At 43.2% G+C, this 72089-nt stretch overlaps 4 protein-coding genes across 5 annotated transcripts in view; 2 read left to right on the top strand and 2 right to left on the bottom strand.

Annotated features, from left to right (window-relative positions):
- LOC113067483 (glutamate receptor ionotropic, NMDA 2B-like) overlaps window positions 1–9550 on the top strand; it is a 40634-nt gene extending 31084 nt beyond the window's left edge. Inside the window, exons 13-19 of the mRNA XM_026239901.1 lie at window positions 2425–2578; window positions 2656–2781; window positions 3405–3634; window positions 3741–3901; window positions 4645–4832; window positions 5525–5763; window positions 7241–9550. Of these exons, the coding sequence (XP_026095686.1) occupies window positions 2425–2578; window positions 2656–2781; window positions 3405–3634; window positions 3741–3901; window positions 4645–4832; window positions 5525–5763; window positions 7241–9226 (3084 nt within the window). The 3' untranslated portion in view covers window positions 9227–9550. The remainder of the gene's footprint in view (window positions 1–2424; window positions 2579–2655; window positions 2782–3404; window positions 3635–3740; window positions 3902–4644; window positions 4833–5524; window positions 5764–7240) is intronic.
- Window positions 9551–20757: 11207 nt separating this feature from the next.
- LOC113067357 (transcription factor 20-like) lies at window positions 20758–39215 on the top strand. Of its 2 annotated transcripts, none has more exons than XM_026239712.1 (5): window positions 20758–21208; window positions 29242–37065; window positions 37312–37405; window positions 37502–37602; window positions 38528–39215. In XM_026239712.1, exons 2-5 carry the CDS (start codon window positions 30157–30159, stop codon window positions 38711–38713), a joined length of 7290 nt encoding a protein of 2429 aa, XP_026095497.1. In that variant the 5' UTR covers window positions 20758–21208; window positions 29242–30156; the 3' UTR covers window positions 38714–39215. The 2 variants fall into 2 exon arrangements, with proteins under 2 accessions (XP_026095497.1, XP_026095498.1); XM_026239713.1 differs by having other exon boundaries at window positions 20759–21208; window positions 37502–37551.
- A 6020-nt stretch (window positions 39216–45235) lies between these two features.
- On the bottom strand, window positions 45236–48706 carry LOC113067467 (epithelial membrane protein 1). Its single transcript, XM_026239889.1, has 5 exons — window positions 48558–48706; window positions 47792–47871; window positions 46876–46981; window positions 46081–46221; window positions 45236–46005 (listed from the first exon to the last, which is right to left on the bottom strand). The coding sequence occupies exons 2-5, from the start codon at window positions 47867–47869 to the stop codon at window positions 45845–45847; spliced, it is 486 nt and encodes a 161-aa protein (XP_026095674.1). The 5' UTR covers window positions 47870–47871; window positions 48558–48706; the 3' UTR covers window positions 45236–45844.
- Window positions 48707–67680: 18974 nt separating this feature from the next.
- The window catches only part of LOC113067454 (CD9 antigen-like), a 13938-nt gene continuing 9529 nt past the window's right edge, over window positions 67681–72089 (bottom strand). The window contains exons 4-9 of the mRNA XM_026239876.1: window positions 70242–70339; window positions 69889–69963; window positions 69694–69795; window positions 69524–69613; window positions 69351–69434; window positions 67681–68356 (exon numbers count right to left, since the gene is read on the bottom strand). Coding sequence (XP_026095661.1) covers window positions 68243–68356; window positions 69351–69434; window positions 69524–69613; window positions 69694–69795; window positions 69889–69963; window positions 70242–70339 — 563 coding nt within the window. The 3' untranslated portion in view covers window positions 67681–68242. The remainder of the gene's footprint in view (window positions 68357–69350; window positions 69435–69523; window positions 69614–69693; window positions 69796–69888; window positions 69964–70241; window positions 70340–72089) is intronic.

The following is a 72089-nucleotide window of genomic DNA, read 5'->3' as shown; positions in this document are numbered from 1 at the left end:
CCTGTCTGTCTGTCTCTATCTAACCTGTCTGTCTCTTTGTCTCTATCTCACCTGTCTGTCTTTCTGTCTATATCACCTGTCTGTCTGTCTCTCACCTGTCTGCCTGTCTATCTCTATCTCACCTGTCTGTCTTTCTGTCTCTATCTCAACTATTTAACTGTCTTTCTGTCTCTATCTCACCTGTCTCTCTGTCTGTCTATATCTCACCTGTCTGTCTGTCTCTATCTCACCTGTCTGTCTTTCTGTCAATCTCACCTGTCTGTCTCTATCTCACCTGTCTGTCTTTCTGTCTCTATCTCACCTGTCTGTCTGTTTGTCTCTATCTCACCTGTCTGTCTTTCTGTCTATCTCACCTGTCTGTCTCTATCTCACCCGTCTGTCTTTCTGTCTCTATCTCACCTGTCTGTCTTTCTATCTCTATCTCACCTGTTTGACTGTCTCTCACCTGTCTCTCTGTCTGTCTCTATATCACCTGTCTGTCTGTCTCTATCTAACCTGTCTGTCTCTCTGTCTGTCTCTATCTCACCTGTTTGTCTGTCTCTCACCTGTCTCTCTGTCTGTCTCTCACCTGTCTCTCTGTCTGTCTCTATCTCACCTGTTTGTCTGTCTCTCACCTGTCTCTCTTTCTGTCTCTCACCTGTCTCTCTGTCTGTCTCTATCTCACCTGTCTCTCTGTCTGCCTATATCTCACCTGTCTGTCTGTCTCTACCTCACCTGTCTGTCTCTTTGTCTCTATCTCACCTGTTTGTCTGTCTCTATCTCACCTGTTTGTCTGTCTATATCTCACCTGTCTGTCTGTTTGTCTCTATCTCACCTGTCTGTCTGTTTGTCTCTATCTCACCTGTCTGTCTTTCTGTCTATCTCACCTGTCTGATTGTCTCTATCTCGCCTGTCTGTCTTTCTGTCTCTATCTCACCTGTTTGTCTGTCTCTCACCTGTCTCTCTGTCTGTCTCTCACCTGTCTCTCTGTCTGTCTCTATCTCACCTGTTTGTCTGTCTCTCACCTGTCTCTCACCTGTCTCTCTGTCTGTCTCTCACCTGTCTCTCTGTCTGTCTCTATCTCACCTGTCTGTCTGTCTCTATCTAACCTGTCTGTCTCTTTGTCTCTATCTCACCTGTTTGTCTGTCTATATCTCACCTGCCTGTCTGTTTGTCTCTATCTCACCTGTCTGTCTTTCTGTCTATCTCACCTGTCTGATTGTCTCTCACCTGTCTGTCTGTCTCTATCTCGCCTGTCTGTCTTTCTGTCTCTATCTCACCTGTTTGTCTGTCTATATCTCACCTGTCTGTTTGTCTCTATCTCACCTGTCTGTCTTTCTGTCTATCTCACCTGTTTGTCTGTCTCTCACCTGTCTCTCTGTCTGTCTCTATCTCACCTGTCTGTCTGTCTCTATCTAACCTCTGTCTCTTTGTCTCTATCTCACCTGTTTGTCTGTCTATATCACACCTGTCTGTCTGTTTGTCTCTATCTCACCTGTCTGTCTTTCTGTCTATCTCACCTGTCTGTCTGTCTCTAACCTGTCTGTCTTTCTGTCTCTATCTCACCTGTTTGTCTGTCTATATCTCACCTGTCTGTTTGTCTCTATCTCACCTGTCTGTCTTTCTGTCTATCTCACCTGTTTGTCTGTCTCTCACCTGTCTCTCTGTCTGTCTCTATCTCACCTGTCTGTCTGTCTCTATCTAACCTCTGTCTCTTTGTCTCTATCTCACCTGTTTGTCTGTCTATATCACACCTGTCTGTCTGTTTGTCTCTATCTCACCTGTCTGTCTTTCTGTCTATCTCACCTGTCTGTCTGTCTCTAACCTGTCTGTCTTTCTGTCTCTATCTCACCTGTTTGTCTGTCTATATCTCACCTGTCTGTTTGTCTCTATCTCACCTGTCTGTCTTTCTGTCTATCTCACCTGTCTGTCTTTCTGTCTATCTCACCTGTCTGTCTTTCTGTCTCTATCTCACCTGTCTGTCTTTCTGTCTATCTCACCTGTCTGTCTCTATCTCACCTGTCTGTCTTTCTGTCTTTCTCACACCTGTTTGTCTGTCTATATCTCACCTCTCTGTCTTTCTGTCTCTATCTCACCTGTTTGTCTGTCTATATCTCACCTGTCTGTTTGTCTCTATCTCACCTGTCTGTCTTTCTGTCTATCTCACCTGTTTGTCTGTCTCTCACCTGTCTCTCTGTCTGTCTCTATCTCACCTGTCTGTCTGTCTCTATCTAACCTCTGTCTCTTTGTCTCTATCTCACCTGTTTGTCTGTCTATATCACACCTGTCTCTCTGTCTGTCTCTATCTCACCTGTCTGTCTGTCTCTATCTAACCTGTCTGTCTCTCTGTCTGTCTCTATCTCACCTGTTTGTCTGTCTCTCACCTGTCTGTCTGTCTGTCTGTCTGTCTGTCTGTCTCTATCTCACCTGTCTGTCTGTCTGCAGGTGGTGCTGAAGAACGCTCACATGGCTGTTGGCTCGCTGACCATCAATGAGGAGAGGTCAGAGGTCATTGATTTCTCCGTGCCCTTCATAGAGACGGGCATCAGTGTCATGGTGTCTCGGAGCAATGGAACCGTGTCTCCGTCTGCGTTCCTCGGTAAGACTCTCTCCTCTTTCCCTCTCTTCCTTTGTGCTGTCTGTATCTGTTAACATGTGTCTGTTCTCCGTCCACAGAGCCGTTCAGTGCAGACGTCTGGATCATGATGTTCGTAATGCTGCTGCTGGTTTGTGCCATTGCCGTATTCATCTTCGAATACTTCAGTCCCGTGGGCTACAATCGCCGTCTCATTGACGGCAGAGGTACAGAACAACACTTCCGCACACATGAGCTCATCTGCATGACTAATACTGCTGCTATTTCCTGGGAGTTATCCATTATTGATCGTAATTTCCAAACTTTAATGTCATGCAGTTCTTCTGTAGTTTTGCTCATGGCTCATGTCACACAGCATTTCCATCAGGGCTGAACATATAAACAGCTGGAACTGGAATTTAAATGAAGTTTTAAAGGCTTCAGTTTCTATTTAAAAGAGTATTTAAAACAATAGTTTTTTGTTTTGGCACAGAACCTGTTGGCTACAGGTTTATACGTGATTGTCATTACAAATCTGGTGAAACTGGTTGCTTTGACTTTGAAGGTTGTGTTCCCAAACATTGTGAGAGGATTCTTGTGGAGCAGCATATTTTGGGAAGCACTATAAAAACATCCTTGCTATGTTGGTATCAGTTTAACTTAACTGAACCAGAATATTCTAGAGTATACAGGAAGTGTATATAGTGAGTTATATTGAGTGTTGTGTTGTACCTGAATCTCCAGATTTCCAGCTACTAAACTGCTCCTTTGTCAGGATGGACACCTTCACTTCTCTCAGGTGTTAAGCGAGAGTGGTGGAGTCACTTGTGTTGTGTTTCTGTGCTCTCAGAGGCCGGAGGTCCATCATTCACCGTCGGAAAGGCCATCTGGCTGCTCTGGGGTTTGGTCTTCAATAACTCTGTGCCAGTGCAGAACCCCAGAGGAACCACCAGCAAGATCATGGTGTCCGTCTGGGCCTTCTTTGCTGTGATTTTCTTGGCCAGCTATACTGCTAACCTGGCCGCATTTATGATCCAGGAAGAGTATGTGGACCAGGTGTCAGGCCTCAGCGATAAAAAGGTGCTCTAATAGAAGATACACTTGTACTTCTTCAGGTAGAGTGGATATTCAGTTTTCTGGTCAGTCTGTCTGTCTGCTCACCATTGTGCCTTTTGTCTGTCTTCAGTTTCAGAGACCCAATGACTTCTCCCCGCCGTTTCGCTTCGGGACCGTGCCCAACGGCAGCACCGAGAGAAACATCCGCAATAACTACAGAGAGATGCACTCCTACATGGTCAAATTCCACCAGCGCAACGTGGATGAAGCGCTGTACAGCCTGAAGACCGGGTGAGTGTGGGAAACCACCTGAGACGCTTCTCTGACATGGTTCTCGACCAGTCATCAATGACAGTGGTAACAGTTTAGAACATATATTCACTATTAATTAAGAGATTTCCCTCGTCTAACTCCTAACTTAATGATTAGTTTAAAAAAACATGCTATGTGTACTGTGTTAAGCTAACTCAGACATGTTATAGCACTTGTGTTTCATTGCTCTTTTGTTAGTTTTGATTGCTTCCATTGTCTTCATTTGTAAGTCCCTTTGGATAAAAGCATCTGCTAAATGACTACATGTAAATGAGTTCATATGGCTAAGAAATATTGCCAAGGGTGTATTCACACGCGTCTTGTTTAGTTCGATTGAATCGACTTGAACTCTGAGTGGTTGCTAAGGTGTTGCTATATGGTTGCCAGGGTTCCTGCGAGTGCTTGCTAGGGTGTTGCTATGCTGTCGAGAAGTAAGTGGAGAAAAGGAACTCCTCACAGAAAGAGTACAAATAAAGATAATTTTAGATGTTTCATTACTATCTGGAGCATTGGGATCACTTTTCGAGGGCTTTATGAACACATTTTTTGTAAAAGCCTCAAATTTGACTAAAGTATAATTTTGTGTGAAGATCAAAATTAGCCCTTGCACACTCACACTGATTTATCATGTTGTAAAAGAAGTAAAAATGGCCACTATGCAGTGTTTCCATGAAAACATTATCTGTGCATGTTCTGAATGTGTGTGGTGTCTTGAATGGCAGGAAGCTGGATGCCTTCATTTACGACGCGGCGGTGCTGAACTACATGGCGGGCCGGGATGAGGGCTGTAAGCTGGTCACCATTGGCTCCGGAAAAGTGTTTGCTTCCACCGGCTATGGCATCGCTATCCAGAAAGACTCAGGCTGGAAAAGACAGGTGGACCTCGCCATCCTGCAGCTCTTTGGAGACGGTACTGCTCATGTAGAGTCATCCACATCAGATAAACTGCCAGCTTGTTCTCTAGTCATAATAATCCAGCAACACTTCAGTTAATGCTGCACCCTATAAAAGAGATGAAATTATGATGTTTGCAGTCTTGGGAAGTATTCTTCTGTGACCCAAGGAGCTCATCTCCTGAAAGCATCTTTACTTACCTGATTGGCTGACTGTTGTTGCATTTTTGGAAATTGAACATTTTGGTTTTATTTTCATATGCTTTTGCTTCTTGCACTCGATTCTGTATATTTTTTAAGTCCTCTTTTATGTCCTCTGTTCCCGGGGAGTAATTCCTATGTTCCCGGATGCTATTGTCCTCTCTTTACACTACAGTCAAAAGTTTTCCAACAGTAAATGTGTAATGTTTTTTAAACAAGTCTCTTCTGCTCACCAAGCCTTCATGTACTTGATCCAAAAGCAGTAATGTTGCGAATAAAAAAACTCCTTTCTATTTGAATATATTTCAAAATGTAATGTATTCCTGTGATTTCCAAGCTGAATTTTCAGCATAGCCCTCATGTTTTCCATCGTTCTTGATGGTGAGTTTCTGCCTTGTTTTGATAAGTCTTCAGTGAACCAAACTCATTGTTATAATGGACCAGTGTGTAGGAGCATTGCATCACCCTTTATAACATGTGTGTGTGTGTGTGTGTGTGTGTGTGTCAGGTGATATGGAGGAGTTCGAGGCTCTCTGGCTCACCGGGATCTGCCACCACGAGAAGAATGAGGTGATGAGCAGTCAGCTGGACGTGGACAATATGGCGGGTGTGTTCTACATGCTGGGTGCTGCCATGGCTCTGTCGCTCATCACCTTCATCGCTGAACATGTCTTCTACTGGCACCTGCGCTTCTGCTTCATGGGCGTGTGTAATGGGAAACCAGGGCTCACCTTCACCATCAGCAGGGTAATCCTGTCCTCAAACCACACACTGCCACACCTCTGAAAAACACAGCGTCGCAGTAGGGCTGGACAATAATTCAGTTTCAATATACTGTATATCACAATACAGTCATTTTCACTAACGGTGATATGATTTTTAAACACATTTCCGGTATTTCAATCAATTTGCAGTTTCAAATTTATAAATTATACATTTTGGTAATTATATTCCGGTAATTATAAATAAGATGAGTCTGAGAGTCTTGTTTATTTAATGCTGATTTCACATTTCTTGTTCACATGAAGGCTAAATGAATCATTTATTTGCACCATTTTTATTTCTAAATTATTATAGAAATATTGTGATATAGAATGCAATTTATTCTTGTGATTTCAAAGCTGATTTTAGCATCATTACTCCAGTCACTTGATCCTTCAGAAATCATTTCAATATTCTGATTTGCTGCTCAAAGAATATGTATTATTAATACTATTATTATTATTATTGTTATGTTAAAATAATTTTTAAATTTGTTTGACTAGAAATGTCAGAAGAACATAATTTATCTGAAATATAAATCTTCTGTAACTTTATAAATATTATCACTTTTGATCAATTTAAAGCATCCTTACTAAAAAAAAGTATTAATTTATATAATTTCTTTCCCTTCCAAAAAAAAAAAAAAAATATATATATATATATATATATATATATATATATATATATATATATATATATATATACATACATAATGTACATGTATATATACAAAATTATACTGACTAAAAAAGCTTTTTTTATTTCAGATAAATGCTTATCTTAGGATATTTCTATTCAACAAATAATCCTGAATAAATGTAGTCAACTGCTTAAATGATGATGATGATGATTGTTGAAGCCATTTAAGAAAGTGTATTTTCTTTATATTATTTGTTTAAATATTACTGGTTTGTGGTTTTAGTTCAATTTACTAATTAAGAAATTGTAAACGTCATAAGGGGCGGAAAACTGAATGGCAGAACGCCGGAAGAAGGGAAGTGGGTCAGACATAATTTTTTGACCACTTCATATGTTTTGTTTGTAGAATTCTTTTCCTTGGAACAAATTTGGTTTGATATAACTTGTATCTTAATTTTAGTGCGTTTTTTGTTGGTCGTTTACTTGTCTAAATAAATGAAAACTGAAGAAAGGGCAAACGATTCTCTAAATGAAGTGCCTCAGAGGCCCGGCACATGCTTCCACGGCCAAAACTAAGGTGGAAACAATGATAATGATAATAATAATAATAACAATAATCAGAAATATTTATTTGTTTATATGTTTATTTCACAATATTACTGTTTTTACTGTACTTTGGGTCAAATAAATGCCGGCTTGCTGAGCAGAAGAGACTTCTTTAAAAAACATTAAAAATCTTACTGTTCAAAAACTTCAGAGTAGTGCAAAATACAGTTTCAAGAAGCTGTCTGAACACTGAAATGTCTCTCTTTCCCTCTCTCAGGAGATGTACAGCTGCATTCATGGAGTAGAAATCGAAGATAAGAGTTCAGCACTCAATTCACCCTCGGCTACCATGAACAACACACATTCGAATATCCTGCGTCTGCTGCGCACCGCCAAGAACATGGCATCCCTCTCCGGGGTCAACGGCTCCCCACACAGTGCACTGGACTTCATCCGCCGAGAGTCCTCTGTGTATGACATCAGCGAGCACCGCAGAAGTCTGGCCGGACACTCAGACTGCAAGGCCCCATACCTGCCTGATGACAACATGTTCAGTGACTACATCAGTGAGGTGGAGCGCACCTTCGGCAACCTGCACCTGAAGGACAGTAACCTGTACCAGGACCCCTACCTGCACCACCACGGGGGCTCCACGCTGGGGCTAACGGGCCCCAACCGGCCCCACAGCCTGGGCTCCAGCAGTTCTCTGGAGGGCGGCATGTTTGACTGTGACAGCCTTGGAGGTGGCGTAGGCCCCATCTTTACCACACAGCCACGTTCTGCACTAACGCACAGGAACATGAGCAAATTTGACCTGCTTCAGAGCCAGACTCCTACGTCTGGGCCAGGACTGAAGCAGGGACTGGCTGACCTGTACGGAAAGTTCTCCTTTAAAGGTGGAGCTTCCAGTTCGGGCTACATCGCAGGGCAAGACCGGTTCTGCGGTGGTGCAGAGGACGGAAACATCCGCTCTGATGTGTCTGACATTTCCACTCATACCGTCACCTATGGCAATTTAGAGGGAAACGCAAAGAAACGCAAGCAGTATAGAGACAGCTTGAAGAAGCGTCCAGCATCAGCAAAGTCCCGTAGGGAACTCGACGAGATCGAGTTGGGTTACCGCCGCCGCCAGCATCACCACCACCACCACGGGCACCGCTCGGCGTCGCCTCCGTCCGAGCGCAAACGAGGTGTGAGCTCGACCTCATATCTGCTACAAGACAAGGAAAGCCTGAGGGATTTCTACCTGGATCAGTTCCGACCCAAGGATGGCATCCCTCAGTGGGAGCATGTGGATCTTACCGATGGCCCCAGCGGTGGAGGAGGAGGAGGCAACTGCACCAGTTTGGTGTCTGTAGACGACTTCCTGAAGAGCAAACCCAAGAAACCGGAGAGCAGCGACCGGGAATGTCGCAGCTGTCGGGCCAGCAGCGCAGGCAGCAAGCACGGAGCTGGAGTTCTGCATGTAGGAAGTGGCTGCGTGGCATCGGGAGCCGCAGGAAGAGTTGGAAGCAGCCGTCCCAGTTCTGCCACTTGCATGCGATGTGAAGCCTGCAAGAAGTCTGGAAACCTGTACGATATCAGCGAGGACAGTAACCACCTGATGGAGCAACTGGGAGGCAGTAAAGGCCAGACGCCAGCGCAGCGCCGCAGGGCCTTCAGCGGGAAGCCGCTACGCCGGCAACACTCCTACGATGCATTCGTAGACCTGCAGAGAGAAGAGTTTAGTGGGATGGGTGTGCCGCCTGCATTATGTGCAGTACCACCGCCACGCAGCGTCAGCCTCAAGGAGCGGGAGCGCTGCATGGATGCCTCCTTCGCACACATATTCGAGCATCCCGAGCAAGGCACGGAGCAAGACCCGCTGTTCTACGGAGCCGCCGTGAGGGGCGCAGGATCGCCGTTTGGGTTGCAGAATGCACCGCATCGGCGCTCGGTGGGAGAGAGGGATCTGAGAGACAGAGGACTCCTGGAGGGGCCTGTTCATGCTTTATCTAAATCCCTCTATCCCGATCGAACCGACCACAACCCCTTCATCCCTACATTCGGAGATGACCAGTGTCTGCTGCACGGTGCCAAGTCCTACTATGTTACCAAGCAGCAGTCGCAGCACGGGGATTTGCTCAGCCCCATGGGCTTCCCTGCAGAGCTGTGCATGGGGAACCACCACACCAGCAAGCTCAGCCTCGGTCCGCCTCGACCGTTCACCGGCAGCAACGGACACGTGTACGAGAAGCTCTCTAGCATAGAGTCTGATGTGTGAGAACCAGTCCAGATTTTAGCAGGACACACAGAACTCGAAAGAACTGAAAATGTCATTTCCTGTGAAGTTGACGTTTGCACCGTTGGGTTCATCTCCACGAGCTGGTGAGAAGAACGAGAGCATATCCATCTGCCGAGTCAGATGGCCAACAGAACAGCCCAGTCCTGTACCCTTGTCTTTTGTGAAGATACAATCATGAAAGCATAATAAATGCGCATTGATTTTTTTTTTTTTAAACAGGGTAATAACTTTGACTCAGAGAAGTTGTGAAGACACTGCTGACTGGTAATCTATTGTTGAAATTGGGTTTCATTTGTCTGTTTTTTCCTGAGGCCTTTGCTGAGCATTAGGGATTTTTTAATGTGACGATCAATCCAGTCTCCGCATAAGCCTAACACATCCATGGCAACAGCCTTCTTCTGTGCTGTTTACTGCCATGAAACATGCGTGCATTTGTGAAAGTGCACAAGCCTCTGTTTTATGCCATCATTTGTATTCAAGTCTCTACTGCCGTGATATTTCATATCCAACAAGAAATTGTGCTAATACGCCTTCGGTAAAACTCATGTGACTCTCGCTCAGAAGGTGAGAAACAAGAGAGATGATATGACAGTATCAATGCCTCTCTTTGGTTGTAAATACATTTCTCTTTATATAAGCCGACAAGGTCTACCTTTAATATAGCTTTTTAAACTATAACCAAAATAACGATAAAAACAGAACAAAATAACAAAAACATAAAATATGCAAAATTTAGCAAAAGCATTATAACTCATGATAAGTGATATTTTAAGCGATAGTTTGCTTTTTAAATCCATGTTTATTACTTAATTATGATAGTTTACTGCCTCCTAAGCGGCTTCATTTTAAGGATTTACCTTTATTCGGATTTACCTTTGCAATGTAACAGAGCTGAGCAGTGCTGTCGTGGACATTAGTTTACTCGAATAGTGTACTGATTACTACTTGCTAAGTTTTCCTTCAGTTGTGTTTAGATATCTGGTCGTCTGCTGGAGAAAGTTTCTAGGTTCTCACACACACACACACACACACACACATTTGGGTTGCTATGTAAATGAGGGCATAATTGCTATAATCTCACCCAAACCATAACACGTAGGGGGGGAAAAAGCATTTTTGTTATTTATTTATTTTTACCTTTCAGGATGTTTACAGAAGGTGATTTTGTCAAATTTAGCTAACAATCAGTTAACAAGTAAACAAACACACACACACACACACAGATCGCCAGCATCCGTCACAGAGTGTGTTTAATGGTCTGACGCAGGGCTTTGAACCCTTCCTAAGGATTTTTCTGACATTGTAAAGCTGATTAGTAAGCTGCTAGAGCTGTAGTGCTATCGTTAGGTCCAGTCCTCACTTTAGGTCTGCCACAAAATAACCTTTCATCTCCTCTTGTATTGTTTCTACAGTTAGAGTAACTCTAACCACGTCTTTAAACTTTTTCTTTTTAGAGCATTACTAATATTATTATTATATCAAAGCATTTTAGGGTGTTTTCTTCTCATATGTTGAAGCCAGCGGCGTTCCTGCTATAGCGCAGTAATCTATGTTTGAGTTTGCCTAAAAACATAAATAGTTTAGATTAAAACTCACACACACACACACACACACACACACACAGAGAGAGAGAGAGAGTTCCCTGCTTATACAGTAGCTTGAGCTCTATATGCTTGAAAATCACATTTTCTTATGCTCATAGAGGAATACGCCTATTACGCATAGCTGTAGTTATAATTTTTCTAGTGCATTTGCAATATATAAGCAACTTTTAACGTTCCGTTGACTACTATATTCTCATTATTCTAAGGTAAGTATAGCTGGTTTAAACTATTCTACAGGTAAGGAGCACCCTGTTATTCACATTAATACGGTACAAACTCCATCTGTTGTTTTCTCCACATGATCGATGAATTTGTCGCTTGTCAGGTGTGCGTGTGCGTGTGCGAGACTCTGACTTCTGTGTTAAATACTCTTGTTGCTATGGCACTGCCATGGTGTTACAATGCTGTTCCCATGGTAACTGCAGTGCAAGAGAATGCGGGCTGAATGAGTGAATTGTTTCACTATGGAATAAGAACTACATCCACTTTGATATGTTACTGAAATTTTTACGTCATTTACATCTCTGAAATGATTCTCAAGTGAAAACCTGTACAGATTGTGTATATTATAATGAGAGAATTCCTCCTTTTGTATGACAATATGAACACAAACCTCTATGAGACTTTAATAGTGAGCGAGTGTTTTGATGATGATTATGATGATGGATCAGAATTCTTTCAAATGCTGAATAAAGCTAATTAAAATAAACTATTGAGTCCGTCTGCTGCTCATCTCACTCTGCGCTCTAGTGTGTGTCGTCCCCTATGTACTGTACTCTCTATGTACTGTACTACGCTGTCACATTATCTGCTGCACTAGATTTTCTATATGCATGGAATAAGTTAAGCATGTGTAGTGTACAAACGATACGTGATATCCCATGATGAAATGTTACCATTTTCAGCTTCATTCTAATATGCAAATTCAAGACAAATGATTGTAAATTTAAGCATTAACAAAGAGCAGAAAGCTGCTAAAGTGCCTCATCAGTAATGGCTCGCAGCTGACTGAATGCAGCAGTTTTTGTCTAGTATGCAGTATGGAGTAATGACAGTGTGAACAGTGCAATATGTTTTTAGCATTAGCGTTTTCTGTCGTACAGTGAGATGCTAAACTACAAATGAAGCGCTCAGCTCGACTGTTATCTATTATTCCTCATACATTGTCTTTCCTCGTATTCATTCCCCACTCACGTAGGAGAAAGAGGCATATGAAATATTGATAGACACAGAGAAAAAGAGACAGGCAGTGGAGGGAGGGACAGGGAAGGACTTCCAAACAATATAAAAGCAGAGAGAGAGGGAGCGAGAATCTTCATTCTTGTTGACTGTGCTGCTGCCGTTTAATGAACCTCTCAACACCCCCACAGTCCCACAATCCTTTGTGAAGCTGCAGCTCACTCTTATTAACAGTTGCCTAGCAACATAGCGGTGCGCAAGGGGTGGGGGGTAAGAAGATCTGAAGCTCTGCCCACTACACTGACTCACGCCAGCAAACTTTCCTGAGGAATTAAACTGCAGTGCCACGCATGCTAATAACACACAAAATTACCACAGCAGCGTTGAACACAAAAATAACATACAAAATTACCACCGCAGCACATCACATGCTAATAACACAAAAAATTACCAAACACAGTGAACACACATACACAGTGAACATACACCCGGAGCAGTGAACACACCCACACACACAGTGAACGTACACCCGGAGCAGTGAACACACACCCGGAGCAGTGAACACACACACAAACGGTGAACACACACCCGGAGCAGTGAACACACACACACACAGTGAACACACACACAGTGAACACACACCCGGAGCAGTGCACACGCACACACACACAGTAAATACACACGGAGCAGTGAATACACACACACGGTAAACACACACACAAACGGTGGACACACACACCCGGAGCAGTGAACACACACACACAAGGTGAACACACACCTGGACACACACACACACACACACACAGTGAACCCACACCTGGAGCAGTGCACACAAACACAGTGAACACACAACCGAAGAAGTGAACATACACACACCGTGAACACACACCCGAAGCAGTACACACACACATACAGAGTGAACACAGACCCGGAGCAGTGCGCACACACACACAATGAACACACATACACACGCCGTGAACACACACCCTGAGCAGTGAACACACACGCACACACACATTGAACACACACCCGGAGCAAAGCACACACACCCGGAGCAGTGAACACACACCCAGAGCAGTTAGCACACACACACACACAGTGAACACACACCCGGAGCAGTGAACACACACACACACACAGTGAACACACACCCGGAGCAGTGAACACACACACACACACACACACACACACCGTGAACACACATCCGGAGCAGTATACACACACATACAGTGAACACACACCCGGAGCAGTTAACACACACACACACACACACACCGTGAACACACATCCGGAGCAGTATACACACACCTGGAGCAGTGAACACACACAAACACACACACACACACCGTGAACACACACACACACAGTGAACACACACACACACATAGTGAACACACACACTTCACGAATTCACCCTTACATCTAATCTGAAGGCGAATAGTAGGCATATTTTGGCGTGCTGTCTTGGGGGAGGGTCCGGGCCCGGAGCATAGCCCGAACCCAAATAACTCCCCCTATCCCTAATTTGGGAAAAATAGATTAGAAGTGAGGAGTTGGGGTGGAGGAGGGATGCCGAAAAACTTCGTGGGACAGGAGGTAGGAAGACTGGATATATATATGCTTGTGTGCTATTTAAGATGATTAGCTAAACGAGATGCACCTGTGCCAAATTGGATGATTATCTGACCGTGCTCCTCCCGAACTTTGTTAATAAAACCACATTTCATTTCATTAGTTGCCCTCCAAAATATGCGTGTTGAGAAGAATAACGCAGAGCGACCGGGAGAGCCCGAACAGTGTTCGACGAGAGCTGCGGCTCACAACGTCTTACCGGCGAGCCCTCCGAGCCGCTTATGAGAGGAGCACGATGCCGGATATCAAAAAATAAAGGTCTCTTGCAGCCTCCGAAGGGAGTTGCGGCTCTGCTGCACCGGAAGGGAGAGTCCCTCTTGCGGCTGAGTATGAGGCGCGGGTTGGTGCATCTGAAGGAGGGCTCTCACTGCGACCGAAGGGAGCCACCTGCTGTACCCCATCGGGAGGGAGATACCTGGCCGCCATCGAGTATGCGACATAACTCGGACTGGGGGTTCACATTGTGACCGAAGGGAGCCGTGGGTCTGCTGCACCAGAAGGGAGAGCCCCATCAGATGCAGAATAGGCAAGAAGATTCGAGCCATGGTTTGGCGCGTCGGATGAAGGGCTCCTAATGCAACCGAAGGGAGCCAGCGGCTGTACCCCATCGGGAAGGAGATCCCTAGCCACCGTTGAACATGCAACATGACTCAGATAGGAGGTTCACACTGCGACCAAAGGGAGCCGTGGGTCTGCTGCACCGAAGGAGGAGCCCTAGTCCGATGCTGAGAAGGCAAAGAGACGCAACTGATGGAGGGACTCCCGCTGCATCCGAAGGGAGCTGCGGCTCTGCTGCACCAGAACGGTTGATGTGAGGCACGGTTTTACGCCTCGGAGGGGGTCCACAACTCTGCTGCATCGGGAGTGCTGCCCCGGAGGGGAGAGCCCTGATTGACGCTAACTGGAATACGACTGTTGGAGGGACTCTTGCTGCGTCCTCAGGGAGCTGTGGCTCTGCTGCAACAGAAAGGCGAGTCCCCCTTGCGATGTGAGGCATGGTTTGATGCATCTGATGGAGGGCTCTCACTGTGACCGAAGGGAGCCAGCAGCTCTATTCCACCAGGAGGGAGATCCCTGTTTGCCATTGAGCATGCAACATAACTCAGACGTGGCGTTCACCCTGCGACTGAAGGGAGCCATGGGTCTGCTGCACTGGTAGGGGAGCCCCGTCTGATGCAGAGTAGGCAAGAAGAGGCGACTGATGGAGGGACTCTCACTGCATCCGAAGGGAGCTGCGGCTCTGCTGCACCGGAAGCGACTGGATATGAGGCATGATTTGAAGCATCGGATGAAGGGCTCTCACAGCAACCAAAGGGGGCTACTTTCCTGCTGAAGGGAGATTCTGAACAAGCAGAAAAATGCGACTGATGGAGGGACTCTTGCTGCGTCCAAGGGGAGCTGTGGCTCTGCTGCACCTGAAGGGGAGAGTCCCCCTTTCGACTGAATAAGAGGCGTGGTTTGATGCACGAGGATGGAGATCCCCTGTCCACCGCTGAGCATGCATCCTACTCAGAACGACAGACTGAAGAATCACCCTGCGACCGAAGGGAGCCGATGGGTCTGCTGCACCAGGAGGGGAGCCCCGTCTGATGCAATTCGATTAATCAAGTAAACAACATGATTTAAAATGCTGAATTTTTTTTTTATACTGATCAGGGCTACATGGACTGAATGATTCGTTCACAAATGACACATCACTACAACGCACGGTCTTCGCCGCTAGTGGAGGCAGCATCGAACTGCGCCACGGCCGGAAAAGCCGCAGTGAAAGATTGACCCATGGCGGGAAGCGAGAGAGGCTTGCTGCGGTGAGAATTGGGGTGCGGCCCAGGCTGGTAAATGCCTGCTGCGATCCAGCACTCGAAGAGGGCCCAGTGAGGCGAGCTCAGGGCTTTTGGCCACAGCGTGTGGCTTGGCGAGAAGAGCAGCTGACGCGATGACACTTGTTGGTGCTCAGCGGCCGTGTTTGGCAGGGTAGGAGTGATTATGGGGCTGGCAAAAGGCAGTAGATCTGAAAAATCCCCGGTACAGATCTCTTCGTTGGAATGAAGATTGGGTCTGTGACAGGATGACAGACAGAGCGAACCGAATGCTGACAAACCATCCATGCCGAAAAACTGTCGTGGGACAGGAGGTAGGAAGACTGGATATATATACGCTTGTGTGCTAGTTAAGATGATTAGCTAAACCAGATGCACCTGTGCCAAATTGGATGATTATCTGATCGTGCTCCTCCCAAACTTTGTTAATAAAACCACATACTGTGAACACACACCCAGAGCAGTGAACACACCGTGAACACACACCCGGAGCAGGGAACACTCACACACCGTGAACACACAGCTTAAGCAGTGAACACACACCGTGAACACACACCCGGAACAGTGAACACACACACACACTGTGAACACACACCCGGAGCAGTGAACACACACACACACTCACACTGTGAACACACACCCGGAACAGTGAACACACACACACACACTGTGAACACACACCCGGAGCAGTGAACACACACACACAGTGAACACACACACACACACTCACACTGTGAACACACACCCGGAACAGTGAACACACACACACAGTGAACACACACACACACACACACACACACACACACACACACACACACACACTGTGAACACACACCCGGAGCAGTGAACACACACACACACACACACACACAGTGAGCACACACCCGGAGCAGTGAACACACACACACACACAGTGAACATACACCCGGAACAGTGAACACACACACACTCTGAACACACACCCAGAGCAGTGAACACACACACACACTGTGAACACAACCCGGAACAGTGAACACACACACACACACACACACACACACACACACTGTGAACACACACACTGTGAACACACACCCGGAGCAGTGAACACACACACTGTGAACACACACCCCGAGCAGTGAACACACACACACATACTGTGAACACACACCCCGAGCAGTGAGTGAACACACACACAAACAGTGAACACACACACACGCACACAGTGAACACACACCCCGAGCAGTGAACACACACACACACACACACACACAGTGAACACACACCCCGAGCAGTGAACACACACACACATACTGTGAACACACACCCCGAGCAGTGAGTGAACACACACACAAACAGTGAACACACACACACACACACACGCACACAGTGAACACACACCCCGAGCAGTGAACACACACACACACACAGTGAACACACACCCCGAGCAGTGAACACACACACACTCTGAACACACACCCAGAGCAGTGAACACACACACACGCACACAGTGAACACACACCCGGAGCAGTGAACACACACACACACACAGTGAACACACACACACACACAGTGAACACACACCCGGAGCAGTGAACACACACACACACACACACACACTGTGAACACACACCCCGAGCAGTGGGCGCCAGAGGAGCAGTTGGGGTTCAGTGTCTTGCTCAAGGGCACCTCAGTCGTGGTATTGACCCCCCAAGGCTCAAACTTACAACCTTTGGATTAAGAGTCCGGATCTCTAACCATTAGGCCATGGCTTCTGTCCATTAATGCAGTCTATGATTCTAAAACCTGTAGAAACCTGCCGACTGCAGCAGCGTTACATAATAAACATGTTTGAGTTCATGGATATTGAGCCGAGTGTTCACTCAGTGCGTGCAGTAATGCATCTCCCGATGTAAATGAGTGAATGAGGATGCTGATGGAGGCCTGGAGTGAGTGGTTGCCATAGCAACTAACGAGTGCGAGAGCTGTACTACACTGACCTCGTCAGGACAATCAGAGAACTGCACTGAACACCAGCACTTTACCCATGATTCACACTGTGTGTGTGTGTGTGTGTGTGTGTGTGTGTGTGTGAGAGAGAGAGAGTGTGTGTGTGTGTGTGTGTGTGTGTGTGAGAGAGAAAGAGAGAGAGAGAGAGAGAGAGAGTGTGTGTGTCTTGCTGTCAAAGATATAAATTACATATTTGAAAAATCAGAAAAACAACACAACCAGCACCTGATGGGATATCAACTGAAATGATAAAACACACAAGCAGTAGATTTCAACTGGCCAATCTAAAACTATTCAATGTGATTCTAAGTGTAGGTCACTTCCCTGACATCTGGAATCAAGGCTTGATCACACCAATCTTTAAATCTGAGATAAATTTGATCCTAACAACTACAGAGGCATCTTCGTGAGCAACAACCTGGGAAAGTTATTCTGTTAACCAACATGTTAACCAAAATACATTTTATTATATTAGTATTACCTTAAAGACTCAAGAATACATCCATTCCAGACACAGAAGATGCTCTGATTTGAATTTACAAAATGTATTTCACCAAACAAACATGTTCCCTCTCTCTGTGTCAGACTTAGCTTTGTTTGTTGTCATCTTCTAAACAATGCGGTGAGCCCTGAAGTGAGATACAGGAAACAGAAATACTGAAAAATAATAAGAACGCCACTAAACAAGACAAAATAACATTATAACATATCATTCCATCTCGTCTTTGTCAGCAAATATGAAGAGACATTTTAGTTTTTATTTTGTAAACCACATTTAGTCTCATTTGTATTCATTAACAGTACTGCATTATACATTTATGAAATTATAGTCATCGTCACATGACTAGCATTTATGTTGTGTCTCGTCTCGTTTTCGTCACATGATAAAGGTTCGTTCATGACAATATTTAGTCATAATTTCCATTGACGAAAGCAACACAATTTGGCACCAAGGACTATTTTACAAACTTCTTGAAAGTGGAATAGTAGGTAACACCTATGACCTTGTCAAATCAATGTACACTGAAAGTAAATGTGAGACAGGGCTGCTGCTTAAGCCCAACATTATTTAACATTTACATCAATGAACGGGCGAGCAGTCTGGAGCGATCACACTACACACCTCACAGATCAGATGCCTGCTGTATGCTGACGATCTGGTTCTGCTGTCTCTCACTCAACATGATCTACAGCAGAACCTGGACCTGCTAGAACAATACTGACAGACCTGGGCCCTGACAGTCAACCTGAAGAAAACCACAATCATGATCTTCCAGAAAAGATCACAACACATTTACATTAAGCACTAATCAGATAACACACACATCACACTACAACTACCTGGGTTTGAATCACATCCACAGGAAACTTTAATCAAGCTGTGAATGAACTGAGAGATAAAGCACGCAGGGCCTTCTACGCCAAAAAACGGCAATGTCCTATAGAAATCCCTATTAGAATTTGGCTGAAAATATTAGAATCAGTAATTGAGCCCATTGCACTCTATGGCAGTGAGGTGTGGGGTCCACTGACCAATCCAAATTAAGATCTCACCAAATGTGACCCCCAATCATATCATTATAAAGCCCTGCAACACCCAGAAATGAGCAAAGAAAGCAGCTGATCCAGAGCTTCAGTCCTGATGAAGTCCCTTCACTAACATCTACTGATGCTCTGAAGCACAACAACAACAGAGTAAAATGCAATGCTATCTGACTCTAAAGAGAGAGTAGAGTATGGCAGAGTATCTGTACACAGTGTCAGATCAGAAACTGAGAAGCACACTGACCAGATACAGACTCAGCGGACACAAGCTGATGATAGAGACAGCCAGACACAGAAAAACATGGCTGCCAGCGGAGCAGAGACTGTGTTCACACTGTGATCTGAATCAGATGGAAACAGAACTGCACTTCTAACAGAATCCTCTAAATAGAGACAGAGAGAGAGAGAGAGAGAGTGTGTGTGTGTGTGAGAGAGAGAGAGAGAGAGAGAGAGAGAGAGTGTGTCTGTGTGTGTGAGAGAGAGAGAGAGAGAGAGAGAGAGAGAGAGAGAGAGAGTGTGTGTGTGTGTGTGTGTGAGAGAGAGAGAGAGTGTGTGTGTGTGTGTGTGTGTGTGTGAGAGAGAGAGAGAGAGAGAGAGAGAGAGAGAGTGAGTGTGTGTGTGTGTGTGAGAGAGAGAGAGAGTGTGTGTGTGTGTGTGTGAGAGAGAGAGAGAGAGTGTGTGTGTGTGTGTGTGAGAGAGAGAGAGAGAGAGAGAGTGAGTGTGTGTGTGTGTGTGTGAGAGAGAGAGAGAGAGTGTGTGTGTGTGTGTGTGAGAGAGAGAGAGAGAGTGTGTGTGAGTGTGTGTGAGAGAGAGAGAGAGTGTGTGTGTGTGTGTGTGTGTGACAGAGAGAGAGAGAGAGAGAGAGTGTGTGTGTGTGTGTGTGTGTGTGTGTGTGTGTGTGTGGTGTTTCTGGTGCAGCGGCAGGAACTGTTAGGGTTAGTCTGATAATCCCTGGAACTAACTTTTCAGACTACCCTAGCAACTGTCTCTATGTAACGGGGCATTTTTGCGTTATGGTTACGTGATGACTTCTTCAACTACTTTGAGAGACGTTTAGCATCACATCAACCATCCAAAGGCACACAAATGAGGACAGTGGAAGCAAAGTCAGCCAAACTGCACCCATTCACTGCTGAGACACATTTCTCCAAAGCTGATGAAGAATCACACTCATCCTGATCTCAGATGAACTGAGGGCGTTCTATGGGCTGTGGCCACAGGAGAGGACATGTTTGAGTGTCCAACATTCATCATGCAACAGTAAATACATGAAGATTGAGTGATTTACAGACTTTCTGTGTTTGCTGCGACTGAACACGTACGTAAAGAAATGGACAGACAGACAGCCAAGTATGGTGACCCATACTCAGAATTCATGCTCTGCTTTTAACCCACCCGAAGTGCACACACAATACCTCAGTCGTGGTATTGAGAGAGAACAGTACATGCACTCCCCCCACCCACAATTCCTGCTGGCCCGAGACTCGAACTCACAACCTTTCGATTACCAGTCCGACTCTCTAACCATTAGACCACGACTTAGATACACAATAGATACGTGACAGACACACAGACAGACAGATTGATTGATGTTTGGAGCATGGATGTGTGGCCTGTAAATGATGCAGTTGCTATGGCAACCGTGTGATGGAAAGAGCCGAGTAGGAGCGCGGGGGGGGTCACGTGACCCCATCTGTTATAACATCAACCGTGATCGATCGAGGGATCGAGTGACCAAAGCGTCTCCGGTACCGACCCGCTCTCCAGCCAATCAGAGCGGCCCACCAGATCCGCCTTCAGAGTCAATCAGCCAGATGTGCGTGTCACACTAGCACAAGTACACTACTACACAAGTGTGTTCGAGAAGTGCTTTACACTCTCCTCCAGACCCTGAACCCAAGCACTCGATCGCAGCGATCCGTCTCTGTGCTGCGTCGCGTCAGACGCGTCTGCGTGATGGATGTGGCGCGCGCGTGAGGGGGGCGGGAGCGCGTGGAACGCTCGAGCTCCTCTCGTTCGTTTCCTGAAGCCAGAAAGACAAAAGAAGAAGAAAACAGAAGAAGAACGGCAGAAGAGGAACGGACTGGTGTTGGCGGAATCTCGAGGCGCGCTCGGGCTCGTGAGGCGGGAGACACGGCTCGGTGCAGGCGGAGCGCGGAACTCGAGTCCGGGGATCAGACGGGCCTTGTCCGGTAAAGAAAAACACCGCGTTATCGGGCGTCTGTGGTGGTTTAATATGCGTTTCCAGTATCAGTCATCAGTGCGTGCGAGATTGTCCCCTCACGATCGTGTTTGTTCTCCTTCACCGAGTGCGATGTGTGACGAGTCTGTTATACATCTAGTGTTTCTGTGCGGATCCGAGCCGTGCTAAAGAGCTAATGCTAATGTGCTGCTATGATGGAGGAGGTTTGATTTCTAGATGGTTCCGAGTCTATATTATGTCGGTGCTCCATCATTATTAATAACAGATTGTGATCTCCATCATTATTAACAGATTGTGATTTCGCCTCATGAACACACACACACACACACACACAGAGAGAGATAGTCTCGCTGTTATCATCATCATCGTCATCATGTTGTTTGTTATTGTTTCAGTGTTTCTCAAGTAATGACAGAAGCTTGATTACACTGTGAAGAGCATCATCATCTTCACACACACACACACACACACTGTTGTTTAGTTGTTAGATCAGTTACAGGACTAGTTTAACTGACACACACACACACACACATTGATAATCTCGCTCTTATCATCATCATCATCATCATGGTTGTTGTCTGTTATGGTTTCAGTGTTTCTCAGGTAACGTTAGTGACTAAATCCAGATTATACTGTGAAGAGCATCATCTTCACACACACACACACACACACACACACACACACACACACACACTTGTTTAGTTAGTGGATCAGTTACAGGACTAGTTTGACCGGTGAACACCACAGTAGTAAATTCACTGCTATTACACGAGACACAATAGACACATGTCTACATGACTAATGATCCCATTAAAGAGCCTGGGACCCTCATTAAACACTCGGCTAATTAATGTCAGTTTCACATAAAGGCACCTAGACAGGTGAGCAGACACCCTAAAAAATACATCTTGTAGACGTCTCCGTGATGCATGTCTGTCATATTTATGTCACATGGATGTCTTTAGGGGGCATAACACACACACACACACACACACACACTCAGTTTCATCCTTCATATCTCCAAAAGTCTTTAAGTTTTATCATATTTATAAGAAACCATGTATATCCAGCGTGCAGCTGGGCCTTGTTTATAAAACCTTCCTCAACAAACAGAGAAACACACTACAAGCACTGTTTATTATGTTAAATAATGAGACATTCAGTATGAGATACAATACTGTGACCTTGAGACTTTGCTTTCCATTAATTGCAGACATCATTAAAGGCAAGTGAACAGTAAGTAAAAATAAAAATAAAAATAAAGAAAAGGGGATAAAGAACAAATACACCATTTACAAGCACAGATAAAATAAGCCGTAGTATTTAGGCACAGAAATGTAATAATTAAATGTAAAGTAACGCTGCATTGTGTTCACTGACTGAATTAAATTGAGGTTATATTTGTTGTTTGATTAACATTAGTCAAATAAATAAATATAATAATCATAAATATTCAAAAATAAATATTCATCAATGTGTTTATGAGAATGATCATCAAGACGGTACCGCTAACATAATTCTGAGTGTATCGCTGTGGAATAAAGGTAAATTCTGTGGAAAATAATGTATTTTTAATAATCGAAGCATGAACACACATTAGACTGCACCCTATAAACACAATCAAGCCTCGAGAAACACCACAGAACTCTCGTTTAACAGACATCACGCTTCGTCCGTGCTAACGTGAAGGAACGACTCGGTGTGTAGAGCAGTAATAGTGCAGTAATCCAGGTTTCTTTATCTTTAGTCATTAAAAACACGTCTAATTAATTGAGTTCATAAAACATTAAAACTAATAACTTATAATTTTAACAATAACACAGGTGTCTTTGCTAGTGTTTTTGCATGAATTCAGTGTTATTTTCCCCATGTTTATAGATTTCTGTTGTGTTTCTCACAGTAACTGAGCTACACGTGTCAGGGCGAGAACAAAAGATCCAGGAAGGTTGGCTCCTATAAGAAAACAAAACTTAGGCGCCAAATTATCTTTTTAGGTGCCATGGAATAATTTATTATTATTATTATTTATATTTGAACATTTAAATCGAACTGTCTTGTGTTTATGTCTCATCTTTTCTTGACTTTGTCAGCATTTAAATCTATCTTGTAGATGGGTTCATTTAAAGTAGGCACTAAATGACTTTTCCACTTTGAAATATACATATACAAAGAATTGTTAATAATCTGGACCAATATCTCCATCAACCCGCTGTTACAAATGCAGTATTAATTATGTGATATTTCAGAATGTTTAATAGTGATATTTTAAATGATTTGGGGGGCGGGTATTATGTGAGTCGTTCTTTCAAACGGCTGATTGAACACTCATCTGTTGTTAGATGATAATTGATGCTATGGCACGACATGGCACCAGTGGCGGCTCCAGATGATTGTGATTGGGGGGGCAATGGGGATCCTGGTCATTTCAAGGGGGGTCTCATGAAAACCAACAGAAAATACAGTGGACACGGCTAATAACTGCATGTTACTGCTACTAAACAACAAAAACAACACAGCATATCAACTACTTTGTTTTTAATTAATCAATTGCAGTTTGCAAACAATATGCTCAAACTTTAAAGGGTTGGTTCACCCAAATATGATAATTATGTAATTAATAACTCACCCTCATGTCGTTCCAAACCAGTGAGACCTCCGTTTATCTTCTGAACACAGTTTAAGATATTTTAGATTTAGTCCGAGAGCTCTCAGTCCCTCCATTGAAGCTGTGTGTACGGTCTACTGTCCATGTCCAGAAAGAGAAGAAAAACATCATCAAAGTGGTCCATGTGACATCAGAGGGTCAGTTAGAATATTCTGAAGCATCGAAAATACATTTTGGTCCAAAAATAGCAAAAGCTATGACTTTATTCAGCATTGTCTTCTCGTCCGTGTCGGTTGTGAGAGAGAGTTCAAAACAAAGCAGTTTGTGATATCCGGTTTACGAACGAATCATTCGATGTAACCGCATCTTTTTGAACCAGTTCACCAAATCGAACTGAATCGTTTGAAATGGTTCGCGTCTCCAATATGCATTAATCCACAAATTACTTAAGCAGATAACTTTTTAACCGTGGCTGACTCCCTCTGAACAGGGCCGTGCAGAGACCTTTGGAGGGGCAGGTGCTCAAAGTATAAACGGGGCACAGATGCTAGTGGCTGTAACCATTTACCCTCCTTGTTAGTGCGTCCGCCTCCCATGCCTGAGACCCGGGTTCGAGCCCCGCGAGGAGCGTCAGAGAGGACCCGGGTGAGAGAGCTTACACATGGAACAAGGCTTTAAATGGCGCTGTTTAATACAGCAATATATTGTGATGCATTCCTTGCTGATTCACATATAGATATGGATGGTTATGTATTGATACAGCAGCAAATGCTTTGATGCAGTTTTGAAAAAGAAACAATAGAGAAGACAATTTTAAGTTTAAAATAATAATAGCTCTGGGATTATAAACTGAAATGTCTTAAATAATCCCTGATGGCATTTTCTTCTCTGTTCTACAGAATAATTAAGAACAGCGGTTTTAGTAAAAACTGTAGAAAACACTGCCTCTTTCTCACCAGCCTCTGTCTCCTGGCTTGCTGTTACCTGCTCTCTTTCTGTCACTTGTGCCTCTACATTTCCCTCTTTATCTTCCTCTATCTCCATCTCCTCATCTGATATTAGTTTCCACTCTCTGTCCATCTAGGAACAAGACTCAATTTACTATTTCAGCATTATTCTATTATTTTAACCATCACTTCTACTCTTGCACCTAATCAATAAGTCCACCTTAAATATTGATACAAAACATTAAAAAACTGATACACTGGAATATAATGATTAATATTATTATTATTACTGTTGTTGTCTAAAATTGAACACCTTTGCGATGTTAACAAATGACAGGCTACATTTGTTATTCATATCCTTCACACTGCACTATGATTTCAGGTATATTATGCGTTATTTTTATTGACATTGATATTTTTACACTTATTTCCAGAGAGATATTATCGAGTTTACAGTTAGGTGACCATATGCGCCGGTCATACGGGACATGTCCCAGCCAGGATTTAAATATTGCCCGAAATATCCAGGTTTTGGCTATTTACACTGTGCAGGTTGATCATTGTGTAACATTCATGAGAGATATAATATGCAGAGCAGATGGCTCCTTATGCTTTCGAACCGCTTTCACGTGTTTGTTCGTTCGTGTGACTTGAAGCATTGTGGCGCACTCTGTTTTTTATTTTTTTATTTTTTTTTATTTGTGTGCAGCGACGCTTCAAGTCTTCTTTCGGTTCTTTCGGACAGTTCGATCAAATAAACCGTTTGAAGAAAAAAATGGTTCACCGGTTCTTTTGCGCTCTACGTAATGACGTCATTGGTGATGATTGCCCTTGATTCAAGTCTTCAGTTTACCCGCGCTCATAACATTAGCACAGAATCAGTTCAGAATCAATCACCAAAAGAATCAGTTCAGTTCAGACGCTCTGTGTGTCGGTTTGCTTCACACTGAATCACACATACGCAGTATCATCAGCTCCTCGGTTCTCGAATCGGACGTGTCTGACAGAAACGGTTCTCAGTTCAGTGTACGAATAAATGTTGAAATAATTAGGGGCCAAGCACCGAAGGTGCGTAGGCACCTATTGTAATCGTTGGCGTTATTATTATTCTTCTTCTTCCGCCTGGCAGCCCATAGAACCGGTTTGCGGGAAAGTTGTATAATTTGGCACACTGATAAAGGACAGTCCCAACATTAACTATAGCAAATTTGAAGTCTCTAACTCCTACTCTCTAGCGCCACCACTTGTCCAACTTCCAATGTTTGTATGCTAATAACTTTTGAACCGTAAGCCAGAAAATGGAAATTCTTTTTTTCCTCTGAATCATTGGCTCATTGCAAGTCGAATGAACCCAAAAATTCACAAGGTTTAGTTTTTTCGCTATTTTCGAACTCGTCCTAGACGGTTTGTCCGATTTTCACAAAAATTGGCTCAGATCATCTTCAGACCACGCTGACAAAAAGTTATGGAATTCAAGTTGATTCGTCTTACCGTTCTCAAATGACATTTGAAAAAATATGACAAAAAGCACGCAAAAATACACGTGAGGCTATATCTCGGCAACGGTTTGGCATATTGAGACCAAACTTGGTGTGTGTTATAATAAGAATGACCTGAGACTATTTGCATTGTTTCGATACAGCGCCACCTAGTGATCAGGAGATATGAAAAATGCATATTTTGGCTTATAACTTCTAAATAGTTTGGCCAAAAATCACAAAACTGGTCTCTTTAGATTCGGTGTATCATGTCGAGTCGAATGATATAAAATTTTCCTGTGTCGGCCATTTTAGGTGACGGCCATTTTGAATTATGTTTTAAAATGCTGTATTTTTTAACGCAGCATGGTATCATTACGAAAATAATTACAAAAATATTCGGTTCCATGCCCTGAAGGTACTCAAAAGGTTTGGTGGCAGCGCCACCTTGTGGCCAATAGTTATGATGAAAAATCACATAAATGCTAATAACTTTTGAAGAAATTAGACTATTACAATTAAAATGGTCTCCCTATATTCTGTGGGTAATGCCGAGTGCATTGATACCAATTATGTGAAAATTGGCCATACTTCCTGTCCGCCATTTTGATTAATGTTGAAAACCTACTTTTTCTAACTCCTCCTAGACCGTTAGTCCGATTTTCACCAAATTTGACGTGAATTATCTTCAGACCATGCTGACAAAAAGTTATGGATTTCGTGTTGATATACGAAACGGTTCTCATTCAGCGCATCAACGAATTTGCTGGAAGGGTGCCAAAATGCATTTGAGGCTGTATCTCTGCAACGCTTTGACATATTTGCACCAAACTTTGTATGTGTCATCGCCACCTCACACTGACCATGCCACATAAATTTGGTAACAGCGCCACCTATTGGTCAAGATTAATAAACCATTCATTAACAATGAATATTTACACTTTTAAAAATGCTAATAACTTTTTATTGCATTAGCTTATTGCAATGAAACTGGGCTCAAAATATTCCCTGGCTTTTGCCGATAACATAGATACCAAAAATACCATAGTAAGCTGAACTTCGGGTCTGCCATTTTGATTTATGTTGAAAACCTACTTTTTCGAACTCCTCATCAACCGTATGTCCGATTTTCACCAAATTCGAATCAAATGATCTTCAGACTATGTTGACACAAAGTTATGGATTTTGTGTCGATAGACAAAACCGTTTTCGCATACCACATCGACGAATTTGAGGCACAATGACAAAATGACGTTGAGGCTGTATCTCTGAAATGTTTTGGCATATTGACACCAAACTTTGTGTGTGTCATTGAAAAGTCACACAGAGTACACCAAATTGATTTTATAAGAGTGCCACCTATTGGTCAAGCTTGATAAGCCAAGTAATCATGCTTCTAGAGGTGGTATTTATGATTTTTTAGCCATTTCAATTACAATAATCCTAAAATTGCTGTTATTGCTCATTTATGCATTTGGTGTGATGCTCCATGCCATGCTTAGCTCCTACATTTGCAGTTGGAGTGCTTGGCCCCGTAATTGCTGCTTGCAGCTATATTTAGGGGCCAAGCACCGAAGGTGTGCAGCTGTATTTATTATTATTTATTATTGTTCTGCGTTGTTTGAAGAGAAACATTTTTTTATCTTTATCCTGGATATATATATATATATATATATATATATATATATATATATATTATTTATTTATTTTTTTTAAATTAGGAAGAGGGTGGGGGGTCAAATGGGGGGACCCCCCCTGGCGCCGCCTATGCATGGCATACTTAAAAATTTATGTAAACCAAGATTTGAAAAAATAAATAAGTGCTCTCAGGAGCAGAAGTGAGACTTTTTTAATGTTTATTCATTGAGTATAATCCGGAATGTGAAGGGTTCATGAATCCGTATCCAAGAGTTTTTTTATTTTTATTTTATGCTCTGAAACCTACAGTATGTTATTGTGCAGTGTATTCTGGTATGATTTGATGGAAAATTTGATTCTTCATCTCAAGACTCATTTAAACCCATTTAGTTCTCAATATCAGTTGATTTTGATATTCTAGGTATTATCAAATTGTCTGAGTTTTGAGAACGTAGCGGACGTAGAGGATTATAATGTAAAAGGAGTTCATTCAAATACTGAGGTGCTAAACCATTCAGGGCTTTATAAGTAATTAGCAATATTTTAAAATCTATACAATGTTTGATAGGGGGCCAGTGCAGTGTTGACAGGACCGGTCTAATATGGTCATACTTCCTGGTTCTAGTTGCTGCATTAAGCAGAAGGAACAAAGGATTTAACTTTTCTGTCCATTCTTCTTTGAATTTTCAGATTTCATCAATGTCTTTGCATTCATAATCAAATACATCGCTGTGTAATTGCCATTATAAAGATCCTTTCTTCATGAACGCAGTCAAAGATTTTTTGACAAATAATCCATAGAGTCCACATAATGCAAGTTCAACAGATCTTGAAGTTGACACTTCAGAGACATGCAAAGTCAACATGATGGTAATCCATTTAAGCAGAGTTGATGGATCAGTGTCTTCTGAAGCAAAACGATAGGGGTGATGGAGACAAATATCAATACTCACCTATGACTCTTGGCCAGAAGTGAGGATTTGTGGTTCAGAAAGATTTTAGTAGTTTAACTTCAGAAGATATTGATAACCATCGTGTTGGTTACGTTTTTTTCCACACACACTTGCAATACATTGACTCACAGAGACGGATTATTTTCTAAAAATCTTAATTTGTGTTCATCTTAAGAAAGTCTGTCAAATAGGCTGACACTTGGGATGGCATGACTTGTAATTGATGAGTTAATTTTCATTTTTTTTTGTTGGAGAATCCCCATATCATCTCAGAAAATGAGATTTAGGGTTTCATGGCCATTTTAATGTTCGAATGTAAATAGCCTTTAGACAAAGTGTACCTAGAATGTTATTTGGTTGTTAAAAGTATACTAATGCAAGTGTTTTCCATCTGTTTTCAGAAAATCTCAAGCTTCCTGGTTCCAAAGAGAGAAAGACACTAGAATATTAAGAGGTTCGGATTAAACTGGTTGGCATGGACTGACCACAGAATACCTGAAGCCAGGACCAGCAACACTGAAACATACCTTATAGTTACAGGCAAGGAATGGACGATCAAAACAAAACAACAAACTTGGACTGAATAACTAACATGGGAAAAGGCGAATGTTTGGATACAGCTGGAAAAAAATTGTTGGCACAGATCTTTGTGAAACCTGGCTTGAACACGTGCCCCAAATCCCTGTTACACAGACAATATGAAAAGAAATCATGATCTTGAAGTACTGATCTTTCTCAAGCTATTTTCGGTGTCAGTGAATACATGTGCCAATTGGAGAGAGTTTTTGTATTTGTTTTATTTTTATTTTTTTGTCAGTTGCAAACCTGTTCCTGAACTATTATAAATCTACTGCATGGCTCCACATCCGTTACCAAATGGCAAGGAGATGTTTCACACTACAGTGTCATGATATTGACATTCTCTTAATGGAACTTAACTGAGTTGCTGTTTTGGTGGAGTATTTTTACCTCTTTGCTAATAGACATTTTGTGATAACACTAAACTTTCATTCATATTTTTTTCACAGAGATCTTTGGATCTAGTGCCAAACCACGTAGTGGCATTTGTGTCACAGTTTCTTTTAATGAATGTGTAGCTGCTGCATTTCCCATCTTTACATTGTTTTTAGGTTTTAACTTGAGCAGCAAATTGAATCTCCTGATTTTCTAAATCTCACGACATTTGCAGGGTCCTGCTATATTGCTGCTACAGATGTGAGTTTAGATTTCTAATACTTAGCATTCCAGTTTGCCATTTGGGTCCTTTTGATAAAAAGGGCTGCTAATAGCACCATTTGGAAAAACTACACACAAAAATGCAGAATTTTCCCAACAGTCCAGTCCCTCTTCATCCAGGATTTAGCCGGCCAGGAAGTGTTGTTGGTTCCCCATATCAACACCACCCTTCAGACCTTCAGATATCTCCCAGAAACTCAGAGGACTATGCGCCCAGGCAGCAAACTCAACCTAACCTGCAGAGCCATGGTCAGCACCTGCGGAGCCAACAGCATCTTCTACACGCTCCCCCTATACATGGCTATGGATCCAGAAGAGCAGCTGGAGAGCTGACACAGGGAAACACTCACAGTGGAGGAGGGAACTCTTACCGTAAGGACAGTGTGGATTATTATTTTTCTGTGAGTGGACGAGAAAGAAGCAGGAGAGGCGGAGCTGCATATGGTGCAGGATTTAGATACTCAAACATGGATGGACACGCACCTCATCAGTACCAACACTTATCTGGTTCAGGGTCATCTTCTGGAATGATTTCTCCCTACTCTATGGATTACAGCTCCGGCAGTGCCTCTGCAGTTGGGAGTAGTAATAGTAGTGGTGCTGGTTGCTTTTCTCCTTCCCAGCAATACAGTCTGGCTCATACTGCTTCAGTACAATCAGGTGCTCAGATGCATCAACTGCAGCATGGACAGAGATATCAAGGATTGCACCAAGGTCAGCATCAGCGGACATACCCGATTTCTGGAAACCGAATTCCCCCTCAGTTTGGACACTATGCCCCCCTTAATGCAACCACAGACTCTACTGGAATGTATAACTCTCCGCCACAAAGGTACGGCACGAGTAGCAGCAGCACAGATGCCAAAATGAATAACTCTCCCACTCAGTCTAATCCAAATACTCATACAAGTTCATCTGCTTCAAACAGCTGTGAGAATATGGGACAAAGTTACACATCATCTGCATATTCGCCGCAATCTCAGTCCCTTCACAAGCATGCCCCCCATTCCCAGCGTCCCTCTCAGCTCAGCACTGGAGCAGGTCATGACCCCTCCCTCAAAATGCAGCACCAAGGACATTTGCACACCAAACTGCCCCATTCTTTGGTGTCCTCCAGCCCTGCTCTGCCTTCACATCCTTCTCAAGACATCGCCAAATCTCCCTTGCACTCTCAAAGTCAACAGGCTCGCATTGATCAGAACTTCAGTCCCATATCTAATCCCTCTCCTGGTCCATCTGCAGTACAGTCTCCGAGCTGCAGCTCCTCTTCGTCTCCACTAATGGGGAGTTCTGAAGGAAACAATGCTGTTATTCATCTGCAGCCATCATCAAACCCCTCTGTTTCAAATGCTCGCAGCAGCCAAAGCCATGGACGTCTTCTGCAGGCCGTACCTCAGCTGAGCCCCACTCCCAATTCAAATAGCAGCATCAGTAGTTGTGGTAGTGGCATAGGCACTAAAGCAGCTGTATTGAACCACGGTGCAGGGGTGGGTCATGCTGCCATGAGTCAGAACCGAATGAGACAAGGTCTTCGGGGCGGTCCAGGGGAAGATGGCTCCCTGTACCCTCATGACAAACTCTTGCAGGACCCTGGACTGAATAGTCTCAATGCTCTGACCTCTCAAGTGGAGAATCTACCTAATACAGTGCAGCACATGCTTCTAACAGATACTGTGCTGCCCCTAAAGAAAGGCAGAGACAGTGCACATCACCTTCAGGTGCAGCAAGGATCACAATCTTTTCTTGGCAACCAAAACAAATCTGGTAATTCCAGCGCCAGCGGTCAGACCTTAGTGAATAAAGAGAGTTCTGAGATGCTGGAAGCAAAAGGGGATCAACAAGTAGAATGTGAGCGGAATAGGCAGGCAAGTGAAACAAGCAACGAATCTGAGCCACAAAGCTACTCATCATCACAGAGTCAGATGCCGTCGGAAGCGAGGCAACAAGTATTGGATCTCCAGGTCAACACTGGAGTCCTTTCAACAGGTTCAAAACAACTGTCTCAAGCAAATACACCAGAAACCCTGACTCCCTCCTCTTCTTCACCACCATCATCAGTTCATGCTTCTGCAGAACCCAGCCCAAAACAACCAGTTTATCCCCCTGCCCCACCATCTCCTATTAACTCAGCACATCCAAACTGTGTGGCAGAAAAATACCTTCATAATTATGATGATGATAGTGTAACGAAGGGATGCAAAATCAAAATGATAAAAGATGAAGAAAGCGAAGTTGAAAATGCAGATCCTTCCTGTGATAGAGAGAATTCAGAGAACAAACGGTCAGTCCCTCCTACAAAAGATGAGGCAAAGTCTGATGCAAAGGAATTTGAAAGTCAGAGTAAAAATGAGAACGTTTCAGAGCAACATAATTTTGGAGGTGTTGGAGTTATTGTCTCTGCTCGATCTGAAGGGAATACTGAATCAAGCAAGCACACAGGAGCCAGATCACCACGTTATGGTGTTTCTCATTACTCAAACAAACACAGCAAACCCGGGGACCAACTTGATGTGAATGTCTTAAGAGAGACTAGAAATCACAATGGAGAAGGGGAGATGTGCATGGAAAAATATGTGTCACAGTATGATATTTCCCCTAAACAAGAATTTGGCCAAAACCCTCAACCCTCTATTCAGTCTCACTCAGCATCATTTAAATACAGTAATCCTGACGTACATTATAAGGCTGCAAAGAGTAGAGGGAAGTTAGGACTAGGGAGTAGTATGGGCACAAACAGATGCCAGAATTATCATCAGCTGGAGGCCAGCTATGGGTCTATTGGCAGGAAGGAGATTGGTGTTTTTGGTATGGAAGGGGGAAGGGCTATCGTCTCAAGAAGTCAAGATAGCAGTTCTCAGTTTCACCAATCATTTCCAAGTCTTTTGCAAGAAGTGCTCCAGGGTCATCACTTAGATAGACGCTATGGCCGTCCCGACCAGACATCTAGTGTTCACCAACAGTCTCAAGATACCTCGCAGTACCGTTATCAAACTAGATTACCTTATAGTATGGATGAAAATTTGAGTTCACATGCAATGGGCTCTCAAACACTTATAAGTGGACTTAATGTCAAATTCAGACAAATGGCCTCTGGGAAACCACCAAATTCAAGTCAAAATCAGGGACCAGATAATGATATTGTTTTAGGCCCTTCTCATCCCTCTTGGGATTCTGAAGCACATAAGCCCAATGTGACTCATGGGATCTCTCTAGAGCAAGACAAAACCAGTCTGTCTCCCAGCCAGTCCTCCCACATGGAGCAGTGTTTAGATCTCACAACAGGAGTCCCTTCAAAGCACATTAACTTGGCTGACTATTCTTTGCAGCACAGAAAACCACCCAGATATGGTACCTCTTCCTCTGCTGTGGAACAATTGCTTTTACAGGAAGCTGAGCCATTGGCATGTGGTGTAGGTCCTATCTGTCACACTCAATCTCAGACATCCTCAGGACGCCGTTCAGTAATCTGTGATGTGTCCCCTTCTCGACGAACAACACCAGAAAGAGAGAGAGGACACTCTGGGACTTCTGGACCCTCTGTCATTCAGCAGCCATTTTCTTCATCTGGATCAAATGAGCAAAAAGGTAAGGAAGAAATAAAAGTAAAGAAAGCACAAAAAAAGGAGGACTCATCAAAGTCTGAAACTGCAGGACAGAACACAGATGGTAACTGTAGCATGCCACCCAGTAAGGAATGTAGTAAGCCCCTTCATCCCCTTGTAGATGTTGATTTCGATATAGAAAAGACCAACAGTGCCAAAGGCAACAGTGAAGCCACCAGCAACCTTCCATATCTTTTGCAAATGTCCTCAAATCCCTTGTCCTCACCTCCAAGGCACCAGTCATTCTCGCAGGCTGTTGACGGTTTCAGAGCATATGGTTTCAGTGACACAGTGGATGGACCAAAAATTATCTCACATCCTAGACCTCATCAACCATTCCACACAGTATCAGCCTATTCTAAAACCACACCATCTACTAACAAGTTACAAGCATTTCCACAGAGTTTACCTCCTCACGAGAGACACGACTGGACTCCTGACAGACAAAGGCTAAGAGGTATAGATAGGCACATTCCTCAGAGACTTTCTGAACAGAAGGGAAAATCCCAAGCTTCAAGTGATATCCTGCCTAGTCAGCATCACCAATCTCGACAGCACCCTTATCCCAGTTCACACTTTGACATGAAAAGGTGGGACACTTATCCTGAACGAGAGGGAGCTGGACAACCCACTACAGTCCCTCATGAGCATGTAGGTTCCAGGCCAGTCACAAATGCTGTCCCCAAACCTGGAGAAGATGGCATTTCAGATAAGAGTGCGGATGACACAGCCAAATCTTTCCACTCACTGGCTTCGGTTGATGCTGTTAGTCCTGCTGAGCAACCTGGTAAGACTAGCCAAGGGATTCATCAGGGGCCGAGAGCAACCAAAACTGGAACATTGACTGAAACCAACCCTTTAATCATGAGAAGGAGAGTTAGATCTTTTATTTCGCCAATTCCAGCTAAGAGGCAGCATCAGGATGTTCCAGGTCAGCGACCAGGATCAGCTTATCACTCCCCACTATCTCAATCCCACTCTGATTCGAAACTTGCAACCAACAATGGTTCTGGCAGTACTGATACTCAGACAAAATTGTCATCTCCCAAAACACAGTATTCTATATCTAGTGCTAATTCACCTTCTCAGCCCAAAGCAAAGTTTCTGCCCCCCAGGAAGGGTCATGGACTAAAACTTGAGGCAATTGTGCGGAAAATTACTCCCAGCGTGAAAAAAAATGACTTCAACAATAGTCACGTAGAATCTAACTTTTCAGAAGTATCTCATTACGCCTCTGACATACCAGACCCTGAGGGCGGTACATCTTTTTCTAGTGTTTCTCAAGGAGAGGAGGCATGCTTATCTTACCTTGATGATTCTCATACTTTAGATGATCTTATGCCATACAGAGTAGTTGAAGATGCATTCTCCTGTGATTCTCAGACCCTCAAACTAGGTGCAACGGCTTCTAGCACTAATGCCCTCAGGAGTTTGCCAAAAGATTTTGACTTTGGATTAGGTGCTGCTGGATCTTCAGGGTCATTGGGTGAAAGTGATAAGGATGATTTTACTTTGTTAGGGCCCCTTCCACCAGCTCCTCCATTACCTTGTCCTGTACAGGGATCTCCTCCATCTTCTTCTGCATTGTCTGACATACAGCAGTTCACAAACACTTATCAACAGCTGGAAACCCGACGAGGTGAGCAGTCAGCTGCTAACCTGCTGAAGCAGAAACTAGAAGAGACTGGCATGGTTTTTGATGATTACCCAGGTGGGGATTACTATGGGACCACCACTGGCCACAGTCAGAGCCCTGGGCACCACCTTCTGTCCCGAGCTTCTCAGCACCAGATGACTTCTCTTAGGTCAACCAGTTCAGATACTAAAACATCAGAAAACACTGTCCCCAAAGGTTATTTTCCATCAGGTAAGAAAAAAGGTCGCCCAGTGGGCAGTGTGAATAAGCAGAAACGTGCCCAAGCACAAATTCAGAATACAGCAGCAAGCATACCTGTGGACTCTGTTCCCTCACCCACAGCTGAACCTCAGTCTGTCCCAATCCCAGACACTGCAAGTGAAGTGCCCCAAGTATCAACACCACCGGACCAAAAACCCTGTCCATCTTTGTCACCTCCTGCTCAAACCCAGGTGGTGAAAGTGGATGTAGAGAGCGAGGAGACCCAGCCGGAGTTAGATGTGAAGCCTGTCAGACATAGACCGAAAAAGGGGAAAGAGGACAATGAGACTCCTGGCGATCAGGGAAGGAGAAGAAGAGGGATGGCTTCCAAAGAGAAGCTGGACACCCAAGCAAGCAGCAGGGGAAATATCAGCCCATGTGGAATATTATCGGATGCCAGGAGTAACTTATTTACTCCTTACATACATGTGGAGAAAAAGATAGCAGAGATCGGGGCTGTCTGTACAATCATTAACGCAGATGATGAAAAATTTAAATGTGGAGACAAAGCTGGTCACTTGGCAGTTGATGGCCCATTAAATTTCCCTCTGTCATCTCAACTTGTGAGAAAAGAAAAGGAAAATGAAAGAACAAAAGAAAACTGGGTTTCAGAGCCTGTTGATTCTGCCCTGCAGTCAGGGAAGACACTTCCTACATCTGAATATGTTCTGCCAGGGCCTGTGATATCAGAGACTGGACATACTGGTCGCCTCCTATGCTGCCTTTGCCAGAAATGGGCCAACTACAAACATCTCGGGGATCTTTATGGTCCTTTTTACCCAGCTGAGTATGCAGCCAAGCTCCCTAAGAATCAACCTCAAGTCCGACAAACCTCGTCCAACCATGGGGTATCTACAACAGGTTTCAGTATGACATCCGTTCCAATAGAAACTACTCCCCAGGATACAAGATTACAGGACTCTCAGAATATCAAGTCATGTGCAGATAGTGATCATACAGTAAGTCAGGCAACAAACTCGGCATCCCCAGCCACCACCGTTGGCACTGTCTCTCCCAGCATGGGTGAAGAAATGCCTTTCCAGAATGTTAAGATGAGCAGCTCCACCTCAAAGGTAACGGCTCACACCTGGGATCTGGCTGGAGAACTGACAAGCGAGCTGGGCACATCAAAAGCTCAAGAACTGGACGGTGAAATAGTTTTGAAGCAGTTGCATGTTGAAAATACACAGCAAAGGCCCCAACACAGAAAACTGACATCCCATCCACGCTTCAAACGCAGACATAAGTCCAATGAGGATTTACCTCGAACTGTCCCCATCAACAGCAAAGCATCTCTGCCCTTCCAGCCTCCCCCACCCAGCCTGGACTCTCTGGATCCCATGGCCCAAATGGCCCAGCTCCCACTTGTGCCTCTGGACCCCGAGGAGCTGTGGGTGCATGAGGGCTGCATCGTTTGGACCAGTGGTGTGTACCTGGTCAATGGGAGACTGTATGGCCTTCAGGAGGCACTAGATGGTGCCAGAGATACAGTAAGTGGAAAGTGCTGCAGTTTGTTGGCTTGCTGTATTTTGTGAAAATTAGTGTCAGAATTAATTTAAGGATTGCATGTGCAATTATTGCAATATAACTATATATTTGTGAACAATTTATGAAAAACAAAATTGATTAGTTTTTTTTTTTAAATTGATTGACAGCACTAGTGAAAACAATGACTTGTTTCAAATATAGGGAAACTGTATTTTCCCCATAACGCTTGTGACATTTGCACTCTTCAGAGCTGCTCTCATTGTGAGATGGTGGGCTCCACACTTGGCTGCTACAGTAAAGGCTGCACGCTGAGCTACCACTACCTTTGTGCCATAGAAGCAGGTCAGTCGTGACCACCTTGATCTGCACTTAAAAAAAAAAATATTATGAATAGCTGACGTTTAGTGCTAAATCCTTCTTTTTCTAATCTCAATCTAGATTGCTCTCTAAATGAAGACAACTTTTCTCTGAGATGTCCAAAGCACAAGGTACGAGACCAAGACTTCACATCTAATGTGGAAATGTCAAGAAGTACCAAGGTGGATATTTGGGAGGCATTTTTATTTTTCATGGAGCCTATATGTATATTGTAGTTTCTGTGACACGTGTGAAACTGATATGAGGGTTTATCAATATGGGTACAGTCATTTTAGACACTTCCATAACTTTTGGATCAGAGATGGAAACATAATTTGTAAAAACATGTATTATGTTTCCATCTTTGTTGCCACAGTTTTGGAAGTGCCTTTTCCTGTTCTGAAGAAGAGGGGTGCAAATACGTTGCTCGGTGTTGAGTTTTTAGCTCAAGGTCATGCCAGTCGAGTTCTTCCACACTGACTCAGTCCATCATTTCAATATACAGAGGCATCATCTTGTTCGAATAAATAGGGGTTCGGTCCAAACTGTTGTTATAAAATTAGAAGCACACAATTTCCTAGAACATCATTATATGCTTAAACATTAAGATTTGTATTCTAAAGTGGTCAAACCTGTTCATTAGAAGGGGGTCCCAATACTTTTGTCAATATAGTGTTTCTAAAAATTGTTGAGTCAAGATGCATTTATTTTGCAAGTAAAATGACTTAAGTTGTCTTGTTTTCAGAAAAAAGTATACATTTTTCTTAATTTTCGATTAAAGTGAGCCAAAATATTTGTCTAGCCTTTGTAAGATAATTGTTATTACCCCATTGGCAGATACTAAAACTAACAAAATTGTGATTGTTTTTTTTTTTTTTTTTTTAGATAATGGGGTTTAATATTTTAAGTCATTTTACTTGTCAAGTAAATGCATCTTGATTGAAGAAGGTTCAGATATCAAGAGAAGCATGGTAAGAAAGCCCCTGTTGCATGTATTTGTGCTGTTGCTTGTAGCTGGTGTTCAGGCCGTGTTGCAGCAGCCGTGTGTGACCGTGTGTTTTGTGCTGCTCTGTGTGTGTGTGTGTGTGTGTGTGTGTGTGTGGCCAGGCCTGGAGCGGCGTGTCTGGAGCAGTGGGAGCGAGGACGAGCGCTCCCTCGGACAGACGTGACTCCCTCGCTGTGCTCGAGCGCTGTGATCAAACCCTGTGCTGTGCTTCGCTCCAGCAGAGACTGTGCCCAGCCGGACGCCAGCCCTGGACGCAGAGCTCCGACACCTTCTCTAAAGAGCACTGACCTCTCTCGGTGTCACGCCGGGGACAGCAGAGCTGAACGAGAGGACCGTGGTTACACCACTTATATGTAGTACTTCATCATAACCCGTATTATCATTATTTTAAGCCTCGCTATTGTTTTAATCAGTATTTTACTCTTAGAGTGAGCGTTTTTTCCACACCAGGACCAGCCGTTATGACATCACCGCCGTTGCCACAGAGACGCTGTTGTCATGGCGACACACAAATACTGCCTTCGAAGGTGTGCCTGTATATGTGCGTGTGTGTGTGTGTGTGTGTGTGTGTGTGTGTGTGTGTGCGTGTGTGTGTGTTCTTACTGTCCACCTGCGGGGTCTGTGCTGTACATGAGGGACAGGAAACAGTGTTTGGGGCAGGAAGAAAGCGGTGAAGACACTTCCAGCTGAACTCATCAACTGAACAATCGCTGTCATTATGAAAACATGTACTAGAAAACTGTCACTATGCTTCTGACTCATGAATACAGTTATACCATGTCTCTGTCATGGCTGTGAGTCTCTCTTACTCTTCTGAATCACTCCTGGAAGCTGAGATGCAGTCCGCTCTGGTTTCAGATCAGTACCAGAGTTTAATAACAAGATGTTTGGTACGTCAGAGGCGTTTCTTTGACTGCTGCTACACGGTCTGGCTCATCTTTCTCCGTTGGCAGCCGTGTGTTCTCAGTAAATACAGTAACACGCACCGTATAAACCTACACGACTGTTTCAGTGCTTTCTAGTGAAGCCTCTTCTGCTCAAGCCTGCGTTTATTTGAGCAGAAATGAAGCAGAAGCAGTATTATTGTGAAATATTGTTAGCATTTTAAGAGCTGTTCATTCTCATATGCTGATTTGATCCTCAAGAAACATTTTTGATTATTAGCAATGTTGAAAACCGTTCCTATATTTGTTTGGACCTTTCTATTTCATCAAAGAAACCTAAGATCAGCATTTATCTGAAATAAAGGGATTTTGTATTATACACTATACATTCAAAAGCATATTGATTTTAGGTGAGAGAAGTCATCTGGTGCTTTAAATTGATCAAAAGTGATGATGAAGACAGTAATGTCACAAAAGATTTCTATTTCATATAAATGCTGTTCTTCTGGACTCTATTCTGAAAAATTCTACTCTGCCGTCTTCAGCATAACAATAATAATAATCTTCATGTTTCTTGAGCAGTAAATGATCATATTATTCTGATTTCTGAAGATCATGTGACACTGAAGACTGGAGGAATGATGCTGAAAATACAGCGGAGCATCACAGAAATAAATTACACTTTAACACAGATTCAGATGATTTACACTAGAATAATATTTCACTATAGTACAGCTTTTGCTGAAACAATAAACCAAACATTATTTTTCCATCAATAATCAAAGCTAGTGTGTTGATTTAGTTAAATCAGGATCTGACACAAGAAGCTCAGATTCACAGTCATTTTCTGTTCTTAATCATAAATCAGATTAAAATGGCATGAGACAGAGGATCTTACATTTGTGGAGAGATCTGGATCTGCGGTTCGTTTTATTTTATAGATCACATTACATCGCTGTGAAAATGGATGCTAGACGACTACAGACGCACTGCACAAACCACAAAGTCCCAATGATGTCCATCAGTGTTCAGTTTGAGTTATATTGGTGTATATTGATGTGTTGATGCAGGTCTAGTTAATGAAGCCCAGCTGTGTCCCTGCAGGCCTGTCGTGTGACGTGTAGACCGTCTTTACTGTATTAACTAATGAAAGTCTCTTCTGCTCATCACGCCTGCATCTGTATGATCAAAAATACAGAAAATAACACTAATAATTTAATATATTATTCCAGAGTAAATCATCTGTTTTCTGAGTGAATCTGTGTTAAAGTGTAATGTATTTCTGTGATGCTCCGCTGTATTTTCAGCATCATTCCTCCAGTCTTCAGTGTCACATGATCTTCAGAAATCAGAATAATATGATCATTTACTGCTCAAGAAACATTTTATTTATCAATGTATTATCAATGTTGAACACAGTTGTGCTGCATAATATTTTGTTTTTGGAAACTGTGATATTTCTGGGGTTCATTGATAAAAAGCTGAAAAGAACAACATTTACTTAAATTAGAGATGTTTTCTAACAATATCAGTCTTTACTGTCACTGTTTCTATCAATTTAACAATTCCTTGATGAATAAAAATGAATTTCTTTAAACATAAAAAATACTGACCTCAAGCTTTTGAACAGTAGTGTATATTTGTAAATGCTGTTCTTTTTAACTTTTAATTCATCAAAGAATCCTGAACCAAGCCCCGGTGCTCGACGTCTCTGTCGGAGACTGGTGATGACCACTTCCTGTGAGGAGAACATCTCCCCCGAGGCCAGGGGTCAAGGGTCACCTCCTCCGCCTCACTGTTTCACTTCTGCATCTTCTGTGTGACAAGACCCTTAACTTGAAGAACACACCAAACTCAGTGAACACATTATTAATAAAGCAGTCCAGAATAAGAGCACAACGCATGTAATTACACATTCATATTGAGTGATTGAGCTTGGTATTGTCAAAAACCCTTTAAACATTAAGCTTTATTAAGGGCTTATAATGGTTCTCTATGGGAGGAAACAGTGTGTGTAATTAAATGTGCTGTGTTCTTATTCTAGGCTCATCTGCTTGACTGTACATAGTAAGCTTTATTATTTAGTAATGTGTTTGCTGAGTTTGGTCTTTTTAAGCACACTTCGATGATTCATTGACAGTAAATTCAGGAAGGATTGTGAAAGTCTAGCTGGAATGAGTGTTGAGTTCTGCTTGAACATGATTAACATTAGAAACGTAATCGCAAGTGATCAGTTACTTTAATAAAGTGATTGAAACAGTTACATTAATTCTACTTGGGTAACTTGTAACCTGTAACCTATTACATCTCCAAAGTGAGCTTCCCGACCCTGACTGTGATATACAGGACTCTTCTACAGCTTTAAAGTGCTGTGTGAGACTGTATTTCAGATGTGATCAGGTACTGGACAGACTTCAGACTGGGCTGGAGATCAGGATCACGTCCTTCTGAAGATGAAGGTTTGTCAGGATATTATTCTCTTCAGGGAAACCTCTGCTTTACTGCTGATGTGATGTCTGTCTGTTTCAGATGAGAAGAGACACCGTTTCATGGCTCTCACGCCTGCATCACTAATAGGCAATTGACACACACACACACAGTGGGTCTCTGCTGAAGCACTTGTGCACACACACACACACACACACATGCTTCTGTCCTGTCTGTATCTCCTCAGCTGTGGCTCTCTGTCGCTCTCTCAGGGCTGGTTACAGATACTCGTGGGCCTTCAAGTGAGTACGATGTGTCTCAGTGTGTATGTGTGAAGGCTAGAATACACTGCATGTAAGTCTGCAGACGTTGTCTAGTATATGATAGACCTAGGACTGCTGATGTCCCAGCACGGGATATTTGACGAAATCTGTCCATAGCTGCATCATCATGTTTAAACCAGGTCAATTTAAACATTCAAGCAATGTGTGAGCCTGGACCACAAACCTATAAAAATTAGATCATCCGAGAGCTGAATAAATGATCTCTCCATTGATGTGTGGATTGTTCGGACGACAATATTTGTCTGAGATACACTGTTTGAAAATCTGGAATCTGAGGGAGCAAAAACATCTAAATATGGAGAAAATCATCTTTAAAGTTGTTCAAATGAAGTTGTTAGCAATGCATATTACTAATCAAAAATTAAGTTTTGATATATTTACAGTAGAAGATTTACAAAATATCCTCATGGAACATGATCTTAATATCCTAGTGATTTTTGGCATAATAGAGAAATGTACATGTGTACATCAAAAAGTTGATTTATTTCACTAATTCCATTTAAAAAGTGAAACTTGCATATTATATTCATTCATTACACACAGACTGATATATTTCAGATGTTTATTTATTTTAAGTTTGATGATTATAACTAACAATTAAGGAAAATCCCAAATTCAGTATCTCAGAAAATTAGAATATTGTGAAAAGGTTCAATATCGAAGACACCTGGTGCCACACTCTAATCAGCTAATTAACTCAAAACACCTGCAAAGCCTTTAAATGTTCTCTCAGTCTAGTTCTGTAGGATACACAATCATGGGGAACACTGCTGACCCGACAGTTGTCCAAAAGATGACCACTGACACCTTGCACAAGGAGGACAAGACACAGAAGGTAATTGCAAAAGAGGCTGGCTGTTCACAGAGCTCTGTGTCCAAGCACATTAATAGAGAAGTGAAGGGAAGGAAAAGATGTGGTAGAAACAAGTGTATAAGCAATAGAGATAACCGCACCCTGGAGAGGATTGAGAAACAAAACCCATTCAGAAATGTGGGGGAGATTCACTAAGAGTGGACTGCAGCTGGAGCCAGTGCTTCAAGAACCACTACACACAGACGTATGCAAGACATGGGTTTCAGCTTCGCATTCCTTGTGTCAAGCCACTCTTGAACAACAGACAGCGTCAGAAGCGTCTCGCTTCAGAAAGGACTGGACTGCTGCTGAGTGGACCACAGTTATGTTCTCTGATGAAAGTAAATTTAGCATTTCCTTTGGATATCAGGGTCCCAGAGTCTGGAGGAAGAGAGGAGAGGAACACGATCCTCGTTGCTTGAGGTCCAGTGTAAAGTTTCCACAGTCAGTGATGGTTTGGGCTGCCATGTCATCTGCTGGTGTTGGTCCACTGTGTTTTCTGAGGTCAAAGGTCAACACAGCTGTATACCAGGAAGTTTTAGATCACATGCTTCCTGCTGCTGACCAACTTTATGGAGATGCAGATTTCATTCTCCAACAGGACTCTGCACCTGCACACAGAGCCAAAGCTTCCAGTACCTGGTTTAAGGACCATGGTGTCCCTGTTCTTAATTGGCCAGCAGACTCACCTGACCTTAACCCCAGAGAGAATCTGTGTGGTATTGTGAAGAGGAAGATGTGATATGCCAGACCCAAGAATGCAGAAGAGCTGAAGGCCACTATCAGAGACACCTGGTCTCTCATAACACCTGAGCAGTGCCACAGACTGATCCACTCCATGCCACGCCGCATTGCTGCAATCATTCAGACAAAAGAGACACAACTAAGTATTGAGTGCTGTACATGCTCATACTTTACTGAAAGACAGCGGAGACCAGGACAACTAGAGCCCAGATACAGATCCCCTGTAAAGACCTTGTCTCAGAGGACCACCAGGACAAGACCACAGGAAACAGATGATTCTTCTGCACAATCTGACTTTGCTGCAGCCTGGAATTGAACTACTGGTTTCGTCTGGTCAGAGGAGAACTGACCCCAACTGAGCCTGGTTTCTGCCAAGGTTTTTCCTCCCTAACCCCACCCCTCTGCCCCATGCAACATCCACATAGCACCACCCCTCACCTCTTGCCTTGACTCTCTTTCACCATTGTCTTGTCCAAATACCCACACTTATGCTCTTGGTCACTTGAAAGCGTGTGCGTTTTACAGGAAGGAAGTGTGCAAGACTGTCCAGATCCTAAAAAAATCTAAGAGCAGTGCCCTTAACACACACTAGATCCACACTCTCTCAAATGCCAATCTGCAGCAGTATTCAAGGCTAAGTCTATCCCGTCATGCATCATCTTGTGGAAATAAATCACGAGGCTTTTTGCCAAGAGGTAATGGAAACCATTCCCATGTAAGTTAATATTAATAATAATAAGATATTACATATAATTTGGTAGTTAAACAAAGTGCTACATGTTTTATTGCTCCATAGAGTAGTATATTTATTTTTTTACAACATTAGGAATTTAATTAGAAGCATCACAAATTAAAATTGTCATGGTAAAGGGACTGCTGAACAGACATTTAGAAGTTGATTTTAAAATGTAAAGTATTGCTAAAATAAAGCTATGTAAACACTTGCATTTTTCAATACAATAAGTGTGTCCCATCAGGTGATGAAAACAAACACAGGAACTCCATCATAGAAGTAATCAAGTAGTCAAGTGCAAGGACTGCAAGTGTGTGTATTTGGACAAGGCTCATGCCCCACCCCTCTTACACACAGCCCCGCCCATTCTGTATGGCCACGCCCCTCTCTTCTGTCTCCACTGAGCTGTGCTTACAGCATGGTCTGATTATTCTTGGCTCTGTTTTTGTCTATTAAAGCACGTCTGGCTTCAGTTCAGGTGCTCAGCTCAATCTGAATGCCAAGTCTTCATGAAAATAGAAGTGTATTGCAAGTTATCAGCATTAATACATTTTTCTTGACAGCAAATTGAGTGAAATAAATGCTGGAGATTTTTCTACTTGGGGACATTTACTGTCTGGCCCCATATGATGATCACTTTAGATTCATTCAAGCTTAAAACTTTAATAATATCTTCTACATTTTCAGTCTTAAGTTTAAATTGTGAAAATTGATAAAGCATGCTAAAATCATGATACTGTTTTCTACATATATTGGGTTGTGGAATAGATTTTTAATTCAGAAACACATTATATTCTAATATAAAACTGACATCGCACACAATATTGAACTGATTATCATTCAGCTGCTTTACTTTCAAATAAAATAGAAATGTTCAGCATATATGTCTTTTATTTATTTATTTGAAAAATATATTTTGTCTTCAGAATTTCTTAAGTGATGACAAGACTTGATCACTAAAACAAAGGATGATTACCAACTCAGCGCACGTTGTTGGTTAACATGTATTGTGAGGTGATTTAACTTAAAAGAGCAAGATCATAATCAAATCAAGTCATTATTTGAAGTTGTGATGGTGATGATATTTGCAGTGACAGCATGGGTGGATCAGATGGATAGTACAGGACACATGATGAACACAGAAACAAACAGTCAGGTAGTGTATTATAATAATCATCCGTAACAGTGCTAAACTGGGCTTGTCGTGCGTGTCACATGACCGTAAAACAGCCCGCACCAATGACTAGCATTAAAATATTGAGAAAACATGACATTTACAACAAAACCATAACATATTTGGACACGGACTCTCACTAAGATTACATTCAGCTATATAATGTTGATCTGAGACACTGGAGGCCGAGGCGAGCAGGTCTGAGATCAGAGGATCATCATCTGGCGAGTGTTTGAACATCTGCTGATGTGTGTGCTCTTCACGCCGTCTTCTTGCGCAGGACGAAGTAGGTGATGCAGGAGATGAAGGTGAGACAGACGGAGATCCAGGCCAGGATGAAGGAGGCTCCGTACCAGCCCGGGTCCTTGTCTTTATGGAAGATCTCTGTGTAGATGGAGGCCGCGATCATGATGCACAGCCCTGAGGAGCACAGACACAGTCTTCAGAGAGAGGTGTGTGAGTGTGTGTGTGTGTGTGTGTGAGTGTTACACGTACAGGCCAGCAGCTGGAATGCTCCGGTGAACAGGAAGCGCTTCCCTTTAGGTAGTGTGTAGAGCTGAGCCACGAACACGAACAGGCCCAGGATGCAGAAGATGCATGCGAGCACAGAGCTGGCCTGGACCGCCTGCAGATACTCTGAAACACACACGACAGACCAACACCTGAGCGTCTGAAGAAGACTGTGTTCTGCTCCCCCCCGAGACATCCTATCAGATATACACTAAAACATGTCACCATTCGGTTCCGGGAGAAAGTCATATACACCTCGGATGCCTCCATGGTGAGTAGAACAGGCACATTTTTGGGAGAACTAAGACTTTCAAGAACCACTTCAAATAAATACATAAAGATAAGATGTAAAATGACAGTTCAAAAACAGTACATGTGTGCTGCTGTGAGGTAAAGAAGCATTAAAGCCGACTTTGAGAAGTAGTGCTTATTACCAAACTCTTTGCAGACTAGAATGAGATTTACATTACATTTAATCATTTAGCAGATGCTTTTATCCAAAGCGACTTACAAATGAGAACAATAGAAGCAGTCAGGTCAACAAGAGAACAACAACAGAATACAAGTGCCATGACAAGTCTCAGTTAGTCTAGTACACATAACACATTTTATATACATATATATAAGAATATGAAAGACAAGAAAAGGTAAGTGCTAGTATAAGTTGATCTTTATATGTTTTTTGAAGATGAGTAAAGACTAATTTCAGAGCTGTGAGATTGTTTGGCACAGTGTGACACAGATTAATGAACGATAACTAATTAATGTCCGTCTTCTGACCTTTAGGATATAAAGCAGGAATATCAGTGTAGTTCCAGTTTCCAGCAGGAGTCAGTATCCAGCGAGACCAAATATCAGTGGACATCGTGTCGGTCATCCACCAGGCCTGCACACACACACACACGACTATATTAGCATGAATGAGAAACATGGACGGTCTATGCCTTTCTCCTGAAATCTGAAGTCATATTTGTCTATTCTTTGCACTACAAACCAGTCTGTTCATAATTAATATTAAACATTCAAATATTATGGTTACACACACCAATGTGGAACTGTTTCGTATGACTAAAACTAGCTGGACGCGGATGAGACCGGAAGCCAGACACATTCAATTTACTAATGGGAAAAGTAAGGCGGATAAAGCACATATTCTGCATGCCTTATCCCAGTCAGATAACAACTGCCTTACTAATTATTAATAGGCAGCGAATTAGGAGTTTATTGAGGAAACAGATTATGTTTTTAATAGCAAGAATTGGACCTTAAAATAAAGTGTGTCCACATAGTATATTATATATAATAATAAACGTGACAATTCGGTATGTTAATCCATAATGATTTAGCAGCGAGTTCCAGAAGCTTTAAATATCTTTAGTGTGAAGGTCAGTTAACATTATATATATATATATATATATATATATATATATATATATTGTTTTGTCTTATTTTATTTTTTATAATTATTAGATTTTTATAATTATTGATTTTGTGCGTAGTTTTCCCACAGTTTCCAAACACTGCACTACGTGGATGTGATCGTGCTCAGACTGCATTACTGCGAGTGACGCATGTCCTAATCTGTGAGGATCTTGCCTGGATAAAGCTGAGGTAAGGTGTTTGATCAGGACTTAATGAATAATTAATGAGTGCATGAGGGAAGCCCCGCCCACATGCTGTGATGCGTGTCACTCACGTTATGAATGGTGGCGGCCAGCAGCAGACAGATGCAGGCGATGTGGAGAAGGAAGATGGCAGCGAGTAAGATCAACATGACTGACGGAGAGAGAGAGAAAACAGAAATATTAATATTTAGTGATACAATCCACATGAGTGCACTGAGTCTTGTCAGATCAGAACAACACTGGAACCCAGTGATCTGAGTAACGACTTTATCTTCTGTAGAGCTTAAACAAACTTAGTAAGAGGTTAGATTGAACTGACTGTGCGTGACGTGTGTGTGTGTGTGTGCAGCAGCTCTGAATGAGTGGATCCAGTGTTTTCTCAGCTCGATGAGTTGAAACTTGTCTCAGCATTGCACAAAATGCCACTCCCTGAAGCAAGCATCCCTCCTCTCAGCCCTCTTCAGACACACTCACAGCACAAGACCACAGGAAACAGATGATTCTTCTGCACAATCTGACTTTGCTGCAGCCTGGAATTGAACTACTGGTTTCGTCTGGTCAGAGGAGAACTGACCCCCAACTGAGCCTGGTTTCTCCCAAGGTTTTTTTCTCCATTCTGTCACCGATGGAGTTTCGGTTCCTTGCCGCTGTCGCCTCTGGCTTGCTTAGTTAGGGTCACTCAATTCTCCATGTTTCTCAGGATTTATCATATTTACACAGAAGAAGAACAGCTGAGCACCTCATTGACCAAACACAGTCATCTGACTGCCTAATACACACTCTCACACACTCACACAGACCCTCGAAGTCAAGACAGACGAGGAGCTCAGATCTTACCTGTGGAGTAACAGAAGGCCGATGAGTGGATGAGAGCAGCTTCACACTTCCAGATGTGATGTGTGTGTGACTGAAGATCTTTACACTCAACTATCAGTGCAGCTGCCCTCCGATGGCCCCGCCCCTAGCCCCACCCATGGCCCCGCCCCTCACACTAATTCCTGCAGTGTGTGTGTCTGTATAAGGGTGTGGCGTTTGGGAAGGTCCTGACAAGCCCTTCTCCCTCCGGCTCTGTGAAAACTCTGTGAAAGATAACTTAACCGTTTGCTGGCTCACACACACACACACACACACACACACACACACACACACAAAAACACTAGAGCTGTGTGTTCTTCCCTCCAAACTCTGTGTGTGTGTGATTCATGGGTAAACACTCTGTGAATGCAGACGCTCCACACCCTCTGACAGACCATCACTCACATCAGCCACACACACACACACAAACACTGATTAGACTTCCACGTTTCTATCAGGTTAACAATATTTAACTCTAGATTTAACATCAAACACATGCGCTGGTTGATTTCCTAGCCATTGTAACCAGTAAGGAGCAGTCAGATGTTTAACTAGTGGCTTTACTGAGAAGTGTTTCACAATAGACACGAGGACATTTGGTCCAAAACAAGTTCACACACACTCACAGACACACACACACACACATACTCACACTCACACACAGAGAGAGAGTGGGAGCTTCACTGGCTGGATCTCAATCAGTTCCAGCTGAAGAACATGAGACGATAGAGAGACTGCTGTGATTCATACACCACTGGACTGACACATGCAACTGTTTAGCTGGTTTCCTGACAAAATGATCCAAACTGAGTGAGTTCACCATTGGGTCTAAAACATCAGCTCAATCTGAAGAGAAAACTTGTTCATACTTCTGAGCCCACTGACAGACACTCGCTCCTCACTTCTCTTAGGATTGTTTCTCAGAAAGAAGCAAGACTTCTGGGCTTCTGTCATCTTTACCTCTTGTTTGCCCCTTGCATCTCGATTTTAAAAAGTTTGGATATTTCTACTAGAGAACTAGACACATTTATTAGAAACATGATATCGTGTGATTTAAATATCCTAATCTTTAGTGTTTTTAGAAAACTGTGAAACTCTAGATTCGGGACAGATTTAAAGTGAGTGAATTGTTTCTTGAGCGATGTGAAACGCTCTGTACACACATCCCAGAATGCCATTCTCTGCTGGATTGACTTGAGGATGTGCTGCACATGAGGATGGTTTACTCCAGCGTCCGCCAGGACTGAATTGTCTTCAGACTGTCCTGGTGTCCATGTGAGCCGAGCTCCATTACTTTTAGACTTTCATCTGTGGATATTGTTCTGACGAGAGTCTCTCGGTGCTGAAGTTCAGTTAGATTCAGATAAACAGCTGTAACAGCACTTCAGATGTGCCTGAAGGTTAAAGCTGCTCAATAAGTTTGTTTTATTGTATTCATTTGGTGTTTTAGACATTTGCTGCCTGGATCCCTAAGAACACCCAAGACTTCAGATGAACTGTTTTCAGTATTTGCTGTGGGTTTTTGTGAAATGTGTTCATCTCTCAGTTAGGAACAAACACACCCTGTGTGAAACACACACACCCTGATGAGAAGAAGAAGAGAGAGAGAGAAGCTAGAAATGTTGTTCAACCAGAATTCACCTGCAGGACAGTTACAGCCTCACCTGAGCGCCGGAACACACACACACACTAACGTCTTTGTGCAAGAACAACAGTCTTATGAAAACTGTGTGTTTAACCTTTATTCCAGTGTTATCCACCTTCTGTGTGAGTGATTGTATGTGTGTGTGTGTGTGTGTGTGTGTGTGTGTGTGTGTCAGTGTGAGGGATTGTCTTTGTGTGTGTGTGTGTGTGTGTGTGTGTGTGTCTGTGTGTGTCTGTGTGTTCTTGGTTTTGTGACATATCAGGACACAACTCTGTATAATGACATGGGTATGACACAGGTATTACAAGGAGAGGGAGACTTATGAGAACATAACCCATGTTCCCATTTTTCAAAACACTTATAAATCATACAGAATTCGTTTTTTTTTTTTTTGAGAAAGTAAAAATGCAAAAAGTTTCCTGTGAGGGTTAGGGTTAGGGGTAGGGTTGGTGAAGGGTGATAGAATATACAGTTTCTACAGTATAAAACAATTAGCCTATGGGATGAACACACTTTTCACAAAAACAAAAGTGTGTGTGTGTGAGAGAGGGATTGGATCTTAGTGCTGCATTTGACACAATTGACCACAACAATCTATTGCATAGACTTGAACACTTTGTTGGCATTAATGGAAGTGCATTAGCATGGTTTAAATCGTACTTAAATGACAGTATGGAGTACCTCAAGGCTCAGTACTAGGGCCGCTACTCTTCACGCTTTATATGTTACCCTTGGGAGATATCATCAGGAAACATGGTGTTAGCTTTCACTGTTATGCTGATGATACGCAGCTCTATATTTCCTCGCAGCCTGGTGAAACACACCAATTTGAAAAACTAATGGAATGCATAGTTGATATAAAAAACTGGATGATGAGTAATTTCTTACTGCTAAATTCAGAAAAAACAGAGGTGTTAATTGTAGGACCTAAAAACTCTGCTTGTAATAACCTAGAACACTGTCTAAGACTTGATGGTTGCTCTGTAAATTCTTCGTCATCAGTTAGGAACCTAGGTGTGCTATTTGATAGCAATCTTTCCTTAGAAAGCCACGTTTCTAGCATTTGTAAAACTGCATTTTTCCATCTCAAAAATATATCTAAATTACGGCCTATGCTCTCAATGTCAAATGCAGAAATGTTAATCCATGCATTTATGACTTCAAGGTTAGACTACTGTAATGCTTTATTGGGTGGTTGTTCTGCATACTTAGTAAACAAACTACAGCTAGTCCAAAATGCAGCAGCAAGAGTTCTTACTAGAACCAGGAAGTATGACCATATTAGCCCGGTCCTGTCCACACTGCACTGGCTCCCTATCAAACATCCTATAGATTTTAAAATATTGCTTATTACTTATAAAGCCCTGAACGGTTTAGCACCTCAGTATTTGAATGAGCTCCTTTTACATTATACTCCTCTACGTCCGCTACGTTCTCAAAACTCAGGCAATTTGATAATACCTAGAATATCAAAATCAACTGCGGGCGGCAGATCCTTTTCCTATTTGGCACCTAAACTCTGGAATAACCTACCTAACATTGTTCGGGAGGCAGACACACTCTTGCAGTTTAAATCTAGATTAAAGACCCATCTCTTTAACCTGTCATACACATAACATACTAACATGCTTTTAATATCCAAATCCGTTAAAGGATTTTTAGGCTGCATTAATTAGGTAAACCGGAACCAGAAACACTTCACATAACACCCTATGTACTTGCTACATCATTAGAAGAATGGCATCTACGCTAATATTAGTCTGTTTTCCTCTTATTCTGAGGTCACCGTAGCCACCAGATCCAGTCTGTGTCCAGATCAGATGGTGGATCAGCACCTAGAAAGGACATCTACATCCCTGAAAGACAGCAAACAGTATAAATTGTACAGTATAAAAAAACATTATGTCTATGGGATGTCCCCACTTTTCACAAAAACAAACGTGTGTGTGTGTGTGTGAGAGAGAGAGAGAGAGAGAGTGTGCACACGTGCTTTGAAATGCTCTTGATTGTTCAGTGTTTGTGTTGTAATCCAGATGGGAATGTTTTGGACACTCCCATAGTTCAGTGCTTAAACTCACATGTTCACACATGCAGACACACACACACACACACACACACACACACACACAAAGCTCCTGTCTGTTTCTCACACACTCTGATGCTAAACAATGACTTGTGTCTGTTCCTCTTTCTTCCATTCAAGAGGAGAAGTGTTTATCGTCTCTGCCTCTGGAGAGAGTTTACAGCTTTCTTTTTCTGCTGTCAGTCAATAGCTGCTCCAGAAATCAAAGTTCTGTCATCATTTAGTCTCCATCATGTCATTTTAATCCTCTATGACTTTTTTTTCTATGGAACATGAGAGAAGATATTTTGAACAATTGATATCTGAACAACATTGAACCCCTGTGACGTTCATTATCCGAGGAACAGAGCAAATATCTTCTGTTTATGTTTAACTTTTCATTTATTTATATTTGCTTTACTTACTGTTTTCCATTGACTTGTTTGTAAAGAGATGTAAGCCACTAGTACAAAGCTTTATTAATATTCTTCATCGTGTTACTGAATGCGTGATTCAGCAGTCAGATGTTATACTGATTATTTATTCATATATTGTTCAGTTGTGTAGCAGGAAGAACAGCCACATGTCAATAAAAACAATAAATAACAGCAGACAGTATTTCTAATGGTCTGCTTAGTCTGGACCTCTTCATCTACAGCGATATCATTGACTTGATTGCAAATAAAAACAGACACTATTTCAACTGAACAGAGATGACATCACTGAATTCAATGATGAACTGCCTTTAACTATCATTTTGCATTATTGAGACACTGTTTTCCAAATGAATGTTGTTCAGTGCTTTGACGCAATGTATTTTGTTTAAAGCACTATATAAATAAAGGTGATTGATTGATTGATCTGTCTTTTTCGTTGACACTATTTCTCTTTACTCAGATATTCTGCAGTTGTGTACTCTCTGTTTAGTGCCAAATAACATTTTGTTTACTTTGTTTTTCTGTTGTTTCAGTCCAATAAGTTAGATCATTTTCTTTTTGTGCTTTTATAATTTGCTTGAGATTAATATTTCAGTGTCCTGATGCTGGATGTTGTTGGTCATGTTAGTTTGTTTCTGCAGCTTCAGGAGCATCTAAATCAGGGGACTTTTTTTCAGGGTTCACTTGTTCGTAGTGTTCCTCTGGACTCTGAGTAGACTCTTAAAAGAACCCAGTCTCTCTCTCTCTCTCTCAATTTATTTCAATTTAGCTTTATTAGCATGACTGTGTAACAGTGTTGCCAGACCATTAACACACACACATATGTATGTATACTGTATATATACATATATATATATATATATATATATATATATATATATACACACACAACATGAATAATAATAATAATAAAAAAAGATTGAACAAATAAAAAATATTAAAATATATTAAAAAAAAAGATTGAAAGAAAAAGTAAGTCAGCATGGAGTTATATATTATATTTTGGAGCTAGTGCAGCTGTGTTGTCATCTTCAAGTAAAGGTCATCTTCTCAGTATCATTGAGTTCAGTAAATGATGGGATCAGGGCTGAGATTAGGGGAGAAATGTTCCCCTCACATTGTGATATTCAGGACAGATCAGCAGAAAGTGTTTCTCGTCCTCTATTGGCTGTAAGTCACAGTGTCTACAGATCCTCTCTCTTGTTCTGTCCTTGTTTGTCTAGGCCTTCCTCTATCATGGTTACTTCATCTGTATTTGGAGAGGATTTGTCTTTCTTTAAATAGTTTAATCAATAAATTATTAGCAAATTTGGTGGTTCCTTCTAGATTTGAGTACCATTGCAGTTTATTGTGAAGGTAAAAGTATATTTTTTAGAGATTCATCATGAGTGTCTTTTAGATTTTTGTCAATTTCTTTAATAATGTCTTTGGGGTTGTAGCTGTAGCCAGTGAGGAGCTGGGTTTTATGGACTAGCTGTAGAGCAAGCGTATTCAAAGGATGAGACTCTGCTGAGGTTCCACTGGCGAGGAGGGCTTTATATCTCATATCTTTATCTCTCTCTCTCTCGCTCTCATTTTTGGCTTCAGAGTTTGAAAGAAAACAACTGCTGTTGCTAGGCAACCCCAACTTGCCATGAGTCACCAGCATCACGCCCTCCACACAAACCCAGAGGAATGCCGCTGCATCACTTCCTGCTTCGACTTTCCTGTTGTAATTAAGTTGGCTTGAGAAAGATTATTATTAGTGGTGCTTGCCAAAGGCAAGGCATTACTATTGTTATCTTGCATACTTATTATCCTTCCCGACAAAACTTTTGCGCACTACTCCTCCCGCACCGTTTGTGGTAGATCCATGAATGAGGTGTCATCACAACCTACGATGTTCACACAGCAGATGAAAACATCCTATAGACTTACATAGGCATTACATAAATGTTCATAAATTGTCACTTACTCTCACTTTCTCTCTCTCTAACACACACACTTACATATACATTTGGTAATTTAGCAGATGCTTTTATCCAAAGTAATGTCTCTCAGACAGGCTGTAGTGTGAGCAGCTACCATCGAACATCTGGTTGGAATGAGAAGTAGAGTTGAGTTCAAGTTCAAGTCTGCTTTATTGTCAATTTCCACATATACAGTACATACATACAGAGAATCGAAATTGTGTTACTCTCAGACCCCGGTGCATACAGATAACATTAACATCAAAGCCTAAAAGAATAACGAGATCAAATATAAACTGTAGATACAACTATAGAATAAGGGAATAATAAAAAAGACATATAATAAAATTTAAAATAAAGTTAAAAATAAAGTTAAAGCAGCGCAAGGTAAATGACAGATATAGTGCAAATCAATGAAGTGAACAACAGTGCAGTTAAAAGATTTTTTAGTGCAAAAAAATCACTTATTAAGAATATCTTATTAAGTCTGATTAAAGTGACAAGTGACCAAGAGCAGTTATTTAACTGATTGATGAGGTAGTGGAATGACGTCAGTTCCATGCCGAATGAGGTAGTGAGCGGTGATTGAGCAGGACAATGCTGCACAAGTGACTAGTGCATGCCATCATATAATTAGTGGGGGGGGGTTCATAGTTCAGTGGTGCCTGGAGAAGAAGAGGAGAGGGGGGGGCAGGTTCGGGAGGGAGTTCAGCTTTCTTACAGCCTGGTGGATGAAGCTTTCCTTCAGTCTGCTGGTCCTGGCCTGGAGACTCCGCAGTCTCCTCCCTGATGGTAGCAGGCTGAAGAAGCTGTGTGATGGGTGGGTGGGATCACCTGTGATGCAGAGGGCTTTGCGGGTGAGACGGGTTCCATAAATGTCCTGGAGGGAGGGGAGGGAGACACTAATGATCTTCTCAGGTGCTCTCACTATCCGTTGCAGAGTCTTTCGGCAGGACACGTTGCAGGCGCCATACCACACAGTGATGCAGCTCGACAGAATGCTCTCGATGTTGCTCACCTCACTCCTGTAGTTTGTGTCATCTTTGTTGCTAATGAGACCCACCACAGTCGTGTCATCTGCAAACTTAATAAAGAGGTTGGAGCTGTGTGACGGTGTGCAGTCATGGGTCAGCAGAGTGAAGATGAGGGGGCTCAGCACACATCTTTGGGGGACCCCAGTGTTCAGTGTGATGGTGCTGGATGTGTTGCTGCCGACCCGTACTGCCTGAGTTCTTCCAGTCAGAAAGTCCAACAGCCAGTTGCACAGCGAAGAGTTGAGCCCCAGCTGGACCAGTTTGTAGATGAGCTGTTGAGGGATGATTGTGTTGAATGCTGAACTGAAGTCTATGAACAGCATACTGACATATGAGTCCTTTTTGTCCAGATGGGTGAGTGCTGAGTGGACGGCAGTGGAGATGGCATCATCGGTCGAGCGGTTGGACCAATATGCAAACTGGAAGGGGTCCAGGGAGGGGAGGAGGGCAGACTTGATGTGGTGCATGACTAGCCGTTCAAAGCACTTCATGAGGATGAGGGTAAGTGCAACAGGACGGTAGTCATTGAAGCAGGATGGAGATGGCTTCTTCGGGACTGGGATGATGGTCGTAGTTTTAAAGCATGTGGGAACAACAGCCTGACTCAGTGAGATGTTAAAAATGTCTGTGAAGACATCAGTGAGTTCTGCTGCACAGACTTTCAGTACACGCCCAGGGATGTTGTCAGGACCCGGAGCTTTGCGGGCATTGATCCTGCTGAAGGATCTCCTCAAGCTGTCTGGGGTCAGCGTCATCTTCTGTGCAGTGGTGCTGTTTTGTTGCTCAAAGCGAGCGAAGAAGGTGTTCAGCTCATTTAGCAGAGAGATATTGTTGTCACAGGTCCGTGGTCACAGGTCAGCTTGTAGTCCGTAATGGTCTGTATCCCCTGACACAGGTTCCTAGTGTCTCTGCTGTCGCTGAATTGGTGAGCTATCCTCCTGGAGTGCTGTCTCTTAGCCTCTCTGATGCCACGGGACAGGTTGGCCCTAGCTGTTCTCAGGCCCACCTCATCTACAGCTCTCAAGGCAGCATTCCGTGTCTTCAGAAGTCTGTAGACCTCCCCTGTCATCCATGGCTTCTGGTTGGCCCGGACAGTGATGTTTTTTGTGACCGTTACATCATCAATACACTTATTGATGTTGGCAGTGACAGTCTCTGAGTACTCCTGGAGGTCAGTGGTGTTATTGCATGTGGCAGCCTGTTTAAACATGTTTCAGTCAGTTGTGTTGAAGCAGTCCTGAAGAATCTCTGATGATCCTTCTGGCCACATTTTAATCTGTTTGTAAACTGGTTTGGCGACTTTAATGAGCGGTCTGTATGCAGGCATTAGCATAACAGTGATGTGGTCTGAGGCTCCGAGGTGGGGGAGGGGGAGGGCTTTGTAAGCTCCTCTCTGTGTGGTGTAAACAAAGTCCAAAATGTTATTACCTCGTGTTGCAAAGTTGATGTGCTGGTGTATTTTTGGAAACACACTCTTAAGGTCAGCATGGTTGAAATCCCCAGCTATGATGAGAAAAGCATCGGGGTGTGCTGTCTGCTGCTCACTGATGTGCTGGTACAGTTCATTTAATGCGTCGTTCCTGTTGCTGATGATGTTGAATGGGGGAATGTACACCGAAATGAGCAGTATAGCAGTATATTCCCTCGGCAGATAGGACAGTCGGGACTTAATAATCATAAACTCCACCAGGGGTGAGCAGTGTTTGCTGATCACAACAGTATCGCGGCACCACGCGTCATTGATGTAAACACAAAGCCCGCCGCCACAGGTTTTTCCTCCCGCGACGAGAGCTCTGTCCGCTCGATAGCACGTCCAGTTTATTATCCAACGAGCGTACGTTAGCCAGTATGATGGTGGGGATAGATGGCTTGTGTGGGTTAGCCGTTAGCCTAGCCCGGATAACTCCGCGCTTACCCCTCTTCTGCTTCCTCTCACGCCGCTTGTGGTGCCTCCGCTGCCGGCGAGATGCAGAGTGGGGGTCGGTGATGGTGAAGGCCTCCGTAGCAGATCGAGATCCCGCAGCTGTTCCGCATGTGCGGAGTTTATCTGTAAAAATGCGGTTCTGCCGACATCGAGCAGAAACGCGCAACTGTATTTGCGCTTACAGACAGGAAGACGCGACTACAACGTACTAAAACACTGCGACTCACAAGAAAACACCGTTCTGTCGGGACAGCTGTAGTTTGTTTACGAAGCGTGCAGAACAACCACTCGATAAAGCATTACAATAATCTAACTATTAAGGAGTTCGTTTTGGTTTCGAACTACTTAGATGTCTGAGCCCGGAGAAGCCGTGATTGACACACTAAGTTACTATGCTCACTTGATTGCCATGTGCTAAACCATAAACGTATAGACAAATGTTGATGTTGAAATCCAAAGTGGTCCATTTATTTTAATACAGCATTGTCTATAGCAGTTTCCATCAGTGTAACAATACAAAGCACCGCGCGCAAGCGGTCAAAAACCCTTTGCCCTTCCGGGTCAAACACCTGTAGACAACATTGTATCTGCTGCCTTTATACCTGAGGCCAAGTTACAAACATGCGCCACCCAGTGTTAAACAAAGAAATTACAACCCAAATACAAAGCGGCATTTGGCTCTAACACACCGGCCCCTAATTGTTGATGGCCGGCAGACACAACAATTCAAACAAATGAAACAAAAGGAACCAAGAAAATGTTGCAAAATACCATGAAATAATCAAAATGATACTTTCACAATTAAACCCCATACACTAAACAAAGTTTGGTCACAGGTCTCTCCATGACATTAGATTTTGTCTGCAACTTCACAGAACGTACCAGACCCTGCTTATCAGGAAAAACTTCAAGAACTCTGGCGAGTGGCCAAGAACCACGAGGAGCCGACACGTCCATGATGACCACAATATCTCCAGTCTTCAGACTCCTCTTCTTGTCATTCCACTTTTGCCTCTCTTGAAGTAGAGGCAGATACTCCCTCACCCATCTCTTCCAAAACAAGTCTGAGACGTATTGCACCTGTCTCCACCTTCTTCTCACGTAAAGGTCATGAGGCTTGAACAACCCAGGTGGTAAGGCTGGCTTCCCTTTAAGCAAAAGTAGATGGTTTGGTGTAAGTGATTCAAAGTCATTCGGATCATCTGACATCTTGGTAAGGGGTCGTTGTTCAAGATGGCTTCTGCTTTACAGACCACTGTATGCAAACCATCATCATCTAATGTCTGCTGACGTAGGACAGAACTAAGTACTCTTCTTACCATGCGGATCATCCTCTCCCACACACCGCCATGATGGGACCCGGCTGGTGGGTTAAAACTCCAGTGAATTCCAACTTGTGAAAGGACTCCTTCAATCTGCTGATTGTTAAGTGCAACAAGAGCTTCCTTCAATTCTCTGTTCGCCCCAACAAAATTCGTACCATTGTCAGACACCAGGTGAGTCACTTGCCCTCTTCTGCTTATAAAGCGCCGCAGAGCATTGATACAGGCGCCGTCTCCAAAGACACCGCAACTTCTAGATGGACTGCTCTGCTGGCTAAACAGGTAAGTATAACTCCATACCGCTTACCAATTCCTCTTCCTTTCCTCACTTCCAAAGGACCAAAAAAGTCCACTCCCGTGTTGGTAAAAGGTGGTAGGTCTGGCTGAAATCTCATCTCTGGAAGATCAGCCATCTTTTGTCCCAGAAGACGTCCATTGTAGCGCCTACAAAAGCCACACTCAGTAATAATTTTTCGGATGGCCGCATTCGCCTTAGTAATCCAGAATTTCTTCCTCACTGATGACAATGTGTGAGCACGTCCAGCATGCCCCAAACTCTGATGCACATATTTGAGGATGAGTGTTGCCACATGCTGCTCTTTGGAGAGGATAATGGGATTTTTAACTTCCTCAGGCATTGCTCCCCTACTCAGCCTCCCTCCAACCCTCAATAGACCATCAACCAAGACAGGGTCCAGCCTATATATTGGGCTCTTACGACTCACCGCTGCATTCTTAGAGGACAATGAGGCATTCTCCTCCTCAAATTGTTTCTGTTGGCAATATTTAATCACTGCAGCCTCTGCTTCTGACAAGTCATCTACAGTCAGGGTTTTACTCCTAGGCCTCACAATGAACCCTTTCCCATCAGTCTGCCTTGACCTGGATCAACAATTTTCCTTCGACTGGATTACCAAAGGCCCCTTCAGCTGTTTTCTCCAGCGAGCCTTTTCCAACAACACTACTTTCAAATGGAGAAACCAAGCGACTGTCCTCTTGAGCTTCCTCCAGTCAGAAAAGTAGCTAACGAGCTTATCAGTGGGCTTGACTAAGTAACACACATTGATCGCATTTGTGGTGGCCTCTTTTCTCACCTCTTGGTCATCAGGATTCAATGAAGCATCCAGGGCAGTATTAGGCCAGTTCTCATCCTGCTCCCACAAAAATGTAGGACCTTCCCACCACCTACTGGTCTGTAGAAAGTCTACAGCCATCAACCCCCTCGATGCATCATCAGCCGGATTGTCCTTGGAGCAGACATGCCTCCATTGCCAGGGTTCTGATGCCTCTCGGATGGTTGAAATTCTATTAGCCACGAATGTGTGAAACTGTCTATCCTCATTCTTGATGTACTTTATGACGGAAGTACTATCTGTCCAAAAGACAGAATCTTCCAACCTAAAATTTAGTTCCACCTTTAGCATTGAGTCTACACATACAGCAAGAACTGCTGCTGTTAACTCCAGTCGTGGAATAGTGATGGCCTTCAATGGTGTCACCCTAGCCTTGTCGAGAAGAAAGGAGACATGGATGTGACGTTGCTGGTTCAACATCCTCAAGTATGTAACAGTGCCATATCCAGCTTCACTGGCGTCAGCGAAGTGATGCAGCTGGGCTTGGGCAACCTCACCAAAGTCCACTGGCTTGACGCATCTTGGTACCTCCAAAGCATTGAGCTGGTCAAGGTCTTCCAACCATATTTTCCATTGCTTTTAGCTGTCAGATGGTAAGGCATCATCCCATGCACATCTTCTTCGACATAATTCCTGCTGCATCACTTTTGCAGCCAGTGTTGGTGCCAGGAAGCCTAGGGGGTCATACACTGAGCAGATGGTTGACAGCATACCACATCTGGTAAGTGGCCGTTGCCTTACTTTGATCTTAAATTTGAAGGAGTCTGTTTCTACAGACCAAAATAGACCCAGAGCTGTCTCCACTGGCAGCTTGTCCCGATCAAGATCCAATTCCTTTAAATCCTTAGCCCTACGCTCTGTAGCAATGGCATGCAAGACGGCGCGGCTGTTGCTAATCCACTTCTCCAAGACAAAACCTCCCTTCTGACACAGTAAAGTTAGGTCTTGGATCATCTGTATAGCATCCCCTTCAGTGGCAGAGCTCTTCAAAATGTCATCCACATAAAAGTTTTTCTTGACAGCTTGACATACATTGGCAGCAAACTCAAACTGATGATCATCGGCACCTTTTCTCAGCGCATAGCTTGCACAACTGGGAGAGGACACAGCACCAAACAAGCGAACTATCATCCTGTGCTCCATCAAGTCCTGGGTAATATCTCCGTTTGGCCACCAGAGAAAACGGAGAAAGTCACGATCTTCTTCTGCTACTTTTACCTGGTGGAACATGGCTTTTATATCACCCATAAATGCTACAGGTTCCTCTCTGAAACAAAACAGGACCCCAAGCAGCGAGCTGGTGAGGTTAGGGCCCTGAAGCAGCTCCTTATTCAAGGATGCTCCTTGAAAAGTGGCTCCACAATCGAACACAACCCGAAGTGTTCCTTTCCTTGGGTGATGGACCGCATGGTGAGGGATGTACCACACTCTTCCAGGCTCACCCTGAAGCTTCTGCTGGGGCACAAGTTCTGCATAGGTGTTATCGATAAGGCCATTCACATACTGTGCGTACTCCTGGTGCAAGCCGTCATTACTCAAGAACCATCTTCTTAAGCCCTGCATCCTTTGCTTCACCACAACCAGGTTATTAGGCAGAGAAACATCCTTTTTTTTGAAGGGAAACTTTAAACAGTACCTTCCATCTTGCAGCACTGCTGAATCCATGATCTCTATAAATCTGATGTCATCTCGAGACATTTCCTTTTCCTCTGCAGCCTTCTCACTGAAGTCATGGTTGTATTGACTGACAAGCATATCTTCGAGCCTTTGCAGAGAAATGTGGTTCACTGTGGCTGAGGATAATGATGCATCACTGTTTCCACTCAGTGGGCCATTAACCACCCATCCCAGCACTGTCCTAATAGCGTACGGGCCATTCTGGCCGCTATTTATGACCTCCCAGGGTTCTAATACCTTGGGTGCGTTAGTTCCAATCAATAGGTCAACATCTGCCTTCACACTTGGGATGCGCACACTTGATAGATGAGGCCATTTAGCCAGATCCTCCGGCCGGATCATATTATCCACTGTGACTGGCATTTCTTTTCTGTGTAAATACTTCAGGAAGGATATAATAATCATTACCATCCAAATTAGACACCTCCAGACCTGACAAAGAGAATGCTGAAACGACCCTTTCTTGCCCCATTGTGCGCAACATGAAACTTGTTGCTTTGCCTGTGATGTTCAACTTCCGCATCAGATTTTCAGAGCAGAATGTGGCTGAACTTCCCGGATCTAAAAAAGCATAGGTTGTAATTACATAGCTTCCCTTCGCCGACTTCACTTTAACAGGAAGGATGGCTAACACACTCTGGTCCTTACCGGCCCCTATATGTCTGCATGTTTGAGGAGAGGACTGTTGCTGGCCAGGTGAAGCTGTTAACTGTTCCTGAGTCACTTGTCTTTTAATATGTAGTACAGTAGGGTGAGATTGTCCACAAATTTTACATGCCAAGCGATCCTCACAGTCCCTGCTCATGTGACTGGCATGTAGACATGCAAAACAAACTCCCTTTTGTCTCAGGAAGAGGATCTTCTCCTTATGCATTTTACCTTTAAACTGCTTACACTCCTCCACAAGATGGCGACGATCACACCAAAGGCACTTATCTTCCTCAGTGTGCTCTATACCCAATGGCTGCTCCTTTGCATCCTCAAACAACTCTTCAGTCACAGCAGCAGCAACAATGTTACCCCTTACATAGCTCCTGGGCTGTGAATTAAACCTTGAAGGAGGCTTTGGTAGCAAGGAAGTATGTGGATCCTGTATGTCGCCAAACAGAGGGTCCGAAAGGATTTTGACCTGGCGTTCAATAAATTCGACCAAGTCATTAATGTGGGCTCGGTCATGAGAACTTTCCATGATGTCATGAGCTGTAGTTCTCCATTGCTCTCTCATTTTATATGGTAGCTTGGAGATAATGGTCCTCATATTGACTGGCATGTCCAGTTCCTGCACATAATGAAGCTCCCCCATTACATTGCAGCAACCACGTAAAAACAAGGAATAGTCTTGCAGTGCTCTCAAATCCTCAGCCTTAACCACTTGCCAGGCCAATACCATTTTCATATAAGCTATGGCGACCTTATATGGATTGCCAAAGTGTTCCTGAAGAAGACCTTTCGCCACTTTGTAGCCGTGGTCAGGTGCCATATGCTGACAGCTACGCACTAGCTCTTGTGGCTGTCCTCTAGTGAACTGCTCTAAATAATAAAGACAGTCTGCACTTCCAGCTTTAATTTCCACACCTTGTTCAAAGGCTCTAGTGAACGGTCTAAATTGAAGAGGGTCCCCATCAAACACAGGAACCTCTCTTAATGGCAGAGATGAGATATGTTGTTGGCGAACCAGGGTAGCGGTAATGTCATTTTGTCTTTGTAAAATGGCCAGTAGATCTGAGGAACGAGTTCCATTGGCTGACTGGTCCGTGAAAAACCTTTGCTGATTGTGTTGTTGCACGGTTGTCACCTGCTGCTGATACTCAGCTGGTTCCAATGTTCTTTGCTGTAGCTCACGTGGATCGTACTGATGTTTAGAGGCCTCCTTACACCACAGCTCAGTTTGCCTTTTGAGCACCTCTGGTGACAGCGTGTTGTTAGGTGGTAACGGTCCTTTTGCAGAGATATGTTGTGTTAGCTTTGATAATCAAGGTTGAAATTCCTTTGTTGTAGGATTTAAGACACTTTTTGTTTGCATTTTCCTTTTTTCCTTTTCCGCATAGGAATTCATGACATTTGAAGATACTGCTGAACAACCTTTCTGATCAGCGGCCTGTAACACAGACAACTTAGGAGCAGATGCAGCCAACTCTGCATCTACATCAAGCTGCTCCCTTCTCCTCCTCAGTTGCTGTTCCTGCTCCTCAAGGGCATGTCTTTCCTTCAAAGCTGCAGCTCTAGCCACAAGTGTCAAGTGTAACTTGTAAGGAAAGATTGCAATGAAATAGCACACCTAGGTTCCTAACTGATGACGAAGAATTGACAGAGCAGCCATGAAGTCTTAGCCAGTGTTTTAGGTTATTACAAGCAGAGTTTTTAGATCCTATAATTAACAACTCTGTTATTCAGAATTTAGCAGTAAGAAATTACTCGTCATCCAGTTTTTTATATTGACTATGCATTCCATTAGTTTTTCAAATTGTTGTGTTTCACCAGGCCGCGAAGAAATATAGAGCTGAGTATCATCAGCATAACAGTGAAAGCTAACACCATGTTTCCTGAAGATATCTCCCAAGGGTAACGTATAAATCGTGAAGAGTAGCGGCCCTAGTACTGAGCCTTGAGGTACTCCATACTGCACTTGTGATCAATATGATAGAGCTTCAGTCACTGCTACGAACTGATGTCGGTCATATAAGTACAATTTAAACCATGCTAATGCACTTCCACTGATGCCAACAAAGTGTTCAAGTCTATGCAAAAGAATGCTGTGGTCAATTGTGTCAAAGGCAGCACTAAGATCCAATAAAACTAATAGAGAGATACACCCACGATCAGATGATAAGAGCAGATCATTTGTAACTCTAAGGAGAGCAGTCTCAGTACTGTGATACAGTCTAAATCCTGACTGGAAATCCTCACATATACCATTTTTCTCTAAGAAGGAATATAATTGTGAGGAGACCACCTTTTCTAGTATTTTGGACAGAAAAGGGAGATTCGAGATTGGTCTATAATTAACTAGTTCTTTGGGGTCAAGTTGTGGTTTTTTTATGAGAGTCTTAATAACAGCCAGTTTGAAGGTTTTGGGGACATATCCTAAAGACAATGAGGAATTAATAATAGTCAGAAGAGGATCTATGACTTCTGGAAGCACCTCTTTTAGGAGCTTAGATGGTAAAGGGTCTAACATACATGTTGTTGGTTTAGATGATTTAACAAGTTTATACAATTCTTCCTCTCTATAGTAGAAAATGAGTGGAACTGTTCCTCGGGGGGTCTATAGTGCACTGTCTGGTGTGATACTGTAGCTGACGGCTGAATGGTTACAATTTTATCTCCAATATTATCGATTTTCGAATTAAAGTAGTTCATAAAGTCATTACTGCTGTGGTGTTGGGAAATGTCATCACTTGTTGAGGCTTTATTTTTCGTTAATTTAGCCACTGTATTGGATAAATACCTGGGGTTATGTTTGTTTTCTTCTAAATGAGAAGAGAAGTAATCGGATCTAGCAGTTTTTAATGCTTTTCTGTAGGATATGTTACTTTCCCGCCAAGCAATACGAAATACCTCTAGTTTTGTTTTCCTCCAGCTGCGCTCCATTTTTCGGGCTGCTCTCTTTGGGATGCGAGTATGCTCATTATACCATGGTGTCAAACTGGTTTCCTTAACCTTCCTTAAGCGTAAAGGAGCAACTGTATTTAAAGTGCTAGAAAAGAGAGAGTCCATAGTTTCTGTTACATCATCAAGTTGTTTTGAGATTTTGGATATGCTAAGGAATTTGGATACATCAGGAGGATTACTTACACAGCAGTCTTTTGTGGTAGAAGTGATGGTTCTACTATACTTGTAACAAGAAGTATCAACATCAATTCCATGTGACAGTATTAAATCTAGAGTATGATTTCAACAATGAGTAGGTCCTTAGACGTGTTGTCTAACCCCAATAGAGTTCAGAATGTCTATAAATGCTTTTTCATTATCAACTCGGATGTAAAATCACCAAACTTGTTAATAAAGTCTGTATGGTGTGCTGGTGGCCTGTATACAGTAGCCAGTACAAACATAACAGGGGATTTATCATTAACATTTGTTTCTCTGGATAATGTTATATGAAGCACCATTACTTCAAACGAGTTATACTTGAAGTCTGCCCTCTGAGAAATCCTGAAAACGTTGTTATAAATTGAAGCAACTCCTCCCCCTTTGCCTTTTAGACGCGGCTCATGTTTATAACAGTAATCTTGGGGGGTGGACTCATTTAAAATAATGTAATCATCAGGTTTTAGCCAGGTTTCTGTCAAACAAAGCACATCTAGATTATTATCAGTGATCATATATTATTTACAAAAAGTGTTTTCGTAGAAATGGATCTGATATTCAATAAGCCAAGCTTTATCATTTGTTTATCCATATTGCAATTATTTTTTATTTGTTGAACCTCAATTAAATTGTTAGCCTTAACTTGGTTTGGACGTTTTTTGTATTTTCTAGTTCGGGGAACAGACACAGTCTCTATAGTGTGATATCTAGGTGAAAAAGTCTCTATGTGCTGAGAATTAACTGACCAGAGGAGGGGAGGGTACCAGAGCATATTAATCACCTTTCACCTTTATTTATATAGTGCTTTAAACAAAATACATTGCGCCAAAGCACTGAACAACATTCATTTGGAAAACAGTGTCTCAATAATACAAAATGATAGTTAAAGGCAGTTCATCATTGAATTCAGTTATGTCATCTCTGTTCAGTTGAAATAGTGTCTGTTTTAATTTGCAATCAAGTCAATGATATCGCTGTAGATGAAGTGACCCCAACTAAGCAAGCCAGAGGCGACATCGTGCTTGCAAGTTCACACACCTCTTTAATGTTATTTTTAGTGATCTCCGACTGGCGAAGTCGAACATCATTAGCGCCGGCATGAATAACAATCTTACTGTATTTACGTTTAGCATTAGCCAGCACTTTTAAATTTGCCAAGATGTCAGGCGCTCTGGCTCCCGGTAAACATTTGACTATGGTGGCTGGTGTCTCTATATTCACGTTCCGTACAATAGAATCACCAATAACTAGAGCACTTTCATCAGGTTTCTCAGTGGGTGCATCACTGAGTGGGGAGAACCTGTTTAATGTTTTGATCGGAACAGAAGAGCGGTGTTTTGACCCACGACTACGCTGCCTCACCGTCACCCAGTTGCCCTGCTGCAGGGGCTCTGCTGGAACCGGACAATGTACAGGAATCCCTGAGCTAGACGCATCCAAAGCCGTATCTAGAGCCCTAACACTCTTACTGTCCTCAATTAAAGTTTGGATGCGTGTCTCTAATTCTGAAATCTTCTCTGTCAGCCTAACTATTTCCCTGAATTTATCACATGTGAATCCCTCATCAGCGACAGAGATAGATAAACTGTACATGTGGCAAGAGGTGCAAATAACAATACCAGGAGAAGCCATTACTCACCGAGCTTGATGAAATATTCTTACTGCGGTTGTTTGATGAACTTGAAAAACTGGAGCGAGAGAGAGGAGAGGAGAAAAGAAAATAGCGGTAGGTTCGAATGAAAACACTAATGACAAGCTAACGAGTGCTAATGCAATGCAGGTGTACTGCACTCACGGATATAAAATAACAAAATTAATCTGATAAGATTGATCGATAATATCAGAAATATGGTGTGAATTAAGTTATATTTTATCACTTTAAAAAACAACTTTAAAAACACTTTAATTTGATTCAGTCCTGGGTTTGCTGATTACTCCTGCTTTATTTTCCATTCACACACACATCGTCATATATATTTAACAAGGCTCCGTTTGAAAATGGCACTGTAATACATGCTTGTTCAGTGATAGTGTCACATATATTCACGTATCGATGACTGATCACTGATCACACATCACGCCTGCCCTCTGATGAAACACACTGCACTGTGATGGCTTTGGGAAACTTTAATGTCTCAGTAAAAAACAAACAAGAAACATTCAGATTTTAATTGTACAGCAAGACAATTAAATATCAAGACGACATGGTAACAGACAGTGTGTTATAGCGTAACACTGTCGTGCAGAATTCAAAACTGAAGAAATTACTTCAATCCACAACATTATTGCAATAAAACCAAAAGTCTAGACATGCCATATGTTGAGTTTAAACATGTTCATGAGTGATTCATGCTGACAGATGAAATGAAGCTTTACAAACTACAGCAAATCAGTTTTCCATTTCTGTCAAATTTATTCGCTGAATTCTGCATCCTGTTTGTGGCCTTAGATTAGACTGAAGAAATGAGTTGGGATTTAAAGGCATTCAGTTGAGTTCTAGATAATGCACAAACACACATTCAGGTGTGATTCCCTTGACCTTTGACTGACAAAGGCATCCAAGCCTCCATCCGATGGATGACAGAGAGAGACAGAGAAAGAGAGAGACAAAGAGAGAGAGAGAGAGAGAGACAGAAAGAGACTGAGACAGAGAGAGAGAGAGAGAGAGAGAGGGTTATATCATCCTGGCGGCTGACGGTGGGGAGGTGAGGAGCACATATGCAGGAGGTGAAGCATGAGACACTGAGACATGTCTTTGGAGGACACAGCTGCACACCAGCGCCAGTGTCTGAGGACAAACACACACAAACGGTCAGGACACAGGACACACACACAGTCGCACAGGACACAGGACACACACACAGTCGGTCAGGACACAGGACACACACACAGTCGCACAGGACACACAAACAGTCGGTCAGGACACAGGACACACACAGACGGTCAGGACACACAAACAGTCGGTCAGGACACAGGACACACAAACAGTCTGTTAGGACACACACACAGACGGTCAGGACACAGGACACACACACAGACGGCCAGGACACGGGACACAAACACACACAGTCGGTCAGGACACACACACACAGTTGGTCAGGACACAGGACACACACACAGACGGTCAGGACACAGGACACACACAGTCGGTCAGGACACACAAACAGTCGGTCAGGACACAGGACACACACACACAGTCGGTCAGGACACAGGACACACACACAGTCGGTCAGGACACAGGACACACACACAGATGTTCAGGACACACACACACAGACGGCCAGGACACAGGACACACACACACAGACGGTCAGGACACACACACAGATGGTCAGGACGCAGGACACACACACAGTCGGTCAGGACACACAAACAGTCGGTCAGGACACAGGACACACACACAGACGGCCAGGACACAGGACACACACACAGACGGTCAGGACACAGGACACACACACACACAGATGGTCAGGACACACACACAGACGGTCAGGACACAGGACACACACACACAGTCGGTCAGGACACACAAACAGTCGGTCAGGACACAGGACACACACACACGGTCGGTCAGGACACAGGACACACACACAGTCGGTCAGGACACAGGACACACACACAGATGTTCAGGACACACACACACAGATGGCCAGGACACAGGACACACACACACAGACAGTCAGGACACACACACAGATGGTCAGGACACAGGACACACACACAGTCGGTCAGGACACAGGACACACACACACACAGATGGTCAGGACACACAACGGACTCACCATGATTCCTGCCGTCCCCAGAAACCCTCCCAACACCAGCGGAGCGTTTGAGTTGAAGACGTCCTTGATCACGATGGGACAGCTCTACACACACACACACACGGATGAGAGCCTGCACTCTTCACACAATACACAGCCAGAAATCAGAGCAAGACAAACAGGAAGTGACTCACAGAATACGTGAACTGCTCCAGGAAGCTGGCTTTTGGACAGGTGTCTCGCACAAACATCTCAATCGATCCACCGACTCCGCAGCAGTCGAACTGAAACACACACACATCCCTGTCAGACCACATGTTCGAGTGTGTGTGTGAGTGTGTGAGAGAGAGTGTGTGTATCTTACAGCGTTGTTGAATAATTCGAGGGTGACAGCTTGAGCGGGGCTCCTGGTGTTGAGAAACTGAGCGTAGATTGTGGCATAGAAGTTCACCAACTCACCTGACACCTGCAATTCAACACACACACATTAAAACCAGCTCTGTTATACAGACACCTGTGTGTATGTGTGTGTGTGTGTGTGTGTGTGGGTGTGGTTTACCCGGTCACTCCACATGAAGGCCATCACACCAGCTGCAATTTCAATGATGATCAGAACGGTCAGCAGGCCAGAAAACTGAAGGACAGAAAAACAGAAATGTTTATTTAGCACATTAACCTAGTTTATCTCCTTGAGAAATAACTCTCTATTCTAATAGAAAGATATGCACGAGGGAAAGAGCCATGACTTTCCCAGCTTCTCTAGACAGGTGCATGTGGATCTGACCAGAGACATTAGATGAGGGCTGTGAGGTATTGAGGAGGTGCTCTGAACCTGAAGGTGTGTAACAGCTTTGCTTCAGTGTGTGATTCTGTGAGTGAGTGTGAGGTGTTTGCAGTGATGATGTTCCTCACCACACCAAGAGCTGCTTTGCTGTTGTTGCAGGCACCACAGTCACCGATGATGGCCACCAGCAGCATCAGGACCCCGGTGACCACCAGCACCATCACTCCTGCAGATTAAACACACACAGAGTCATGGACCCATATCACACATTCAACCAGAAGAGAAGGCTTGAGTATGGCGTTAGTCCTCGTGACAGCAAGAAGATCTGGAGAAACATGTGACTGCATCACCGATCACTCTTGAGAAACTTACAGAAGGACAAATATACAAACTCTTTCAGACTCGTGCTGCCTGTTTTTAGATTAATACAATTAATCCGTTACTAGAATAGGTCTATTAGATGTCTTCAAGATGTTTATGGTTTTCTTGATCTGGAAGCATCTACTGTGTGCAAACATCTGACAGACGACTATAAAATGTCATTTTTACATACATTCTAAATCATAAACATCTTAAAGTCATCTTGGAGATGTTTATTTGATATCTGAAAGGAAACATCCAGTAGACGTGTTGCAGATGTAATGCAGATGTCAAACTGATGTCTCTGAGATGTATGTATGCCATCAGGGTTAGAATGTATGTAAAACTGCAATCTGAAAGACATTTATACACCCCAGATGCTTTCCAGATAAAGAGATCATTAACAGATGTCTTGCAGATCTGGGTAGGTAAGATACACTGAAGAAAATTATAAACACAACACTTTTGTTTTTGCCCCCATTTTTCATGAGCTGCACTCAAAGATCTAAGACTTTTTCTATGTACACAAAAGACCTATTTCTCTCAAATATTGTTCACATTGTTCACAATCTGTCTAAATCTGTGTTTGTCAGCACTTCTCCTTTGCAGAAATAATCCATCCACCTCACAGGTTTGGTATATCAAGATGTTGATTAGACAGCATGATTATTGCACAGGTGTGCCTTAGGCTGGACACAATAAAATACCACTCTCAAATATGCAGTTTTATCACACAGCACAATGCCACAGTTGTCGCAAGTTTTGAGGGAGCATGTAATTGGCATGTTGACTGCAGCAATGTCCACCAGAACTGTTGCCCATGAATTGAATGTTCATTTCTCTACCGTAAGCCGTCTCCAAAGTCGTTTCAGAGAACTTGGCCTCACATCCACATACTACATGTAACTACACCAGCCCAGGACGTCCACATCCAGCATCCACGCCCGGACAGCTGATACAACAATCAGTTTAGGGAACCAAAGAATTTCTGCACAAACTGTCAGAAACCGCACAACCCCATGTTGCAAGGATCAGTACACAATTCCTGGAAGCTGAAAACATCCCAGTTCTTGCATAGCCAGCATACTCACCAGACATGTCAACCATTGAATACATTTGGGATGCTCTGGATTGGTGTATAATAATAATAATAATAATTCCTTACATTTATATAGCACTTTTCTAGGCACTCAAAATGTATCTCCTCATCCACCACCAGTGTGAAGCATCCACCTGGATGATGCGACGGCAGCCATATAACACGAACGCCTACAACACACCAGCTTACTGATGGAGAGGAGACAGAGTGATGAAGCCAATCAGCAGATATGGGGATTGTTAGGAGGCCGTGATGGTCGGAGGCCAATGGGTGAATATGGCATCCTGGGATTTTTAATGACCACAGAGAGTCAGGAGCTCGGTTTAACGTCTCATCCGAAGGACGGTGTTTGTTGACAGTATAGTGTCCCCATCACTACACTGGGGCGCTAGGACCCACACAGACCACAGGGTGAGCGCCCCCTGCTGGCCTCACTAGCACCTCCTCCAGCAGCAACCTAGTTTTCCCAACAGGTCTCCCAATTAGGTAGTGACCAGCTCAACCCTGCTTAGCTTCA

Source organism: Carassius auratus, linkage group LG28B (genome assembly GCF_003368295.1).
Source record: "Carassius auratus strain Wakin linkage group LG28B, ASM336829v1, whole genome shotgun sequence".
NCBI lineage: Eukaryota > Metazoa > Chordata > Actinopteri > Cypriniformes > Cyprinidae > Carassius > Carassius auratus.
Note: the sequence above shows the minus strand (reverse complement) of the source record. Positions and strands in the feature narration are given on the sequence as shown.

Excerpts from the sequence above, each read along its gene's own strand:
- LOC113067357 (XM_026239712.1), top strand. The coding sequence starts at position 30,157 with ATGCAGAATTTTCCCAACAGTCCAGTCCCTCTTCATCCAGGATTTAGC. Across the intron at positions 37,066-37,311 it reads TAGATGGTGCCAGAGATACA|AGCTGCTCTCATTGTGAGAT; the intron begins GTAAGTGGAAAG and ends TGCACTCTTCAG. Across the intron at positions 37,603-38,527 it reads AAATGTCAAGAAGTACCAAG|GCCTGGAGCGGCGTGTCTGG; the intron begins GTGGATATTTGG and ends GTGTGTGGCCAG.
- LOC113067467 (XM_026239889.1), bottom strand. The coding sequence starts at position 47,869 with ATGTTGATCTTACTCGCTGCCATCTTCCTTCTCCACATCGCCTGCATC. Across the intron at positions 46,982-47,791 it reads TGGCCGCCACCATTCATAAC|GCCTGGTGGATGACCGACAC; the intron begins GTGAGTGACACG and ends GTGTGTGTGCAG. Across the intron at positions 46,006-46,080 it reads AGCATTCCAGCTGCTGGCCT|GGCTGTGCATCATGATCGCG; the intron begins GTACGTGTAACA and ends TGTGCTCCTCAG.